Source organism: Nicotiana tabacum, chromosome 16 (assembly GCF_000715075.1).
Source record: "Nicotiana tabacum cultivar K326 chromosome 16, ASM71507v2, whole genome shotgun sequence".
In the NCBI taxonomy this organism is placed as follows: domain Eukaryota; kingdom Viridiplantae; phylum Streptophyta; class Magnoliopsida; order Solanales; family Solanaceae; genus Nicotiana; species Nicotiana tabacum.
This window is the reverse complement of record NC_134095.1, coordinates 146,811,221-146,883,309: the sequence shown is the minus strand read 5'-3', so window position 1 is coordinate 146,883,309 and position 72,089 is coordinate 146,811,221. Positions and strand designations below refer to the sequence as shown.

General features: G+C 37.4%; 2 protein-coding genes across 5 annotated transcripts; one reads left to right on the top strand and one right to left on the bottom strand.

Annotated features, from left to right (window-relative positions):
- The first annotated feature begins 23,040 nt into the window (after positions 1–23,040).
- On the top strand, positions 23,041–31,436 carry LOC107801487 (uncharacterized). Its single transcript, XM_016624817.2, has 2 exons — positions 23,041–23,428; positions 31,057–31,436. Exons 1-2 carry the CDS (start codon positions 23,162–23,164, stop codon positions 31,234–31,236), a joined length of 447 nt encoding a protein of 148 aa, XP_016480303.1. The 5' UTR covers positions 23,041–23,161; the 3' UTR covers positions 31,237–31,436.
- A 757-nt stretch (positions 31,437–32,193) lies between these two features.
- LOC107801978 (pre-mRNA-processing protein 40C) lies at positions 32,194–66,700 on the bottom strand. 4 transcript variants are annotated; one of them, XM_075233445.1, is made up of 17 exons: positions 66,396–66,700; positions 63,909–64,152; positions 63,670–63,822; positions 62,272–62,472; positions 61,490–62,129; positions 61,213–61,376; positions 60,226–60,263; positions 58,305–58,383; positions 54,377–54,847; positions 47,941–48,024; positions 46,233–46,373; positions 41,382–41,488; positions 40,036–40,159; positions 38,936–39,079; positions 35,431–35,577; positions 34,820–34,942; positions 32,194–32,810 (listed from the first exon to the last, which is right to left on the bottom strand). In XM_075233445.1, exons 2-17 carry the CDS (start codon positions 64,146–64,148, stop codon positions 32,538–32,540), a joined length of 3,129 nt encoding a protein of 1,042 aa, XP_075089546.1. In that variant the 5' UTR covers positions 64,149–64,152; positions 66,396–66,700; the 3' UTR covers positions 32,194–32,537. The 4 variants fall into 4 exon arrangements, 3 of the variants coding, with proteins under 3 accessions (XP_075089546.1, XP_075089547.1, XP_075089548.1); XM_075233446.1 differs by having other exon boundaries at positions 61,490–62,123; XM_075233447.1 differs by having other exon boundaries at positions 61,490–62,060.
- Positions 66,701–72,089: the final 5,389 nt, after the last annotated feature.

Here is a 72,089-nt window from a genome sequence, read left to right as displayed (position 1 = left end):
TCTGTCATACAGCCTGTACTATTTTTTCCGTGTAAGTACGCCTATGCGACTCTTCTTTCCTTTTTCCTCTAGCTTTTAGCCAACCTCTAGGCCTTACTTGGTAAACATATACAGAGCTTGATAAGATGTCCCTCTGGGCATCTATGGGTATACCAAAATTCTTTGTTCGGTACTTTGTTGAACTCACGAATATTGCTATACCTTATTTCGCTTATCCATCTATATGACTTTACTGCACCTAGGTAGGTTATACTATACCATAACTCTTACCTCGATTTATTCTTACTGAGGTCTTCTATCAAACTCCCGGTTGCTTTCGTTGCTTATCCCATATGTATAAATCCAAGTCCTTTAATGCTCCCTCATTACTATTCATCTTAAGAATGACGGCCTAATCTCATCTCATACTTTGTGACTTTTGACCATCCATTGTTGATTCACCTCAATATTGATTTACAACTTACCACTGATAATTTGGAACTTCTTACGTAATCACTAGGGCTCATGTGGCATGGAGGAACATTTGAAGTGATTTTCCTGACCCTCTTGGGGAGATACTATACTTCCATAACCGTATTTCCTAGCATCCCAATGTGATTCGCCTTAGGTGGATAAATCAATCCCGTATAATTCATGAATCCCTTTCTTCAAATCATTACTCAATCGAAGGCCCAAATGTCATCCTTTATCTATCATAATCACACTCCCATTCCACTACCAGGGCAGCATTCCATTTCTTATGGATGTTATTAGTCTTAGACTCCTTTGAGTTTATTTAGCCTATATTGAACTTTCTATAACTTAGAGAAACCATTAGCGCTCTTGTTGTCATGGGCTTAATCCCGAGGACTTATCCATTCTCGTTACCTTCTCACTCGTCATTTCTAATCCTTACTCATGTTATAAAGCTTTGTCTCTTTACTATACTTTAGCTTGCGGCTTATACGTATCTATTTATATTATTCGTAGCTTTCCTTCAACTTGCTTGCACCATAGATTTCCTTGTGTTATGCTGGAACATCAAGCGAGATATCACATCGTCTCTAACTCATTCTTTACTTTCTTGACTAGATCTCTCGGTACTTAGAAACCATAGGCTGGAAGATATGCCACTAACGATGCCGCTATCATTCCTGGATACTGAATCCTGGCGCTTCTTGCCTTCTATCTGAAGTATGGACCATTCACTACCTTTGGCACTTGAGTATCTCGTATGTTGTTCACCTTTACCTTACTTGCCTTAAAATCTCGCATCATATCTTTTATTTCTTTCATAATCTCCCTTCCACATAGGTATAATTCACATCTACAGCTTGAATCTCTATTATAATACTTGCACCTCTGGTGCATACACAATCTGGTGTAAGCTTCAGGCTAACTTCTTATGAGGTCGGTACTCTTCTAACATGCTTTATCATAGAGCCATTATAAAATATGGCTACTGTACTATCTCTCTTGTACCGATTCTGCAATGTTCTCAATAATGATGTCTATAATTTTCTGGGTCCAATAAGAAGACTCCTGATTTACTTGGTTGACGTAACTCTTTAGTTTCCCCTTTCCTCTGATAAACCTTTATGTAGGCTTAAGCTATCTTTCGATCTGCAGCTCATGGTATTAGTTATTACTTTAGCCTTTGATGGACGTTATGGAAATATTCGTGATACCATCATCTAACAATTCAATTCTTGGTTTATGACTTGGACTCAACTCTTTCCTTTTAACTTATACCGGAGTCTTCTACGGATGTATGATTGTCAACATATATGCTGCATGTATAAAACTCCGAACTTTAAAGTGTGTTCATAATGTACTCTGGGTCGTTAATCGAATAATTCTTTTCATTCCTTCTCAGCTCTTTTTTTTAATGTCAGTTGTAGACATGTAATTTTTGACCTTCCCCAAGATTCTTCATATTTTAGCATGTAAAAAGTTAATTTAGGCCTAATATAGCTATTTCAACTATTTTTGACTTCTTTACTTTATTTTCGTCATAAAAATGGAAAATTACAAAAAATATTTTAGCTTACGTATCTTTCATAAATTTAAATAAAAAATATATATATACAAAAATAGTACCTTATCTTTATTTTTATATAATCTTGAAAACACAAAAATAGTTTTATCTTTTATAGTTTAGTTCAATTAATTAAAATTAGTTTTATATTTTTATATTATAATTGTATATAATTTTAGAAGGAGGAATTAGTTTTGGGTTGGTTTATCACGTCGTTATGAATCTTGTAGTCCATTTTTTTAGTCTTTGGCCCAATTCCCTAGCCCATAACTCTCAAAAAGCCCCACACCCCACCGGTCGTCCTCTCGACCAAACGTTGTTGCTTCTTCAACAGGGTCGTCCTCATCATCAAAACGAGCCCCTATTCTTCGGCACACAAGAAATCGGAGAACGACCCCCTCGTTCCATCTTCTTCTTCGTTCCAAAACCTGCAACAACCAACGTCTACCAAAACTCTATCGCCGACCAGCCATGACACCCTTACCTCCATTAAAGCTTCCCCACAAACCTTCTTCTTTTGAGCCATTTTTCGATGGTCCCTTCTCGAGCAAAAGAAACGACCCCATAAGCAACTGCTCTTGAACGAAAATCACAGAAGCATCAGCCTCAATAGACCTCAACCACCATTAACACACGCACACACTCACGTTTCTCGGACGGGAAAATAAGAAAACGGAACACACAAGAATTCTGCCTTCCTTTTAATTTCGATTTTGGTGTTCCAAAAATGAAGATTCAATTGAGGTTTGGAATCCGGTTATGAGGTTGTCACTGTTCGATCGAGGTTTCGTCTTGGTTTCCGGTCAAATTCGAGTTCGACATGTGATGTTGCTGCAAACAAATTGGAGTTTTCATATATAAATTGACTCATATATAAAGATTTGTTTTTCTTAATTTTCATCGTTCATTCAACTTGTTACAGTAGAGTGTTTGGACTGTTTTGTTTTTTCTTTATTTATTGTCTCATCGATTTTATGCTATTGTTACAGTAGTTTCTTAATACTTGCTGTTAATTTAGAAGCCAACTTTTATACGTTTCTTTCAAAATGTGGACTTACTTAAATTGGGCCTAATTGTATATTTATCTCAATGATTAGCTTAATTGTACAACATTATGTCTTGAATCTATGACACTTCATTTATATGCATGACTCGAAAGGGAATAGACATGTATCCATGTGCATGGTTTGACAAGATTCAACTAATTGATCTAATACCGATGCTCATAGTTGCTTTAGGCCAGTTTAAAATACCATCGTGATTGTGTATATGTTCGCGTAACATGATTATGATTCTAAAAAATAATTCGGAGTATGCGTTCGCGCAACTTCGATCAAACTTTTTCTTAATAATAAAATGGGTACTAATAGGCCGTTAATTAAATTTAGTTCATATAGTCCGAGATGTGACATCCACCTTTTAATCATACATGGCCCCCTCATATTAATTTAATAATTTAGATTTAATAAATAACAAGTGATCATAGTTTGCTTTAGGCCCGGTTTAGATTAGTATTGTGATTATATATATGTTCGCGTAATATGATTGCAAATTTAACTCTAAGAAGACTCGAGGGATGCTTTCGCGCAACTTCAATCAATTTTTCTTAAATAAATAAACAAGCGTTATTAATTGTGGACACGTTCGCGTGACATGATTTCTGACGCGCCAAAAGAAAAGAGTATACGTACGCGTAACTCAATTCTTTAATTACGAATAAATCAAGTGATTAGAAGCGGTTAAAAAGGTAAATGCACATAGGTCCTAAAATAAGTAATTAGACAATTTAAGCCAGGTATAAATTGCTGAGCGACCGTGCTAGAACCACGGAACCCGGGAATGCCTAACACCTTCTCCCGGGTTAACAGAATTTCTTACCCGGATTTCTGGTTCGCGGACTGTAATACAGAGTCAATCTTTCCTCGATTCGGGATTTGACACCGGTGACTTGGGAAACCATAAACTATCCCAAGTGGCAACTCTGATTTTTTAAATAATTAATCCCGTTTTGATTGTCACTTAAATTGGAAAAAACTCCTTTTATACCATCTCGGGGTGTAAAAATGAGGTGTGACAGCTCTGGCGACTCTGCTGGGGATAAGAATCCAGAACTTCCGGTTCAGGGTTCAAGAATTCAAGCTTATTAATGCAATTTTTATTTGGCTTTATTGTTGATATTACTGTATTTTGCGGACTTAATGTGCTAATTGTCATTTACCGCTTTGATATTGTTTGAATTATATATAACTGTCTTCTTGCGCCACCCCTCTGAGTCTTCTGGAAATGGTGCACACGTTCGTGTGGCCCGCTTTTTTTGTAGAAATTATACCAAATAGAACGAGGCTGGGCAAGCGACAAGGCCGGGTAGACTTCAGCGCTCTCGGTACATCGCCCCCTCTTCGGCCCCAGTTGTCCGCTCGGGTACCCCAAGTCTAGACCAAAACCCCAGGATTTAAACCTAGAAAAACAGAGCTTCATGTCGGATCCCTAGTAGGAACGTTTGTTTGCATCATGTACATTTGACTTAGGGGACTCAACACAGGGGTTGGGTCCGTCTAGGATAGGTGTGCCCAAAATAATAGACCATCCTGATGCATTCTATGTGCTATGTGAACATTTATTTGTTTCGGCTTGCATGCTGACCGGCTAAGGAAAGAAAAATAACAGAAAAAAAACCAAGAGTGAGGTAGGATAGAGAATTCACCTTGTTCTGAAAATCCCGGTATTCGAAAATGCCTCGAAACTCTACCAAATTGTTTGGAAAAAAAGAAAAGGAAAATGTATTTCAATATCATGTTTTTCCAATTATGTCAAAACTGGCGAACTACGCGGGTCTGATTCTCACCGGATGTGAGATACGTAGGCAAACCTCATCGGTTCCGGCCCATAATTCTCCAAAAAATCCAAAAATATTTTCCTTTTACTTCCTCGCTAGAAAAGTTTCTTTTTTTGAGACCCCAATTTTCAAAAATCCAAAATATTTTCCATTACTTGCTTCTTTAGAAAGCCTTTCTTTTAGACCCTAATTTTTTTAAAAAAATAAAATAAAAATATTTTATTTTAATTTCTTACAAAAATCCAAAAATATTTTCATTCTTCTTTCAAAATTCAAAAATAGTTTCTTTTTTTTAGAAGCATTTCTTTCATAACTTCAAAATAAAATTCAAAATATATTTTCTTTTTTCTTTAGAAGTTTTTCTTTCGAAAAAAATTCAAAAAAAGAATCTTTCTTCTTTAGAAGTCTTTCTTTGCAAAATGCTGAAGAAAAATCAAAGTCCAAAAATATTCCATTTCTTCTTTATAAGTCTTTCTTTCGAAAAAATAAAATAAAAAATTCAAAAAAAGTTAGTTTATTTACTTTATTCATGATCTTCCCGAACTATGCAAGATCTGATTCATGTTCCCACATGATACGTAGGCAACTCACATTAGGTTCGATCAACCATTGAAAAGAAAATGAGAAAAAATGAAAAACAAAATGAAAAATATTGATAATAATAAGGACCGACTGAGTCCATTCTAACATGTTTTGTTTTGAATTGTAAAGAAAGTTGAAGTGGTCGGTTTGTGGTAAGCTGGAAACACAAGATCCAAGGAAAAATGATAACTGACATCGAAGTTGTTACAAGTGCTCAAGAGACTCAAGGTCAGAGGGTTCAACAAGAGTCTACTGTGTTTGAGAAAAATAGAATACTGAAACAGCAAATGACCGAAATATGTCAATCATGGGCCAGAGGTCAAGGACAGCCTTGTTATAAGTCACAATTCGCTACACAGCAAGAGCAATACCACTCGTACTCGTGTGATCTTCATGCAAACGTTGAGAAGCCTGACTGAAAGATGGTACAGGAAGAAGTGGCCCAAAGAGTGAAAAGCTTAGAACAACGGTTGAAAAACATGCAAGGGTTGGCAGGTCAAACGAGTGTTGCCTTCAAAGATCTATGTATGTTCCCCGATGTCCACTTGCCGCCTAGTTTCAAGACTCCTAAATTTGAAAAGTATGATGGACACGGAGACCCCATAGCCCACCTGAAAAGGTATTGCAATCAACTAAGAGGTGCGGGAAGAAACGAAGAATTGCTCATGGCCTATTTTGGGGAAAGCCTTACGGGAGTAGCATCCGAATGGTTTTTGGATCAAGACACATCTCGCTGGTATGTCTGGAATGACATGGCACAAGCCTTTGTCAATCAGTTCCAATACAACATTGACATTTCCCCAGACCGCATTTCCCTTTCAAACCTGAAGAAGAAACCAAGTGTAAGTTTCAGGGAATATGCCATTAAATGGAGAGAGCAAGCAGCTCGAGTTAAGCCACCCATGGATGACCACGAGCTAATCACTGTCTTCCTTCAAGCGCAAGATCCAGATTACTTTCAAAACATGATGTCTGCAGTTGGAAAATCCTTCTCGGAAGCAATCAAAATAGGAGAAATGGTAGAGAATGGTCTTAAGACAGGCAAAATTATAAGTCAAGCAGTTTTTAAAGCCGTAAGTCAGGCTATCCGGGTTGAATCTAATAATTTTAGCGACACAAATGAGAAGGTTGAAGAAATCATGATGACATCAAGGTCGAGAAGAGGTCCCACGAGAACATCTTGAAGGTATGAGCAGCCTCCTCAAGGTTTCTCATGACTCCCCTGAGCATTGTTATCCACCTCAGAACCCACAATACTCTGTCGCTCCACATCAGTATGTTGTCCAGCCACCAAAACACCCCAGAAGGCGAGCACGAGCATCACAAAATCTCCACCAGCTTCCACAAAATTTTCAGGTACCCTATAACCCACATCCAGGCCAGAGGTATAGAGGGGAACAAAAGTTGAAAGATAATTTTACACCAATAGGAGAGTCCTATGCAAGCTTGTTTGAGAAATTAAAGCATTATGACATGATTGCACATATTCCTCCCAATCATGTGGACCCACGTGCAAGAAGCTTTGACCCTTCTAAAAGGTGTGAATACCATTCCAATGCCCAGGGGCACAATGTTGAAAGCTGTCGAGATTTGAAAAGAGAAATAGAAAGGATGATCCAGGAAAACCTGATTGTGATCCAAGACACTAACACCCATAATATCGTGCAGAATTCTTTACCTGCACATGATGATACACACTTTGTGGGGATGATGTGTGGTGACAGGGAGTATGAGAATCCTCTCGGGAATTTTCTAACTGAAATTAATGATTTTGAAATTGGAGAAGGCTCTGCTGATTCTGATAAGCAAATTTGTGGCTAAATGTCAAGCCTAGCAATTGAAAAGTCATTCCCTCCTCACTAGGAAGGAATCTTGGTAGCTTGTTTTGATGTTTTTTCTATAATCTGGGTTATTTCAAGGTTGTGATCCAGATTTTATTTGTTGTATTGAGTCAAACCCTTCTATCCCTCCATTCTGTTTGTGTGAGTCTTGTCTGTCTGTTCTGTTGCCATTTTCATTATTCGGGTTATTTTAGGGTTGTAATTCGTATTTTAGGTTGTTTGTTTAGTTGTAAAACACTTTCATCCTTTACTCAATAAAATACAGTTTGTCTTTTTGTGTCATTCTATTCCTAGTTCTTTTCTCGCTAGTTCTAATGACATGACATGCATGCGGAAATTTTGGCCAGATCTTAGGAACTGATTTAATCTAGAATTCGATAACTAAAAAAATACTTTTGAGGATGAATAAAGAGTGGGAATACTTTGGAACTAAGGTCAAGTGAAATTCACCTTCAAATCATTGTGAAGATCGAGCTTGAGGATGTTTAATCAATTGAAGTTTGTTGGAAAGTTTGTCACTAAGGGATGGAAAAAATGTCTTGTGACCATGGCACACCAAGAAGACAGACATGTTCGTCAATGTTGTGATCGCGAAAAGATACTATGTTTGACGTTCTTGAGGTTGGGAGACCCTTTTTCTGCTACCCAAACACTTTATATCCTTTGCTACCCCTTTTGAGCCTGTATTATTTTTCTTTGACTATCATCTTTTGGAATCAAGTTTAGAGTAAAAAAAAAGAAAAGAAAAAAAATTCATGTCCCAAGAGTACAAACTGGGGCAATTCTTAGAAAGTTCAGGAAAAAAAAGAATTATCAAAGGTTTATGCCCTCAAAAATAGAAGCTGGGGCAAACAAAAAAAAAGAAAAAAAGAAAAAAAAAAGAAAAAAAAAAAGAAAAAAGGAAAAGAGAAACAGAAAGAAAGATGAAAAATAGTTTAGGTCATATGTTTGAACTACGTTAGACCTGATTCCTTTAAAATAAGGATACGTAGGCAGCCTCACGGTTCGATCCAACCAAATAAGAATTCAAAAAAAATAATCCAAAAATCCCCAATAGCTAAAACTGGGGCAGAGATTTTATTTCACTTTCGAAAAAGTAGATTCCCAGAGTTGTAAGTCCACAACCCTTCATTTTGAGTCTATTTTGAGCCTTTATGCCGACCCTTCTTTCCAACCCTATCCAAAAACATTCCAAATAAAGACCTCCTGATATGCCTTCAAGAATGCCAAGAGAAGCATGCAATGAGCAATGGTTGTCACGCGATATAGAACACTGTCAAGTTGTTCACATAAGAAAGTAAAAGAAATAGAAAAAAATGAGAGAGTCTTACTAGTGAAAACCCTCACGGGCACTGTAAGGCGACGGTAAGCAGAGATGAATAGATGAGAGAGACTTGTTGGTAAAAACTCCTCAGGGCACCACTAGTCGAAAGTGAGTCATAAAGCTAGTACGAAGAATTAGCATAAACAAGCCCGACTTCAAAGGTCATAAGAGTAGTAAAGGGAAGAGTGAATTAGTTTGATAGATCAACCACTAAGTCCAAAATGCATGTCATGACCATTAAGGCTAGTTATTGAAAGAAAAAAAAAACTCTTCCTTCTGTCCTTCCGACAGGGGCATTTCTTGTTAATATTTGTTTCTTTGCATCATTGCGCCCCTCACTCTTAGTCAGTCCTTGTCAAAACAAGCAAGAAAAGATTTCAAAATCTGCTACCAGCTTTTCAATTGCACAAAGTAAATTTGGCCAGCACACGCGGTTGTTACTGTTAACATGCCTTGAGGATTCATGAAAAGGTTTCACCAAAAGACCTTTGTCAGCTTACTTGGCACAAGCAAAGATAACTGGTGATTCTCTCTGATAGACAAATTGCTCAAAAAGTAGGAAGTCATTCAAGATATCAAAAAATGTCACTTAAGCAAAGATCTCCAGTTGGGATAAAGATGTTTGATCTGCAAATACAAATGGTACTGGGTGTGAAACAATCAGAGTTGGTGCAGAACAAACGCCTCTTGAGACCGACTCAAGCTGATTGAGCAGAAGCCAAGCTGCCCAAGACTCAAGGCCACAGACCGACCACCTTTTTCAAAACTGACCAATTTTTCTTTGTGTGAAATAGGAACAAAGCAGTGCAAGGAAAGTGGTTCAAAAAAAAGGAAAAAAAGAAGAAGGAAAAGAAAAAAAACAAAAAAAAAAAAAGAAAAGAAAAGAAAAGAAAAGAAAAGAAAAGAAGAGACTACAAAGGGAAGTTTCTCAAATCTTTGCCTTTATTTGTCTTGCTATTATGCATAAAATCTTGCCGTTGGTCTTCACATTTTTCCTCCTAGGATAAAAAGTCCTAATCTGATGGATTTTCCTCCCAATATAAATCTTAGTCTGATGAATCTTTCTCCTAAGATAGAAAACCTAGTCTGATGAACTGTCTCCTAGGATAAATGTCTTAGTCTGATGAATTTTTCTTCTAAGATAGAAGTCCTAGTCTGATGAACTTTCTCCTAGGATAAAATCTTAGTCTGATGAATCTTTCTCCTAAGATAGAAGACCTAGTCTGATGAACTTTCTCCTGGGATAAAATTTTAGTCTGATGAATCTTTCTCCTAAGATAGAAGATCTAGTCTGATGAATTTTCTCCTAGGGTAAAAATCTTAGTCTGATGAATCTTTCTCCTAAGATAATAAAAGAAAAGAGACCTAGTCTGATGAACTTTCTCCTAGGATCGAAATCTTAGGATGATGAATCTTTCTCCTAATATAGAAGACCTGGTCTGATGAATTTTCTCCTAGGATAAATGTCTTAGTCAGATGAATCTTTCTCCTAAGATACCAAAAAAAAAAGAGAAAAGGACCTAGTCTGATGAATTTTCTCCTAGGATTAACGTCTTAGTCTGATGAATCTTTCTCCTAAGATAGAAAACTTAGTCTGACGAATTTTCTCCTAGGATATTTTGAAAAAAAAGGAAGTCTGGATTTGAAAAAAGAAGGGTCAATTTTTAGTTTTCTTAAGATTATCAATGTTTAGTTTTCTTGAAATCAGGGGGCCCCGCCTGGAGAATAGGATCAGTTTTTACTTTAGTCAAGCTTAGTTTATAGTTTTCCTAGTCTATTCTTTAGTTTACTCTCATTATTTCATCAATAGTACAAGTGGTTTACAATTTTGCTAACAACTCACAAATCTTCCTAGTGCAAACTGGGGCAGAAAAAAATTCTTTTGTTTTGTCTGTTTTGTTGTAATCAGGCGCCCACCCGGAGAACAAGGGAAAACAACTTAAGTTTCAAGGGAAAGCAGTTTCGAGGGAAGACAACTCAAGTTTTAAGGGAAAACAGTTTCGAAGGAAGACAATTCAAATTTCAAGGGAAAATGGTTCAAGGTGCAAGAGAAAACAGTGTCAAGTAACAAGAGAAGACGGTTCAAGTTCAACAATCTGGCGCCCACCTGGAAAAAAAAGGGAATTCAATTCAGAATGCAATTCAGTCAACAACAAAAGAAGCTCGCGTCAAGAATGTGAGTCAGCAGCCCGAGATGATCAACAAAAGTTAGTCACAATCCAGAATAAAAAAAAAGGCAAGAAGTGAACTCAAAAGGCAGAAGTTGATGAAAGATGTGAGATGCTCAAGACATGATTGAGGTCACAAGCATGGTGTGTCCAGTTTTGATTCGAAAAGTTGAAAAGGAAAGAACCAACACCTGCAACTAACAAGCATCAAGATTCAGATCAGGGTCCGTATGAAGAACCAACCAAGACTCAGGATCAAGCTTCAGAAGACTCATGATAGGAATCTTGTAACTCGTAGGTGATATGCTTAGTTAGTCTTTTTCATTTTTGATTTTGATGTAATAACAGGACTGCGGACTAGAGCCTCGGACGGAACCTCACTCTCTCTCATACTCTTCACACACTCCATCACCTCATTCACTTCTGAACTACACGTGATCTGATTCCTTTATAGCCAAGGATATGTAGGCAGCTCAGGTACCAGGGCTCGGTCACATTCCCTTTTATTTTAGCTTTTGGTCTCTTTAAATAAGGGTCAGGTCAAAAAACCTATCTAGTCGTTCTTTGTCTTTTCATTCCTTCTCAGCTCTTTTTTTTAATGTCAGTTGTAGACATGTAATTTTTGACCTTCCCCAAGATTCTTCATATTTTAGCATGTAAAAAGTTAATTTAGGCCTAATATAGCTATTTCAACTATTTTTGACTTCTTTACTTTATTTTCGTCATAAAAATGGAAAATTACAAAAAATATTTTAGCTTACGTATCTTTCATAAATTTAAATAAAAAATATATATATATATATATATACAAAAATAGTACCTTATCTTTATTTTTATATAATCTTGAAAACACAAAAATAGTTTTATGTTTTATAGTTTAGTTCAATTAAATAAAATTAGTTTTATATTAGTATATTATAATTGTATATAATTTTAGAAGGAGGAATTAGTTTTGGGTTGGTTTATCCCGTCGTTATGAATCTTGTAGTCCATTTTTTTAGTCTTTGGCCCAATTCCCTAGCCCATAACTCTCAAAAGTCCCCACCCCCCACCGGTCTTCCTCTCGACCAAACGATGTTGCTTCTTCAACAGGGTCGTCCTCATCATCAAAACGAGCCCCTGTTCTTCGGCACACAAGAAATCGGAGAACGGCCCCCTCGTTCCATCTTCTTCTTCGTTCCAAAACCTGCAGCAACCAACGTCCACCAAAACTCCATCGCCGACCAGCCATGACACCCTTACCTCCATTAAAGCTTCCCCACAGACCTTCTTCTTTTGAGCCATTTTCCGATGGTCCCTTCTCGAGCAAAAGCAACGACCCCATGAGCAACTGCTCTTGAACGAAAATCACAGAAGCATCAGCCTCAATAGACCTCGACCACCATTAACGCACGCACACACTCACGTTTCTCGGACGGGAAAATAAGAAAATGGAACACACAAGAATTCTGCCTTCCTTTTAATTTCGATTTTGGTGTTCCAAAAATGAAGATTCAATTGAGGTTTGGAATCTGGTTCTGAGGTTGTCACTGTTCGATCGAGGTTCCGTCTTGGTTTCCTATCAAGTTCGAGTTCGGCATTTGATGTTGCTGCAAATAAATTGGAGTTTTCATATATAAATTGACTCATATATAAAGGTTTGTTTTTCTTAATTTTCATCGTTCATTCAACTTGTTACAGTAGAGTGTTTGGACTGTTTTGTTTTTTCTTTATTTATTGTCTCATCGATTTTATGCTATTGTTACAGTAGCTTCTTAATACTTGCTGTTAATTTAGAAGATTTATACGTTTCTTTCAAAACGTGGACTTACTTAAATTGGGCCTAATTGTATAGTTATTTCAATGATTAGCTTAATTGTACAACATTATGTCTTGAATCTATGACACTTCATTTATATGCATGACTCGAAAGGGAATAGGCATGTATCCATGTGCATGGTTTGACAAGATTCAGCTAATTGATCTAATACTGATGCTCGTAGTTGCTTTAGGCCGGTTTAAAATACCATCGTGATTGTGTATATGTTCGCGTAACATGATTATGATTCTAAAAAACAATTCGGAGTATGCGTTCCCGCAACTTCGATCAAACTTTTTCTTAATAATAAAATGGGTACTAATAGGTCGTTAATTAAATTTAGTTCATATAGTCCGAGGTGTGTCATCCACCTTTTAATCATACATGGCCCCCTCATATTAATTTAATAATTTAGATTTAATAAATAACAAGTGATCATAGTTTGCTTTAGGCCCGGTTTAGATTAGTATTGCGATTATATATATGTTCGCGTAATATAATTGCAAATTTAACTCTAAGAAGACTCGAGGGATGCGTTTGCACAACTTCAATCAATTTTTCTTAAATAAATAAACAAGCATTATTAATTGTGAATACGTTCGCGTGACATGATTTTTGATGCACCAAAAGAAAAGAGTATACGTACGCGTAACTCAATTCTTTAATTATGAATAAATCAAGTGATTAGAAGCGGTTAAAAAGGTAAATGCACATAGGTCCTAAAATAAGTAATTAGACAATTTAAGCCAGGTATAAATTGCTGAGCGACCGTGCTAAAACCACGGAATCCGGGAATGGCTAATACCTTCTCCCGGGTTAACAAAATTTCTTACCCGGATTTCTGGTTCGCGGACTGTAATACAGAGTCAATCTTTCCTCGATTCGAAATTTGAAACCGGTGACTTGGGACACCATAAACTATCCCAAGTGGCGACTCTGATTTTTTAAATAATTAATCTCGTTTTAATTGTCACTTAAATTGAAAAAAACTCCCTTTATACCATCTCGGGGTGTAAAAAGGAGGTGTGACACAACAATTACTTTTTCTGGTCTTTCTGCCCCTATTCCATGCCTACTTAGCTTACCTTAGTGCCCACACATATTGGAATTCCATACAACTCATATGATCTTGAATATCACTTCTGATTTTTACTTCCTGTTCATTAGCCATGGTAAGTGCCATTTTCTTATGGAGTGCATACAATAATGTTGTGAGATTGTTGTTATAAGACCATTTCCTTTTTAGGTCACCGAGCTTAGGCTGGAGCCTTCTTCCTTACTTCCTCAACTAGTCTTTCATTGTAATATTTAGGGAGGATCCTCTGACTCTTGTAAAGCTGTGAGCTTATTACATTATATACTCGACGGACCTTTTGATGCCCTTCTTTGCCTATAATTATCTGTAGTTACTTCCACCCCCTTGTGCTTGTAGGGTTGCTTCTGAACCTTATATTTTGACTGACTTTCCAGTGGCACTCTCTTTTATCTCCGTAGCACTCATATGATACCTTTAACTACCCCAATTCCAATCTGAATATTTCTCAAGTATTACAGTGACATTACTGCGAGACTGAATTCACTATATTGGGGTTTACTATGTTTATCTTGCATAATCTGTTGATTTATCTGTATCCTCTTGTCTAGCCATAGCTAGGCTCTTCCTGAATCAACTATTAACTACTTGTTGGCCCATTCCCGTATCATTATTCCGTGTAATCTTTCTTGGGTTATTTCCTTTGTCTTAATTTACCTCTCGCACTGACTCCTTATTAATTAATAACATCTCGGGAAGGAACCCTTACTTCCTCTCCTTGACATCGTGTTTGCATAATGCTCTGTTATTGTAGCATATCTGTACGGTTTGAATAAGTGCAATCTCATCCCTTTTTCATTTTATCGCATTCTTCCTTTACCATTCCATAATTACTAGAACCACTTAATTCTGACTTAATTCCATATCACTCCATATTCCCTGCTTTAGGGAAGTATTAATATTTAGCGCTACGACAATCTACCTATAGATGTTTTACCTCTTGATCATTGGCGTCTTCTCACATTATCGATGACCCTCTCATCTTTTTCTTCACTTGACTATAGACTCTGTAATACTGTCATCGTTTTGACCTACCGTTGTCATCCATGTATCACATTTAATCTTAATGCTTTATTAGCTCTCTTCTTATTTCCTGCTAACATTTCTGTCTATCACTTTATTCTAAAAATTTCAACAAGATATTCTTTTGCTTTTAGCTCCTTTTTGCTCCATCCACTGGCTCTTTGGGTTGCCTAGCATTATCTTTCTACTAGGGATGGGAGTCATACTAAGATAATATTTCTACTTTCTAGGCTTTCAGTGCCTATCTTTGTAGCACTCATATCTAGCTGTATTATTTTTGAGTGCACCTTCTAGGTGGCTCACAAGGAGATCCATTACCACGTTTGCACTAGCCTTCGAAAATGTCAACTAACACTACCAATCCATCCACTATTTTGGGTTACTCTAACCCCAGCCGGATCTTGATAACCCGTCATTCTCTTTTAAACTATACTTGTTGGACCCCATAGGGCATAATTGAGATCGGTGTGGCCGATTGTAAATACATCTGTCACTGTTGAAGGTAACTCAAAATGCTTATATCTCCCTTCCTGAATGCTAAATAATGATAATCTTTATTAACTGGGGTACCTCGTACCCTTCTTCACCTTGCTTCTTTTACTTGCTGAAACTTGTGTCTACCTTCTGATTCTTTTATTCCTTTTTACCGTAAGAGTGGATAGGCATTATTGCCTTAGGGATCCTTATCAAGAGGCTTACATGTCTTATTACACACATGGTCTGCTGAAGACCTCATATTTACTCATCGTAAGCATGATGCAGAATTGAGTTCTTCTGACTCAACACTTCCATAGCTATATCTCTTATCGACCGCCTTTCTGAATGTAGGCATCATTATATTACGAATAAGATAGAGTTTAGGAAATTGAGTTCTTACAACTGAGCTCTACCACACGATCTAGAGTAAGAAGAAAGAGTGACAGTCCTAAATGCCCTGTAGCCTCCTACTTATAAGTGTGGTGCACAATACACCCATAAACAAGACTCTACTAGACACGGCTTGTAGACTCCCTATGACAAAACTGCTCTGATACCACTTTTGTCACGACCCAAACGGATGGGCCGCGACGGGCACCAGTACCTAACTTAACCGAGTATCAACATAACATATCTTTCTTTTTGTACTTTCATTGGCAAATGGGCCAAACGGGTCATCATAGGCTAAGTAGAATAAATATAGGGGAGTACTCAATGTAGGACGACCCAACCTGGTATAAAAACTTATACATGTGATATACGGGCCTATAAGGCCAACATGATCATTTGTAAACTCAAAACATAGGCTGGCAAGGTCAATCGTATACATGACATCTGTCTACAAGCCTCTAAGAGTACATACTTAACATAAAGGTGGGGATAGGGCCCCACCATACCAAACAATACGCGTCTAAGTCATACTGACCAAACAAGCAACTCCGGAGCAAATGGAGCGCACCAACATCTTCCGCTGAGATGATAGCCTACTTGGAGGGCTCTCGACCTGTCTATCGGGACATGCGGGCATAAAATACAGTGTCCCCAGGCAAAAGGGACGTCAGTACAAATAATGTACCGAGTATGTAAGGCACATAAATAAGTACGTAAAAGATATGGAAGAAATATAAAGTAAATGACTCAACCTATAAGTCTGGATAACTCTGCAAACCATGAAATACTTATAGTGTCATGCATATACTTATGAATGTCATGTCGTGCATAGGTACATATGTTCATAACATCATCAAGCCTCTGAGGGCATTCCATCATATCATCTCGACCACTATGGGCAAAATCATCAACGTATACCAGCTGATCAGGTGGTGATGCATATATAACGCCATAACCTTTCCCATATTCCATATATATATATATACGTGTATATAACGTCATCCGGTCATGGGTCAATGTGCATGTATAAATGCATGAAATGCATATGAAATACGTTAATAAAATCCCTCGGTGCGTCATAAGACCATTATGCATCTGATTAATATCATGAAATAAACTTTATCAACTTACGTATTTTCTGAGATCCATGAACAAACGATGGAATAATAAGATACATGGGAATTCAAGAATGTAGGCACTTCTAATACTTCTATGAATAGAGTCATTTATGGAAATTGTGCATTCGCTCATCTCATTTGTATCGTATGGATCATGCCAAAAGGAAAGAAGGGATAGCCTTAACATACCTGAGCTGATTCTCTTGATAATCCCTCTAACACGCGTCAATTGTAACAACATGAAATGGCGAATCGAAGTAGAGAAAAAATCCGTATAATATTCTTGAGAAAGATTGCACTGTACTCCCCTTAATTTGCAAAATCCCGTTGTTATTACGCAATATAATTTTGTATGAATTTTTTTGCTTAAGACCCTTACTTTGCTAAATGTTTAATCCATCTCCTTGAATGAATTTGATCACAATATTGAATATATTTTCTTGCAGAATCTATCCATCACTTTGAAGATGTAAAAGGTCTTCATTTTTGTGAATTAAAGAAGTGTTTTGATGCTATCCTTTAATCCAAAGAGCTAAGGTGCTCATCTTTGAATTGTTACCACTTTGCAAGGTGATTCAAGAGTCATTTAATGTGTCTCCATGTGGTTGCCACATTTTGCTCATTAATCTTATCCAAAGATTTTAATTAGTTAATCACTAATTATTAATTAACTAGTTAATTCCCCCATTATACAATAATTCACATAATTAAGGATTATCTCAAATTACTTAAAATACTACTCACTTTTAACACACCTTATACATCTTACTATCATGGTTATATGGTACCTTATATGGCACTAGCCCAAAAATACCGGGTATTTTCGCTCGGGCCGTATTTTATCCCAACATGACAAACTTCGACGAAATTCATTTTCTTCGATTTACTTACCCTCTCACCTTCACGAATTTACTCATCACTTGCTTGAAATAGCATAATACTTATAACCCCAAAATAATATCATTCCCGAACTTACGTCGATTAACTTACGAAGAAACTTTAACGTACGAAAACATGGGGTGTAACAAGAGCGATGGCTTCTTCAATTGCCCCCTCGGAATAAGTTGGCAAAGAAAGGGAATGACCTGTTGTCGCAGCCCCGAGATCTTCACTCGGGGCGTTCTCATTAGCATTGGGGGTCTCAGCATTTACCCCCTCTGGTATAGTTGTTGAAGACGGAGGGACAATCTCAACCTCCGGGGACACAGGGGCCTTGCCCGTTTCTTCTTGCGAGGCATCCTCACCACGAGATGAGGTTTCCAGTTCGGAAGACTTGGCGACCTCGACTGGCTTCCTGGTCTGAGTCACCAGCGCCGACTCTTCATCATTATTTTCTTCATTATCCGGGGAATCATGGGCCGAGTCTGCACCCGTTTGAGCTAATCTTTTTTGCAGCCTTCAAGCGGGGGTTTTCTTATATTGAGGGTCCCCGGGCTCTAAAATCCTTTTCCTTTTGTTGTCCTTCTCGGACTTCAGATTTGAAGTCTTGGTCTTCTCCCCGGGCAGAGCTGGCCTTATCTCGGATGCATCGCCAAGGCCTGCATATGTAAGCGCGAGTAAGTTAAATACCGCCAATGTATGAAAAGTGTTTGAAACCGTTGAAAGGTATTTACCGTGGTTCTTGGTCTCCCACTGGCCTCTCGACAATTCACGTCACTTGCGCTCAGCGTAGGAAGAAGTGGCAGCTAACTTTCGGACCCAATCCTCGAGGTCGGGCACCGCTGGGAGCGCCCAAGCATTGGCTGCCAGAAGAAGGATAACAACGTTATGAAATATGGAAACAGAATATAAATAGGTATAGGGAATATGAACTCCACTTACGGTTAAAGTTCCACCTCTCTGGGAACGGTATTTTATCCTCGGGGATGACGTCCGAAGTTCTTACTCTAACAAACCGGCTCATCCAACTCCGATCTTTTTGGTTCGTCGGTACTGGCAAAGAAGGATTTCGTTGTTCGGCGCTGCACCTTGATGAGCCCTCGAAATAACTGGGGCCGATACAATCGAACCAGGTGGCTAAGGGTGAATTCCAAACCCTTGGCCTTTTCAGAAAAATACCACAACATGATCACGATACGCCAAAAGGAAGGGTGAATCTAACTGAGGGTGACTTAGTATGTTTTGCAGAAGTTGATCACCACCGGATCGAGGGAACCCAGTGTGAAGGGGTAAGTGTAAACACTCAAAAACCCCTCCACGTGGGTAGTAATGCTTTCATCGGGGCTCGGGATCTGAACCTCAACCTCATATCCCCAACAACAGTCCCTCTTTACATCCTTGATAAACTTCTTCGTTATCAAGCTAATATATCGAGATGCATGCTCGCATCGGCCTGGGACATCGGGAGGATTCTCGATACTGAAGTCTTTCTTAATAATGCAATTACTAGGGGTGATTTCCTCAAGTGTTGGCGGCACCATTGGTTTGGCCGGCCGGGAGGAAGAAGAAGACGATGCTTTGTCCTTTTTGGGGACCGTTTTGGAAGTTTTGGCCATAGTTGTAAGCTAAATAATACGGGTTGCACAGGAATGTGGTATTTCTGGCAAGAGCTTTTCCGGCGCTTAAAGAGGCGGAGGAAATGGGTGATTGGAGAAAGAGATGAAGATGGCAAAGAGGTGAAGAAAGAGTAAAGTTCTTTACTTGGAGGAATCGCCTCATATTTATAGAAGGGCAACGACGGTTCGGCGGCACTAGTGGCCGACCAATACTGGCATACATTCAATGTTTTTGGGGAAATGGACCGACGAGACATTTCGGTCACTTCGAACGCTTGTATCACGGGGATGACATCATCACTAAGGACTTCGGGAATCCAAATCGTTTCATATCATTTCATTCTAAGAAATACGGGGACTATCTGTATATGGTCAAAATCAAGGAGCCCGATTTTGAAGTCTTAAATTGGGCTATGAGTTCGAGTCCGGGCGACTCAAAATGGGGGTCGGACCCGGCAGAAGGACACACACCTCGAGGGAGCAAATCGAAGGCCTTACACGACCTACATCGAGCGCAGTACAATTTCAAGGACACTCAAGAAATAGCGGGAATTTCTCAAGGACACGTGGATCAAGGAATGAATTAAAGCATAAGATTTGTACGAGTTGGTACAGGTCCATACTAGGTTGTTATACAGCTGTACCAATAGAATTCTTTGTCACAATTAGGAATGTACTATATTGGGGTTTTCTCCCCCTATATAAGGGGGACCCCAATCACTTGTAAAGATATCTCATTCACTGCAATAGAATATTCTACTCTGCTTTTCTCGTATACCGTGCTCAACAATTGTTCTTCAACTTTATCATTTTTACTTTATTGTTCATACTTTATTGGTTCTTAGCTCACCTCGAGGGCCCGCTACTCCAGCAACACTGGTTTGGTTCATCAATTCTTCTTACTTAAACCTAATATTACTTGTATATTCACTAGTATTGGAATAAATCACATATCTTTAAAGCCATAAATTATCTTTAATTGTTACTCACATTTTTCGAGGTAAACAACCTATAATCAAACATGAGATAAATAGTTCTAAATATTATACAAAAATTAATATTTTTATCCCGATAATCAAACGACTCACTAGAGTTGCATTCTTTATTGGGAGTAAACGTTTGGGGTCGTGCATCTAGATCGATGTCTTTTTACTAGATATGGACTTAATTTCATAAAATTTTGGCATGTCTGCACTTACCACACTAGTTAACTAGTTATATAGGCTACAACTTGCTTAGCACATCATTTGGTTTTCTTACTCAATAAATTTTAGAGTAATAGTTTTAACTTTCAATATTCAGTGTTCGGAATTCATTGAACATTCAGTGTTTATTAATTTGAACTCGTATCAAAACTTATTATGGAAGATTTTAACGTTCTCTATCAAAGAGGATTATATTCCCAACTTAAACTCGAGATCTCTAATTTAAGCAAAAAGAAACTTTTCTCATTAACGCAACCAGTAAACTAAATTACTCATAACATAAGCTAGCTAAACTATGTGCAACGACTTTCCAACTCCTGGGAATACATATAAAATTCACTCCATCAAGTTAGGATGAAATTTCCAGAGTTTTTTTTATAACTCGTTGATCTCGCCCAACTATGCTTTATAAAAAGGATACGTGGACGTTGCAAATATAATCTGAGTATTTAGCCCAGAGTCAAACCCACAAGGAATTGACCTATCAATTACTCTCGTTAGACTTACTAAATTCTACGGAATCAACTTCCCAAACGTTCTGAATAACAATGGAGGATGTTTCTACTAACTAAGAATGAATGTAAATAAGCAACTGAAAACTAACTATGATTAAGTTGTAAACAATCAAGAGAATGTTCTAAGGTTATGATTTCCCTTATTGATGGAATCTATTCCGGTTATGTTTCACATAGAATTGCCTAATCATCTCTATCAATCATGAGCACTCTTATTACCGTAAATCTCTCCCCAGTAATCACGATAATTTACTAGATGCACTCTCCCGAGATACGCTAGCTGGCTTTGTTTGTTACAGCTCACTTTAGATTGTACCCAAGGTTTCGTTATCCCTAATCCCGCCTTTAAACCCTCAGTTATTGATCCCTCATATACTTTGGGAGTGGTGTTGTTCAACAATTACCTAAATATGCACTCTCTCCCGAGTTATGCACACTAAATAGGCACAATTAATTGAAGATCCTGTCAATTAACTACAACAAGCACATAGTTGAACAAATATAGATTAAACTGGGCAAACTATATTAAAATAACAAGAAGTTCAACCTTCAGTAGGTTCCATCAAAACCTTAGACTAAATATTTAGCTATTCATACTAGTGTTCATCATAACAATATTCAAATTCATCACAAATCGTAAAAACAAAAGGAAGAAAGGAAGAACTCGATGTTGAATTATCCTCATTGTCTCTTGCCTCTCCTTGCCTTGAACTAAGCTATGAAAACCTTGATAGTGAATTTTTGGGCGAGCTAGACCTTCTATAGGTTAAGTGGATTTACCCCCGAACTTCCAAGTGTACCCCTGAAATTTAATTTTCCGGAACTGGGCTAGCGCGGTCGCGCTAATGGACGCGCTAGTGAGTGCGCATATGCCCTATCATTCTGCCTCGACTATCTGGGCTAGCACGGTCGCGCTAGTGGCCGCGCTAGTCCAGGTCTTCATTTCATCTCTTTTTTTTCTCGTCTTCCCACGTACTCAGCTCCTAGGGCTTTTCTTGCTTCAATTTAGCTCCAATCACAGCTTCAAGTCCTCATACGTGCTACTCACTCCTGCAACGTGTGAAATTCACAATTAGAGCCAATTTATCATCATTTAACTATATTATCACAGTAAAACATAATCAAGCTGGGGCATAAACACTCGCCAAATTACATAAATCTAGCATATTATCACTCGTGCACCTTTTAAGTATACTCTTTAAATAATAATATAATTATGTCTCAATTTCAAACAAGGTGGAATCGACTATATGAATCTCTCTGTACTAGATAAATTATTCACTTTCTTCCGATCATTGTGTGTATTTTTTATGTTTTCTCATGAGCTTTTTATATATTATATCAATAATGATAGGCAACTGTAAATTTAGTGATTGATGGTAGTGAAAAAAATATTGCATCAAAGTATAAACTTAGTATAATTTAATGAACTAGAATTGTAGATAGTTGTAAAAAATATATAAAAGTAAAATTGTGTCAAATATTTTAAACATTTAATAATGGAATGAGTAGCATGAAATAAATTGCAGTTCACAATTGTTGAGGCTTAATTGTTTGCTTCCGAATTAATTTTTCAGATCAATTTGCATATAAGATATGTTTTAGATTAGCTTTTTCTCACTTTCAGTTTCTATTTTTTCCTTTGTAAATTAAATATTCCTTTGCTTCTAAATTTCGAATTTGATTAATTTGTTGCAGTGCAAACTTTAAATCTCGGGTTTGAAGTTCAACTTTGTCCAATTATTAATTTGCTTTTCATAAGATACAGCCAGATGTTAGTCTACAACTAATAGCCTGTTTGCCAAAAGTGCTTTTTTTTTGCCAAAAGTACTTTTGGCCAAAAATTTAGGTGTTTGGCCAAGTTTTTGGAAGGAAAAAAAGTGTTTTTGATGAGAAGCAGAAGCAGTTTTGGAGAAACAGAAAAAAGTAGTTTCTCTCTAAAAGCACTTTTTTGAGAAAAATACACTTAGAAGCAATTTTTTAAAGTTTGGTCAAACACTAATTGCTGCTCAGAAGTGCTTTTCAAACTAATTGCCAAACACAAAATGTTTCTCACCAAAGTACTTTTGAAAAAAACACTTTTCAAAATAAGCCGATTTTTGAAGCTTGGCCAAATGGGTTATATGTTTTAAACGGTGACCCCCGAAATCGGCTATTTGTGCACTTCTCCCATGAAGTGGTACCTATATAAACTTCGATGGGCCTAGTGTTAAAGAGTTCTCGGCCTCACGAAGCCCAATACGCTGAAAAAGAGAGGAAGGCTCTGTATCGCAACTCCAATGGCGTTATCCTCCGTTGTTATGCCGTCGTTATCTTCTCCGCCGCCACGTACGGTGGCGATGTTGAATCGCTCCGGTTCACCGTCGTCTACATCGTCGTCTGCATCATCCAGTGGCCGGCTCACCGGCTCAACGCCACTAGCCGTCGCTTTTATGCCGTTTGTGAGATGGACATCGCTATCGTCTTCTCGCCGGAGTTCACAAATCGTACGTATGGCACCGGAAGAAGAGAAGATGACTCGCCGTTCTCCTCTCGATTTCCCTATTGTAAGCTTCAAAAACTCTTTTTTTCTGGTTATTTAACTTAAGCCAGCTGTGCTCTTCTACAGAAAGTGTTATTTTTTAGATAATAGCAGCTATCGAAATTTCAGGTTAGTTTGGGCTAAGTTTAAAACCTATTATATAGAAGATAAAAAATTCAAGTTATATACAGTGTCAGTGCATAACTGATATCTACAGGTAAGCCTCCTTAAGATGTAGGATATGTAATCTTGAAATAAGACAGATTGTGTGTTTTAAGCTTCCTTATAGTTCTGGTGTATATAACTTAAACTCTTTGCTTAATGTAGTTAGGGGTCGTTTGGTTGCCGGTTAGAGTTATGCAGGTATTAGTTATACACGTATTAGTTATGCATGTATTAGTTATGTAGGGATTAGTTATGCAGGGATAAGTAATGCAGGGATTAGTTATGCGGGTATTAGTTATGCATGGATTAGTTATGCAGAGATTATCTTTTTGAATGTTTGGTTTGTTGTATTAGAAATTGATATACATTATATAAATTTTAAAGTAAAATGCTTGTTTACAACTATACCCCTGGCCTTCTTTTGCATTGTTTTCTCTCTCTTTCCATTTATTTATTTAGGCAACAATTTAGTTAGGAACTTTGGGTGTTACTTTCACTTCTTCGTCATACTACCGAACTATGTGAAGTTTAGGCATATTTGATTTTCACTTCTTAGTTTTGGTATTTCCATTTTCTAGTGGCTTCTCCAGTTTGCTTTTGGTATATAGTTGGCAAGTGAAAGCAATGTAATTAAATCCGTAACATGCAATTTACACTACCAAAAGCCATATGATGCAACAATTTAGACAAGACTAGTATTCTATTATTTATATTCGCAACTTACACAATCCATATCGTTAAATTAATGAAACTGGGCACGTAGTAGAGTGACTACCAAAGTGAGGCAACTCATACTGAACTTACTCGATTTGGACTAAAGTTACTCGGTTTGGCCGAACCTGAACCTCACCTTATGGCTCTATCCCTGCATATACGGTTATAGCAAGGAAGTAGGATGCAAAAACAAAATCCTATAAATCACAACACAATTTGGAAGAAAAAAGAATAAACAAGAAACAATCAATAACTATCATGCACCAACTAACAAGGTTGACAGTAGAACTTTAATCCCCTCTTCAGAAAGAAACATAAGAAATCCAAATCACTCAGCTACCGAAGAATTTTCCTTTTACAACTGAACAACATTAAAATTTAAAATGGATTGCACTTTTTGTCACCATTACTATATCATACTACTGTTTGATGTCCTGTAGTTTGACAAACATCCAAAACCAAGACAAACAATAAGCAAATTAATAAAAGATATATTCAACAAAAAGAATCCAAAGGAGAACTACTCTGTCCACCAAAGTAAACACCAGCTGAAAATAATACCAAATTACACAAAACACTAACGTCAAAATATAGCAAATTTCTATGTGTATTTGTTATACAAAAACAACCTATTTTAAGGCTAGAACATCCACATATATTTACATTTGTGGATATTGACGAGGTAACAAAATACAACATTCAGATATCACAAAGTAGCAAAATAAAAACCATCGAAATCTTTAAAGCTTGTCATTAATAATTATCCACACCATGGTCTGACGATCAAGTTCACCCACGCTTAAAAAGAATTCCATTCTTTTTACATCTTGAGTAATTCCCATTGCTGCCTTGACTCGCTGATCCGAGTTGTATAACTCAAATGTTGGGGATCCAAGAATAGAGAAGATCTTACCACGAATATCAGATAAGTCACGCTCCCCTAACTTGTCAATTAAAGCACCCATTCTTTTATCATGACTTTCAGTAAATTGTTTCGTCACATCCACTAGACCTTTAAGAACAGTCTCATTCTCATCCTCAATTGTTCTTCTTCTTCTTTTGCATTTACCTTTTTCATTAGCATTAGAAGATGATGCCTTAGAATTATTACCTTGTTTCTGAGTTTGTTGGGTTCCACCACTCTGAGTTGTTCCAGTGAATGAACTTTGTGCTGCTCCAGTTGATATATTAGGTTCCTCTTGAGCAGTAAATGGACTTTGGTGCTGCTCCAGTTGGTATATTAGGTTCCTCTTGAGCAGGTTGATCTCCTCCTCTGGCTGGAGCATCCCCATCATCATCTTCATCAACCACAACGAGAGGAAATCCCAAACACATGTCATTAGGAGTTTCCTAAGCTTCAGTTCTTTCTATTTCTTCAACGGCATCTTCCGGACCTTCAGCAAACTCTCCAGTTGCTCTATCCTTGCCAAATATTTCTTCCCAATTAGCAAACAATGGCCATTTCTTCGAGTTCATTGACTTGGCAAGTGGATCAATCTAATGAAACAAAAAGAAATACAAGAATAATTAGCAATATTCCAAATACATAGATCATATTTACCAAGAAAACAATTAGTAACTAGCAATATTTCACTAATGATTTAAAAAGATGTAATTCACCTTTATAAAGTCATCCAAGCTTTTGGATAGTCAACTAAGATAGTTCCATCGCTATATTGGAATCCCAAGCCACTTCGACTCTTTAGTAACGATATGCTTGAATAACTCCTCTTCCATGCTCTTATTTTAGAATCGATATGTGGTTGAGATTTCAATCCGGAATTAGGATGACGAGCATGCATGTAGCGTTCCAACTCCATTAAATGTCCGTTCTTAAAAGTTCCATTATCTCCTCTCCAACCATTAGCACACAATTCTTTTAATGCATCTACAAACGTGAGTTCCTCTTCTAGACCCTTCGAGGCTTAGGTGTTGTTTTTCTTGTCCTTTTTGAAGCTCCATTAGATGGTGTTGCTGTGAAACTAGTCATTTCAATCTATAAAAATACATAAAGATTTACTATCTGCCAAAAAATAATGTGAGGCATACATAATGACTTACTACTTGTCTTCAAAAAGATGTTGTCAAAGATACATTAAGATTCACTATTTGTTTCCACAAACAACAATTGGAGACGTACAAAAAGATTCACTATTTTTCTTCACAGAACAATGAAGCTACTACTATTTACAAAGGTAATCTAAGAATTACAAGGATTAATTTCCAGATCTTTCATTCCACATAGATTGAGCTAACTCATCCCTCCAAGTGGTCCACTCATCAGATGGTTCAACGGTATTAATATTTTCATTTTCATGTTGATGCTCCATATGGTTTTCCATTTCCACGTCTAAGGGGTCGACATTCATCTCTCTTCGAATGAAATTGTGTATCAAACAACAAGCAATAATAATTCTATTATGGACCTTAACTGAGTACCATGAAGGACTTCTAAGAATTCCCCAACGTCCTTTCAATATACCAAATGCTCTTTCAATAACATTACACGCTCTAGCATGCTTCATATTAAAGAGCTCTTCTCGGCATCGAGGTGGTGGATTGTCACCTTCCCAATCCTTTAGCTAGTATCTATATCCTCGGTAGGGTGAAAGAAAACCATTTCCATTTGTATATCCTCCGTCGCATAAATAATAATTACCTAAAAAGTATAAAAAAGGATATAATTACTTAGAAATATTAATCTATTTTCTTAATTGGAATAGATAGGTGTGTGTATATAGCATACCCTCGGGTACTTTCAAACCATTCTTTCGTATAACTGCATCTCGCAATACACGACCATCAGCAGCCGATCCCTCCCAACCAGGTAATACATAGATAAAGTTGAGATTTTTATCACAAACCCCCAATACATTAGTTGCTATATCTCCTTTCCGGGTCCTGTATCTTGGTTAATGTATAGATGGAACTCTAATGGGAATGTAAGTACCATCCAATGCACCTAGACAACCCTATAAAATAAATTGAAGTCTAAATACTAAAATAGAGTTATCAATAAAATACTTTAATAATAATATTTAAATCTTTCTATAGTTAATCAAATGCTGGACTGAAATTTACCAACCTTAAACCATCTCCATCGGTCATCAGTCTCATCTTCAAGCACCGGCTTAGGTTTAACAATTAACAATGGAGTTAGTTTGAGAATAGCTCTTAAACATTCATTGAAGGTTTGACTAACTCCACCCTGATCTAATATAATCAACGTTGATAGACCTGTTCTTCTCGTGATGAGCCAAAATATTTAAGAACATTGCTAACTTTTCACTACTGGACATATTTGTACTATCCGTCAACCCTCCAACGTCCTTGGCTAAGGTAGCTAATATGTGAAAGTCACTTCTATCCATCCTAAGCTTATCAATACATACAGTATCATTTTCACGAATAATAAAATTTAGATGAGACACGATTTTAGGAATTCTAGCACTCATGCAATATCTAACCCGTTTATTTCTACTTTGTGTTCTTAAGAACATGCTGTAAATAGCCATAAAAAGACAAATAAGGACAATATAAGATTGCACCACACTCTCCTCAAGGATGATAAAGCATTCGACATCGCATAATTGTTGAGGATCCATAAACACCTATTTGCATTAAAAGATGCAAAATCATTATTAAACTGAGCATATATAGTTAAACATACATTGCATATTAAAGAAACTTTTTTCAAGTTCTTATTTTCTTCTCCTAGACATATAGATTTCACAATTGCTACACAAAAACAAACGTTTCTGGAGTCTTATCAACCAAAAGTAGTCTTATTAGAGTATCATTTTTTTTGTTATTTAATTAATCACCATGTTTTAGACCTTCGATGTTTCTGAATCTTCAAAGAAATAACAATACTTCAAACACAAAGTTAAGGTTGCTCTCATCTTGCAATTTCTGAAGCTAAAGAAACTGATTATACAAGAACCCCCTTTTATTGGAAAGAATTTTTTTTTTTTGCTTTTAACAAACAAACAGAACCCGTATCAAATTTGGGTGTACTCAAAACTTCAACTTTACTAGAAAATATTGAAAAATTAAAGTTTCTTCCAGAAATTCGTCTCTCAGCAGATTCACAAGAGGAAAAAGTAAAAGGAGAAGAAATAAGAAAAGAAAAGTTTAGGGTTTCAAAAACTTCTTACCTGAATGAGAGAACAATCTGTAGGCGCTAGATCAGAGAAATATATGTCAATTTATTGATTTTGTTTCTTAATAGATTGAGAAGAGGAAGAGCCTAGCAGTGAGGCATCGCTATCTCCATTCTTGCTATCCAAAAGTTTGATACAGATCGATACATCTAAGGAAGCCTTATGTGTAAAGTGATCGGAGTAAATTTGTCATTTCAGTATTTTATCCATGTATTACTAATACATGTATTAGTTATTCCATCTTCTACCTCGCATAAAATAATGCACAGATTGAGTCATAACTTATACATGTATTATTTATGCATAATTGAAAAATGTCAACCAAACATGGTATTAGTTATGCAGAGTTTTATACAAAATAACTAATGTCTACCAAACATGGTATAAGTTATGTTACCCCTTATACATGAATAACCTTTCTTCTAACCAGCTACCAAACGACCTCTTATAGTTTTTGGTCATTTTACTGTGGAAGATTGTCGTTATTTGGATGAATTAAATTGTGATAATCCAATCAAAGTGCCAAATCCTATGAGAAAATAGCAATTTGGTCGTGCTAAAGGTAAAACCTATGATTAGTAGGTAAAAAGTATAGTTTGATCTAGACATAGATTTTGGTTTTCAAGTGTGAACAATTGTTTGGTTTGGATGAATTAAAATTTTCAAATGTCCAAGTGGCAACTATTTGAAATATACAGTTTTGGTTGTGAAAAAATACAACATTTAATTGGAAGACTAAAAGAGAATGAGTTACTATAATAATTGGTAATTTCAGCTCAAATGATTATTACTCGTTAGATGAATAAATTGGCAAATACTCTCAAACTACCAAGTTATCCTTTCATGCCAACCTATACTCCCCCTGCCCTCATAAAAGATAGTTAATCCCTTTGTTTGACTAGTCAGTCACTCAGTTTTCAAGAGAGCTGTTCTTCTATTAGGCCTGGTCGAAACAAATTAGAATAAAGGTTGTCGACCTATATGGTTAACTTCTCATGCCGAGAAAGTCAGGTATCAGATCTGTGTAGTTCAGCGAGCCCTTTCCTTACCATTTGCAGTTTCAGCGAGCCCTTTCCTTACCATTTGCAGTTCCAGCGAGTGAAGTGAAGTAGTCTTAGTCTGGGGAAAAGATACCCTACCCGCCATCTTTCCTCCCCAAGGAGGGGCCCTCAATGACTTTATTTAGCCTCCAATCTATTATAGCTCCTTCAAATATCTCTTTTATTCCTCAAAGTGCTACCAAGAGAGTAAGGGGGAAAAGAAGTGCCACCAAGAGAGTAAGGGGGAGAAAAGGAGAAGCAGAATAATTTTGGCAGCATCTTCCCATTCCTCTTCCTCTTCAATACTCCTGCACCGTTCAGTACCCGTCCCGTCACAGATCATGGCCTCTTTACTCTCCTCTGATTCTCTTTGCTTCCTCCACACAATGCACCAAGACTCCTTTCCCTCAGCATCTCAGCTACTCAGCTCATTCTCTTTCGCTCCTTCATTGGAGGCACTGCTCCAATGGAGGACTTGATTTGAAAGAGGTTTTTTTATTCCTTTATGATAAGATAAATGATTGGAAGGAGGCATAGGGGAGGCTGTCAGACTTAGGTGAAGGGAAGGGGAGATTGGCAGATTTACATGCTGCAATGTGCTTCATAGGCTACTCAATGTGATTGCTTGCTCGATTTGTCAACCACTGGCCTTCTGCAGCCCTTCCTTGTTTGCAGTAACATCTCTTCTATCTCTCCCTTTTTTTTGCACAATAAGTGGGTCTAATGACATCTCTCCATAGCCTTATTCATTCTTTCTAAACCTCCATGGCCATTATATGAGGAGACACAAATTGATAAAAGTTACTCATCCTCTTATTAAGAGGTATTGTCTCTTCCAAGTAGCTAACCTGTATATGTCATGAATCTGGTAGAGGGACAAAACTTTGCCCATGCATGTGTTATTTCTTCTGGACAAGTCACTCTTTGTCTAATTAATATGCAGACCTGATTTTGCTTCAAAAATCAATTAGTTAGTTATTCTTTCTTAGCCTCAAAACCTTTCATTGTGTCATTGATAAAGGAATTTGTGAAATAGTCAGTGACTGGTCCAACAGGTATTAACTTTCTTTTGTAAGGGCCACAACATTGTCTATCATCTTGCTCAGTGATTCCATAAAAAGTGTAGTATAAACAGAAAGGAAGAGAGAGGATCTCCCAACTGTAAATCCCTGTATGATGGAGTGAAAGCTTCTGCGCTCTCTTTTTCCCTTTTTTTAAAGAAAGCTTCTGATTCTTTGGTACTATATTCTATGGAGTCGTACATTTCTGTTTGGCCAGTTGGCTGCCTTTGTACAACCACCAAATGTACTGTTCACACCAGATGGGTTCTAGTTTCTGAGTTAGCCCCAGGCCTTTAACAAAGACAGAGATGTAAATACAATTTTGGTCTTTTATTTGTTATTTTCTAGTAGTTTCTAAAAGCTCTTAGACATGTCTTTGTGGAAGTTTCTTGATGTCCTCACTAACAAACTTTAGCAATATGCTTTCAGAGGATTTTGAGCTGATACTGCGTTGTGCTTTCTATAATAATACCCATCCAAAGCATTTTGATGAAACATGTTTATTGGCAGGAATGGGAAAGGCCCAAGCCCGGACGAAGACCAGATATCTTTCCCCAATTCAGTCCTATGAAAACTCCCTTGCCACCACCTCTGCCAGCCGATCCTCCGGAAGAGGATGAGGAAGAAGAAGAAAAGAAAGAGGAAGAGGAAGATCCTGAGAAAGAAGATCCAGATAAACCAGATGAGTAGTAGGGCAATCTGATGAGTTTGTTTCAATTAGTCAGGCTTGCGTCTACTATTGTTATCTTAGCTGTTGCGGCTTAAATGTGCTGGCCCTAGGCCATGTTCTATATAGAATTAATGGCACGAAGAGTTCTCGACTTCAAAATTTTGTAAACAGTTTACTATGCGGACAGTTAGTAGTGCAATGTAATGTTTTGTTTCAACAAGACTCCGCATTTAATATTCTTAGCCTAGTCGCTGCATAATATGTACATTGGCTCTATTCATAATTTCATATTGTATTGAGTTGATGGCATGAGCAGTTCTTGACTTCAAAAATATGGCACAAGGAGGTACCAACAAAATATCCCTTACTATTCTTAAAGGAAGTCTCGAGTTCTAACACTGTTTCAGCATCACTTGCAGAATTCTGTTACACCAAAAAATGAAACAAAAGCAAACAGTTCATCTTGGTCTTCTGGATAGAGTTTCTGTCATCTTCAAAACACCTAGCATTTTGCTCTTTCCAAACTGTCCACCATATAACTAATTTTTCTACTCGACTCAATTGATAATATATCCATTTAAATTCCATTCATTATGAGAGGAAAAAGCAAATTGGAATATAACGTCGAGAGAAGTTAGACTGAAGGGACTGCTGCTTGCAGTTGGTCATTGTGAGACGAAAGTACAATGAAAAAGAAAACCAATGCGCCTCAATTATAGTTTGTCTATTTATTAGTTCTGGACTAAACATACAGGAAATTCTTACAGTCAGACCTACCAACAATACGAAGTGATATCATTCCAACAGAAGATCTCTTTTCCTTGCTCTTTGTTAAGGAAGTATGAAATGGTTTATGAAACTGCATGAAAAGAGCCTAGTTTCTACCGTAGCTTCAATTAAAAATACAAAATCACACACTTCAAACTGAAACTCGATTCCAAGGAATTGAACTATTTCTCGACACAAGCAGCACCCTATTGCTCGACACTAAAAGCAAAAACATTGATTCAATCATGAAATCTATTTCTTGTCAGGCCGTATAGCGTACAAGAAAAATGGCTGCGAACTGAAATGCTAGAATACATAAAATTAGAAGAAATCAAATCTACTACATAATCACCTAGGTATGAGAGTCCAAGGAATTATCAGATTTGACAAAAATAAGTTCTGGACACTGTGCTTCAAAATGATACATGAACTGGCAGAGAGTACTCTGCTTCATACCCTCTTAAAAAACAAGTGTCCTGAGAAAACTGTCTTTTCTCAGCTGCCTTTGATCATACGAAATACTTGAGGATTACTACAGCTTCTGTTTCTTGCTTTATCTCCTCCTTGAACCAGAAGATCCTTTACTTCTTGCTTTATCTACTTCATCGAGTGCTGACTTTTGCCTCCGTTGAATATCTTCAACATATCGGCGCCATAAGGATTCCCTATCTTTTCTAGGCATTTTTGAGTACCTGGGATCGGCTTTGAGAAGTTGTTTGGCTGTTGACCAAGAGTTTCCAACTGTTTTACCATCTTCTGTTTCTCGTGAACAAGCTTCAACAGTTATAACCTCGGCTAGTAAAGCTTTAAACTCCTGTGCGCTCCGCTGAAGATCAAAATACATAGTATGAGAATAAGAAAAGAAAACCATGTACTTGATAAATAAGGAAGTACATAAACTGCGTGAGAAGGACAAACAAAGGTACACCTCATTTAAATGATGCAAACTGCTAGTAACTATGGAGGGCCCACGTCACATTTTTCTCTTTGCTAGATTTTAGGTACTTAAACACCAGTATGGGATACTCATCAGGGGTGGATCTACATAGAGCCGAGGGGGTGCGCCGCCACCCGCAAACCTCGGCCGGAACTCTGTGTATATATCTATATTGTACAATATAATAAAATGGCACCCTAATGAACAAAACAGCCACTGGGTGCCAGTGGTAAAGGCCCGAAAATACCTCTCTGCCAGCGGAAGTTCGAGACCAGGGCAACACATAAAAGTTTTGGAACTTTTATTAGTACGTAACTATTGGACTATTAATGTTAGGTGTACGACAGTTTACTTGTTTGCTTTCTTATTTATTCTTTGTTTTACTTTTTTGACTTTTTAACTTATTTAATATTGTTTGACTTTTCTATTGTGCTTTCTTTATCCACTAAAATACAAAAGCTACCTTATTTCCACAAAAACTTTTCCCACCCAAAACCCTTCTCTTCTACTGCGCTGCTGCCCCAAATTTGGGGATTTTCACTGTTTCAGTCCGTCACTCACCGGCAGTTGGCCACCACCGTTTGGTGTCCACTTTTCCATTTCACCTCACCTTGTTGCTGCACCACTGCTTTGTAATTTGACTGTAAATCTCTCTTATTCTCTTGCTTCTTTTTTTAATTTTTTTTTATGTTGGGTTTCTCCGAAAATAATTTTTTTGGTGGTATAGTTAATATTTAAGAATATAGACTTACAAGTTGCTAAACCCCTTTGATCTTTTCATTTTCTCCCTTGTTTTTCTTTTATTCAATTCAAAATTGATTTTTTTTTCTCTGTTCCAATCTTTAATTTATAGTTTATTGTGTTATTGTGCATATTGTTCTCTTGAATCTCTGATTGTATTAGCTTTTGCATTTTGTTGTCAGATAAGCTTTTAAAGCATTTTGTTGTCAGATTTTTATTTTCATTATTTGTTTTGCTCTTGCTGTTGATTCCTTGATGGCGTTCATTGGAAGTTTAGATTTTCAGTCTTAGTTCAAATTTATACCAAAAATGCATATGACATGTATGTTTTTGTTTACTTAAGGATGAAAGAATTATGTATGTCTTACTTATTAGTTAAAGTGACCAACTGATTATGGTAGTATTTTGTTAATTGGAAGATATTTCCAATTGTCAGAACATGAAAGAAGTTGTCTTTTTGTACTTTTCATGTGGAAGAAATTTTATGATATTGGTATTACTGCTGAAAATTTTATGAATGTGCGCTAAGTTGTCATAATTTATTTTCGTTCGATATATTTATCTATATAAATCGAAAAGATGAATAGCTAGAATCGAAGCACAAATTTGATCAAACCGACTATATATTTATCCCATTTGGACCGTATAAATAATAATATATCTATGTATAAAATAATATGGCACCCGAAACCTTCAAATCCTAGATCCGCCTCTGATCCTCATTGCAGTGAAAATCAAACAAAATTTAGAAAAGGAAAAACAAAGCAGAAAGAATGTCAGTACAGGGCTTTGTCAGCCAGCAAATAAAGTTTTTCGAAAAGATTGTTGCTTAGATGTAGTTCTTCAAAAATATGTAGATAATTTCTTATCTGCTATTGTATAAGAAGTTAAGAACCACTAGGAGTATCAATTATAAAATGTATTACATTCATTTTCAATATACTTAAGTTAACACATAATTTATACTCCCTCTGTTGCAATTTATGTGGTGTAGTTTGACGGGACACGGAATTTTAGAAAGAAGACTAGCTTTTGGAACTTGAGGTCTTAAACATCATGCTAGGAGATTTTTGTGGCTAAAAAAGCATATCATTAAGGGTGAAAAGCAGATAACAAGGATTACATAACTTAAAAAAGAACATCAGTAGTCATCTTACCTCATACAATATCTTCACATGTTCTCGAAAGAGCTTTTCCAAGTCAGACTGATCCAAATGCGGATTAGCTGCACGTCCTTGGGGATCCTTCTCTAATTTAGGTTTTGACTCTGTCCAAGATGCCTTAGGAGCAAGAGAAAGATATCTCAACAATTTGAAGATAAACTGGAAACAAGTACCATCCAGAAAATAAAAAGGAATTACCTTTTCAACAATTCTACCACATAATAAACACAATCCTTCCATACTTCATCAGTAAAGGTAAAGCCAAAAAGATAAGAATTTTAAAGTTAAATAAAATATCATCTGATGAGCACCACGGGGGAAATGCTATTTACTGCAAGTTAAAAGACCAATTATAACCACGGGCTGCACAGAACATGTAGTTACAGAAAATAAGCTCTTCCGAGAAGCTAAGCACCTCATGTAAAGATGGATGGTACTCTTTCCACCAAACAAAGATCTTTCAAATTTTATTGTTTCTGAATAAAGATGAGGCTGATCTTCTGGAACTATCTAAAACTGTCTAATCAAGTAATGGGATATGATCCATGACATATGTTCTAAGATATGTCCTTGTAATATTTTTGGGGTCTCTTACAAGATAATACCTGAGGATCTTTAATTATTTCAACCAGCAAAGCTTGATAGGATTCAACAGCTTCCTTTCTACGAGCTTTTGACCGCACCCTCTCCACTTCTTGCTCTTCTCTTTCTTTACGTTTTCGCAAAGCTCGTTCTCTTTCCTTCAATTTCTCCTAAAAGAGTCAAGCAGAACACCATTAATGCCTTCAACTGAACAATCACGCCAAAATGTGGAATCAAACAGAACTTGGCGTACTACATTCTAAATTTGTCAAAACTTCGGACCAAATACACACACATACAGATGAAATAAGTAAATGCATTAAAATCACAAAGCACAGGTTTTTAGTTTTCTACCAGGATTAAATTAATAGGGAGAATCAGCAGGAAACCTTAGTTGGAGGCACAAAGACAGTGGTTCGGATCAGCAGAGGGAAGAGGCAACCAGTGAATAAAGACAAATAAACATGTTAAGCTACTAAACGGGTGATTTATGCTGATTAATGTGCATTTTTTGTTTGAACTACTTTCCTTTATAATGAACACTTCACTGACGAGATTTGAAGTTAAGGGGATAAGTTGGTATTCTATAGCTCCATACACTTTATAAAAGTAATCGGTTAGAGATATTAGTACACGAGGAGGTGAGAAGTGGCACTCTATAAATGGATAACAATGACCGAGTAGGCCTTGTTAGAGTTTGTTACAATCCCACATTGGTTTAGAGTATGGGCTATTGTCTCCTTATATTGTCCTACACAATCCTCACCTTTTGAGCTAATAGGGATTAAGTTCAAGGTCTATTTTCTTTACATGGTATTAGAGCCAAAAGTCGCTACTCTCGGTTTGACTTTGCCATATGTTAGGCTCCCCCGTTATGTTATCCATGTTCTAGATGTCCGGTCCGGGCGTGCAGGGAATTAGAATCGGTACGGGTTGTTGTCTCTTTATGTGGTTTTGGGCAATCCTCTCATGACCTAACTTTTGGAGTTGAGTTCGGTTCAAGATCCATTTTATCTAGATATGTTCATATTGGATGAGGGGAAGTTTCTTGAGGAACTCAGTGCATTTGGAATCAATGGTAAAAACATAAATCTCACCTTTATTTCAGCTACAAGAAAGCTTTTATTTTTTATCCTGAGATCATTGCGTAATGATTTGGCTATCGAATTCCTTTGAAGGGGCTGACAGATTTTTTTTGATGAAGTAAAATGATATCATTGATGAGCATGCATCAGGACGATGCCAAATAGCAAAAGAGTTAAAAAAAAGAGGGTAAGCTCCAGTACATGAGTGACTAAGCTAAGTCCAGGGAGCTAACAAAATCCAAAAGGTTGAAGGGGCTGACAGCTTTATGCCGCAGCTTAATGATTGTGGCATATTGATTGGCTGATGATGTCAAGAGAAGAAGGGAGATAGTTCCAAATTAACTTGAAAGTGAATGCAGAAAGTGTGAAAGATAAAGCAAAAATTTGTGATGCGTGATGGAGGGCGGATCGATAAGAGCGGGTTAAGAGGACTGGCAAAGCTTCTAAGTTGGGAAGCTTTGGAAGAGGCAAATCCCAAATTGGAAAGGGACTGGAAAATAAAGCGCTATATAATAGAGAACATAAGTTTAGATGGTATGTGTACTTCTACGCTCGACATGATGGAGTCAAGAGAAATCCGTGAGGTCTACCGAGTCAAAGCGAGCAATACGTATTATGGGCTTGAACTGTAACAAATATGATAGTTTACTAGATTTTCCCACATTACTAAAGGTATTTTCTGTTTTTAAAAGAAAAAACTTGCATACAAAATGTAAACGTCTCTATTAACGACAACATACAAATTTAACGTTAACTAACACCTAACCCCCTTTGACTAATTCTTTTTACCATAAAACACAAGAAAAACGTGTCTATATTCTAACGTGTGAAGCTGTAAAGGGTTTTTTTCATATTTTCTCAAGACAAATAAAATAAACCACTCAATTCTATATAAACCAACAGAAAGAAGATATGTCTGCATATCCATATCCTTGTCCGCCAGTATGGAGAGGGAAATATAGGTCTTCTTCCGAATTATGTGTTAGTGACTGGTGAGGAGGGTCAAGTTGTGATCCTGAAAACTCAATCAATCAATTATTCCTAAATCTCAAACTAGTTGGGTTCATCTATATCCTCTTATTTGACAATTTTTACAATGAGAGTCAACCTACCACAACCCTTCCTTTTCAAACGGACTTGAGACCAGCTATGCTTAGCAAAACTCAAAAAGCGGAGTTATCACGATGAAAACTAATTAGACTAACTAAAAGACAAAACCATTGAGGTCTAAGGTTCACTTGTCAAGCTTGTACCAAGAACATTCAAATTTATTCACAAATAAAAAAGGAAAAACCTACTGCAATGCATATGCACAGAAAATTCCTCATCAAAAAAAAAAAAAGAACATATGCACAGAAAATAAATCTCAGATTGACATCAGCCCATCTAGTTTTCTAGATCACAGTGGCCATATCATGCAGAAAAGAAGGATTAGTATTTGCTTGAGTTAAACTTACTTCAATGGTAGACAAGCAAATGAAAGCCATGATTTTTCTTTTTTGGGATTCCCCCCCTCCCTTCCTCTCACATAAGACACCAACTCATCTAACACATCCCCTCTTCAAGTTATGCATTGCAAGAATTACATGTCATATAGTATATCATAAAAAGAAAGAACACCTGTTGTCCAGACAAATTTAAATCCTGCCACCCACACTCTCAAAGTCAAGGCCATAAATCTTCTGTAAAGAGATGCTCCACTTCTCCCCATTCCCCATCCTAAATAGGCATCTGAAAAGAAAAAGATGTCCCAGGAGGTTTAATGAGCACCCCACCTATGAGAATCTGATACCATGAAGCCTTACTATATGCATTTGACCATAGGCAATTGAATGTCCCCGTTAAGTATAAGATTTTAGGCGTTAGCGCCACTGAAAGCTCAAAGTCCCATATTAAAATGAAAGTGAACAGTCTTGTTTTCTATATCTTTGAGGGGTCAGAGAGAGAGAAGGAAATAGCTGTGCAGGTTAGAGTCAAATTTTAGGTTTTATCTGTACATTTTAAGTGCCAAACAAAAATTTACGGTATAACTAGTTACATGTCAAATAGGAAAAACATAAAAGCCCTATATTAGGGTTCGAGCCGTGGAAGCAGCCACTAATGCCTGCATTAGGGTAGGCTGTCTACATTATATCCACTAGGGTACGGCCTTTCCTGGAAACTGCGTGAATGCGAGATGCTTTGTGCACTGGGCTGCCCCCTTTTTTTAAACATAAAAGCCCTATATTAGAAAGAAAGTTAAGAGGTATCTAACCCCCCCCCCCCAAACACACACACACACACACAGAGAAAGAGTTGACAAACCTAATATGAGATATCAGTATGATACCTTTGGAGTATCTAATTAATATTGATACAATAATATAACAAAAAAGGCAAGTAACAAGAAATCCTAAAACAAAGAAAAGTAAGGCCCCAAAGATGGAAGTAAGAGAATGCTCACCTCTTCATCATGTTTTGCTTTTGCAATTCGTGCAACTTCCTGTTCAGCAGCCTTGAGTTCCGATAGATACTCATTGAATAAAGCCTCTCTGTCCTCATGCTTAACAGACTTATAACGGGGATCATCTCTTAAGCTATCCTTTACCTAAAATCAGCAGAAAGTTGCAGCTTAGGGAGGGAGAAAATATAGTTAATTGCATTTATCCAAGTAAAGGGGGAAAAGGAAAGCTTAAAGTAAACCACAAGGGAAACTTCAAGAACCACATCACCAAGTGAATTTTGGAAAGTTTAGCAGTTAGCACGACGACTTCCATTGGTTTCAAGGAGAGACATTATGCAGCTGAATGAGAAAATAAAACAATGTCCAAAATACAAATCATCTTTCTATCTTGTTGATTCGCAGACATGATATTCATCATCTGATTCAAATGGGAGCAATGTCGACATTTGAATTTTAATTTCTAATATTCTATTACTCCCTTTCATTCAGGTTGATGCTTGCTTGACCTCTGCTCACCTCTAAGATAAAAATATTGATCTAGGATGGTATATTAAATTGGAGCTTAAAATATGAAGTACATCCAAATAAGGGAAATTAAGTGGGGAAGTGAGAAGTGTGACCCTTAAACTTGTGATTATCATATAAAACAAATGGTGAGACATTCTGGTTTAGGAAAGACAGATATTATTTCGGCATTGCCCAACATAAAACCATGACATTTAATTGGAAACAACGGACTTCTTTTTCCAGAAAGTTTAGGAATTAGTGATAAATTTGATGACATCGTGGACTTTGAACCAATTGTAGTTCAACATGACATGAGTTTTGTGAAATGATGACCAACCGTATTAGTAAACATGAAGGGAGGTCTGTTAAGCAAATTAAATTGAAGATCAAGTGTAACAGAACTGAGAAATTAAAAAGCTGCAGGCCTCATATATTAGTCTATTTAGACTTGAACAATAAATATTATAAGTTTAATCTTAAATAGGCATGTCAATCCAGACCAAGCATTCAATTTGCAAGCAAGTAAAAAGATCTAAAAGGCAACTAGTTACATTGATATTTTCTTGGTATCACATCTCAACATATAAACCAACCTTTGACCACCGTGTATTTAAGGTAATATCTTCTCGTTCCCGAAGCATGGACTTGAACTGTGATATAGCAGCAGCACGTACAGCATAAGCTTTTTCTTGAGCTGCCTTCCTAAGCTGAAGCACCCTACACATTAAGTAGATTCTTGCCTAAACAACCAGCTCAGTAGGAGACCAGACAGTTCGTGATGTTTCCTATATGGTTAGAGAGCGGATTCTGCTTCGGGTTTCGCTTATGAATGGCGATCAGTCTTCAACCGGTTAAGCACAGTCACAACACAGACTTGCACGAGCCAAAACAAAAACACGTTCACTTCACATTGAAATCTCTTTTGGTATACGCACCACTCCAACTCGTTAGATCATCAAAAAAAAAAAAAGTGGAACACTTGCCCCCCCCCCCAAAAAAAAGAACCCCACAAGGGGCAAAGCTATGCATGGCCAAGGTGGTCAGTTGAACAGCCTTCGCCAAAAATTATGCCGTGTACATAGGTCAAATGTTACTTTTAACTAATATATTATGGGTGCTAGAGAGGTTTCCATGAGAATGTAAAAAACAGAACCGTAGAAAACGGAATAAGGAACATGAAGACTCTAAAAGAATATATGGAATAATGAGAAAATTATACACAGAAGCTTACCAAGATTAGTAAAAGCCAAGAAGAAACACAGAGTAATTCTGCTGAAGTCTTTAACATAAAGAAGTCATATAGGTTATTTAGAGTGCTATTAAGCAACCTAATGGTAAAAGGTGATCCAGTGATCCACAAAGGTCAAAAAATTCCTTTATTTCATTACTCGCTGTCTCAAAAAATTTGGCCTGATTGGATTTGCAGGGAATCAGGAAAAAATTGCATATATCAAAATCGGAAAAAGAACCAGTACTGGACTCCAGATATGTGAAAACAAGGATGGCCACTATGGAAAGAGGGAATGATTTTTTGAAATGTCAAAATTAGAGGTTGCAATGGTATCACAAAATGATTACGATAATATAAAGTAGTAGAATTTGTTTACACAATCAAGACGTCCATTTAACAAGATCAATCAAGTATCCAATGATTGAAAAAAGGGGGAAGTAAGTTGCATTCTCCCTGTAAATGCTTCACAGCACATTCTTGTTGCTGGATATTTCAATGCATTATCTTTAACAATCAAAAAGAGAAAAAGGGGGGAGAAGGGGGGGGGATGTTAACTTTTTTCTAAACTAGGGAAAGGGTAATACTAGAAATGGTGCAGTAAATTCGAAAAAGAATCACTTGTTAAGGCTAATATCAGAAAACATAGTAGGAAATAAGTGACATCAGAACTAGTAAATCTAAACCAAGATTGGAACAGTTGACTAATACCTCTCATTCAGCAGCACTTCTCTATCCTTTCGATCTAAGGACTCAAAGCGTGAATCATGACCCCATTTCTTTTTGAATGATTGATAATCTGTGTCCTCGTTGATATCCTGAACATAAGTAAAATAATCAGCAAGTAATGTAAGGCCCTAAAGTTATAGATCATGTTCCAACAAAAAGTTCAGCTTTAATTGGAAACTGTGAGAAGGAACAGGAGAAAATATGATATATTGATATTGTGTGTTCAATACAATACAAGAGGTCCTTATTTATAGTTATACTATACAAGGACATACTACTCCTATTTCAATGTGGGACAAGACTACATTATGTGCATATCTAACACTCACCCTCAAGCCAGTACATACACATCATATGTACCAAGCTTGTTACACATGTAACTAATACGAGAATCAGTAAGAGACTTGGTGAAAATATCTGCTAGTTGATCACTCGACTTTACAAACTTTGTAACAATATCTCCTGAAAATATTTTTTCTCTGACAAAGTGACAGTCAATCTCAATGTGTTTAGTCCTCTCATGGAACACCGGGTTTGACGCAATATGAAGAGCAGCTTGGTTATCACACACTAGTTCCATCCTGCTGATTTCTCCGAACTTTAACTCCTTGAGCAACTGCTTGACCCAAACTAACTCACACGTTGCCATAGCCATGGCCCGATATTCGGCTTCGGGGCTAGATCGAGCAACTACATTCTGTTTCTTGCTCTTCCACGAGACCAAATTACCTCCTACTAGAACACAATATCCAGATGTAGATCGTCTATCAAAAGGTGATCCTGCCCAATCAGCATTTGTGTAACCAACAATCTGTTCGTGGCCTCCACCTACGAATAGTAATCCTTTGCCTGGAGCTGACTTTATATACCGAAGAATACGAACAACTGCATCCCAGTGACTATCACAGGGAAAATCCATAAACTGACTTACAACACTCACCGGAAAAGAAATGTCAGGTCTCGTCACTGTGAGGTAATTCAATTTTCCAACCAACCTCCTATATCTCGTAGGGTCTCTAAGAGGTTCCCCCTGTCCAGGTAGAAGCTTAGCATTCGGATCCATAGGAGAATCAATAGGTCTGCAACCCATCATTCCAGTCTCCTCAAGAATGTCTAAGGCATACTTCCGCTATGAAATAACAATACCTGAGCTAGACTGAGCAACCTCAATACCTAGAAAATACTTCAGACTGCCCAGATCCTTAGTTTGGAAGTGCTCAAAGAGATGTTTCTTCAGATTAGTAATACCATCCTGATCGTTGCCAGTAATAACAATATCATCAACATAAACCACCAGATAAATACACAGATTCGGAGCAGAATGCCAATAAAACACAGAGTGATCAGCCTCACTACGAGTCATGCCGAACTCCTGAATAATTGTGCTGAACTCCTAAATAATTATGGACTGTTTCAAACCATATAATGACCTGCGCAATCTGCATACACAACCACTAAACTCCCCCTGAGCAACAAAACCAGGTGGTTGCTCCATATAAACTTTCTCGTCAAGATCACCGTGGAGAAAAGCATTCTTAATGTCTAACTGATAAAGAGGCCAATGACGTACAACAGCCATGGAAAAAAAAAGACGAACATATGCTACTTTAGCCACGGGAGAGAAAGTATCACTATAATCAAGCCCAAAAATCTGAGTATATCCTTTTGCAACAAGACAAGCCTTAAGCCGATCAACCTGGCCATCCGGACCGACTTTGACTGCATAAACCCAACGACAACCAACAGTAGACTTACCTGCACGAAGAGGAATAAGCTCTCAAGTGTCACTCGCATGTAAAGCAGACATCCCGTCAATCATAGTCTGTCGCCATTCAGGATGAGATAGTGCCTCACCTATAGACTTAGGAATAGAAACAGTGGACAAAGAAGATATAAAAGCATAATGAGGTGACGACAAACGATGATAACTTAGACCAACATAGTGAGGATTACGATTAAGTGTGGACCGTACACCTTTGCGGAGTGCAATTGGTTGACTAAGAGGAGACAAATCCGCAGTAGGTGCAGAATCTGATGCAGGACGTGAATCACCTGGGCCTGATGCTGGATGTGGACGACGATGATAAGTCAAGAGTGTTGGAGCTGCAGAAGGTTGAACTGGATTATGTGGAGGAACTGGACCTATAGGTGATGGAACTGGAGCTATAGATGGTGGAACAGGAGCTATAGATGGTGGAGCTGGAGATGTAGAGGAAGATGGATGGGAGATAGTGACTGAATCTCCAAAAGAAGAGACTGGTAGTACCTCAGAAATATTTAAGTGATTACCTGGACCTATGAAGTATGATTGGGTTTCAAAAAAGGTAACATCAGCTGACATAAGGTACCGCTGGAGGTCAGGAGAATAGCATCGATACCCCTTTTGCGTTCTCGAGAAACCAAGAAATACGTACTTAAGAGCACGGGGAGCTAACTTATCTGTTCCTGTTATGGACAAAACAAGTGCTTCCAAAGACACGGGGTGGAAGAGAGAACAAAGGTAAGTGGGGAAACATGACAAAGAATGGAACTTGGTTCTGGATAGATGAAAATGACATACGATTAATAAGATAGCAAGATGTAAGAACTGCATCCCCCAAAAACGCAACGGAGCATGAGATTGTATGAGTAGGGTACGAGCAGTTTCAATAAGATGTCTATTCTTTCTTTCAGCTACCCCATTTTGTTGAGATGCGTACGGACAAGATGTTTGATGAATAATCCCATGAGATTTCATAAACTGCTGAAATGGGGAAGACAAATACTCTCGGACATTATCAATACGAAATGTGCGAATAGAAACCCCAAATTAATTTTGAATTTCAGCGTGAAAAATAGAAAACAACTCAGATCGATTTTTTATCAAATATATCCAGGTGCACCTAGAATAGTCATCAATGAAACTGACAAAGTAGCGGAATCCTAATGTAGAACTGACCCAACTAGGACCCCAAACATCTGAATGGACTAAAGTAAAAGGTGACTCTACTCGATTATCAATACGTCGAGAGAAATGGGAGCGAGTATGCTTACCGAGCTGACATGACTCACACTCTAGAGCTGACAAGTGAGATAAACCAGGTACCATTTTCTGAAGTTTTGACAAACTGGGATGTCCCAACCGTTTATGTAATAAAGCTGGTGAATCAGTAACAGGACAAGTTGGTGATGGAAGACAAGATGTGAGTCCATATGATTTAGCAAGGATAAGGTAATAAAGTCCATTTGATTCACGCCCGGTACCAATGATCCTCCATGTACTGCGTTCCTGTATAAAAACATGATCATCAAGAAATAAAACGGCACATTTAAGTGATTTGTCTAGGCGACTAACAACTATGAGATTAAAAGGACTATTAGGGACATAAAGAACTGAATCTAAAGGTAAGGAAGGAATTGGGCTTGCTTGACCTATTGCAGTTGCCATGGTTTGAGACCCATTGGCCATTGTTACTCTTGGAAGAGATTGAGAATATGAAATAGTAGTGAAAAGAGATTTGTTACCAGAAATATGATCTAATGCACCTGAATCAATGACCCAAGACTCAAGAGGATGAAGATTGAGAGACACAAGTCACGCTATTACCTGTTTGAACAACGGAAGCTATCTCATAAGATGTCTGCTTACCTGCTTTGTATTGAAGAAACTCAAATAATCCGCTAAAGAAACCATCCGACTATTCGAAATATCGGCTCCCATGTCGCCACAATTAATAGTAGTAGGGTTAACTTGAAATAGTGAAAATTAGTAACTCATTTGGGAAAACTGAAGAAATCACTAAGAAACACTGTTTCTGCGCCGGAAACTTAACATTGTTCAGCGTGGAAAACACTGTTCATGCCAGAAATACTGTAGCAACCGGAAAAAATTCAAAGTGGTCGGAATGAAATAAAAACAGTAGAGGTAGGATCGGAATTACCAGACGACCCAACTATTCTGAAGAAACTTTTTCAAAAAAATGGCCGGCAATCCACTTCTGAAATCACTGTTCACGCTGGAAAAATATAAAAGTGGTCGGAATTTGGTGTAACCTGGATGGGTAGGCTCGGAATTGCAAGGGGAATAATCTGTCCTGAAGAATCGTCGCCAAAAAATGGCCGCAAGGTAGCCCACGCGGCGTCGGAACTTTGCCGGAAAAGTTTCTTCCGACAGCTACAGTACCGCCGGAGATTTTCACTGGGGTTTGGTCGTCGGACAGTGACTAATCTTGTGGTAGTGTTGGATTTTGCACAACACTGACCGAGACAAAGCAGAAGCAAAACAGCTTTGAAAAATCGCCGGAAAAAAGGGTTCCGGTGACTGATTTCACTTCCCGGAATCGCTGGAATTTATGCACATCGATAAATCTCTCATGATAGCTCTGATACCATGTGAGAAGGCACGTGAGAAAATATGATATATTGATATTGTGTGTTCAATACAATACAAGAGGTCCTTATTTATAACTATACTATACAAGGACATACTACTCCTATTCCAATGTGGGACAAGACTACATTATGTACATATCTAACAGAAACAATTTACTCCCTTCACCCTCAAGTGAATATTTACTTTTCCAAAGAAAGCTATATCATTTATCACAATAAACCAAACTGTTTATGATGCTTTCATGATTTAATATCTCCATCTCAGATTCACCTTTTAACCTTAAATTAACAAAGTTTTAATCATGCCAAGTAGAAATTGGGCACTTGACTACCTTAAACAGTTTTAATCATGCCAAGTAGAAATTAGACAGACATTCAACTGTGACACATAAGAACTAGTGGAAATATATTGTGAGATTACATCTGAAAAGAACTAAAGAGCGCTTAAGTAACAAGATAAACCTCCTTTGCTTCTTCCAGTAAATGCTTGAAGCCCTCCACTGCAGCTTTCTGTGCTGCCCGTTTCTCCTTCCTTTCTTCGTCCGCACGTGTCTTGACATAATGCTCAAACAGAGCTTTTCTAGCACTGTAACTTGGAATAGCCTGGACAAGGAGACCCGCTATTTAGGAAAGCAATGAAGAGAGCACCACAAACAAGAGATGGAAAAAACATTTAGTAACATGATATGTGCATGAATGACTATATGGCAGCTTTGAACCTGGAAGAGGATATACATACATCATGAACAGACCATATAGTTACTCTCAGAACAAGAGACAAGATCTCAGAAAAGTTATTAGCTTGCAGATAATCGATGAAAACAACATAATTTTGGTTAGTGTCCCGCATTAGTCCAGGATATGGGTTGTAGTCTCCTCATATGGTATTAGGCAACCCTCGCCTCATGAGCTAGATTTTGAGGTTGAGTTAGGCTTAAGATCCACTTTCTTAACATAGTATCACCATATCAGAGCCAAACCGTCCCTATCCCAGATTCCCAGGTTTATCCAATTTTGGGCCTTGATGTTTTGTTATCCATGCTACAAATGTCCAGCCCTGGACGTTTGGGGAGTGTTAGTGTCCCATGTCGGTTGAAGTTATGGGTCGTAATCTCCTTATCTAAGAACCAAAAAGCTCATCAGCCCAGGGGAAAGTGCACGGCATGACCTAGTTTGATCCCAGAAAGACCTTTTGGAAAAATGACTGGCAAACTGACAACTGATTGCATCTTCCATGTATAAGGGTAAAGATGTACTTTTCTAATAAGACAAATAATACATGTCCGAGAGCTTCTTTATAGAAGCAGAAGGTAATTTCATTATTTAGACCAGGAAAAATTCTATGTTATGTACATCTTTCACTTTTTTCCTTTTTTTTTTGAGGTTATGTACAGCTTTCACTTTGCACCAAGAAACTAAGAAGATGCATTCATTATCAGTTTGAAAATTCAAAAGCCTCGATGTCTCTATCAGTTTGAAAGAGAGACACATACAAGGCTACAAGCCTACAATCACAAATTTTGACAATAATGTATTGGTATAGTATTCTCAACAACTGAGATGCACTTTCTTCACATGGGTACACTGTACTCGGGAAGACTGCAATGTTAAGAAAATTCCAGGATCATCCTCCTCCAATCCATTTAAAGCAATAGGCCACAGCTACCCTTTTTTAGGGTTGTGAATAGGCCTCATCTACCATAAAGAATGGAAATGAGCCAATTTTTCATTTAACTTGTAGCTTTCTTGGAGATAGGTTGTCCTCCACATATCCTACTCCTTTTTAATCTCACTTTTAAAATTTTGGTTTGTACACACCAAAATTCTGCCTACTTTGAATGACTAACAGCTTTTGTTAGAATAGTAAGGACCTTCTAGTTAAATGGATAATATAACCAAATTCTGAACCACCTAGTACCTAAAGCTAAGCTATTCATTCCCCTACAGCTACCACATACAACCCAAGAAAGCACTGCATTCCTTGAGGATGGAAGCACAAAATATTTCTAAAAGGACATTCAGTTGGCTGATGCAGGAAACTAGAGACATTAATTCACAAAAATAAGTTCATGCAATGTAGGAAATGTACGATTTATAGAGATAAACCTGTCTTTTAGGAGGTGAAGAAAAGGCCACTAAGTCCCACATAAAGTCTTTAGTTTCAACGAACCTTAAAGCGTGGATCAAACACTATCTTCGGTAATTCCTTCTCCCACTTTGAGAATGGTGCTACCCCACGTTCCTTCAGCATCTCCTGTAAATTTCACATGCACGGGATACATTTAGAACCAAAAGAACAAGACTCACAAGACAAAGATTCGATTGCAAAGCAAGAGACAAAATGATGATATGCACAAAAACCATCTTCAGGGTACTTACAGCAAAGAAGCTGAAGCTAATTGAATAACAATAAAGGAACCATTGGAGGGTGCCAACGGACCTCGAACTTTTCCGAAGTTATAATCAATTTAAAAGCATAAAGTATAAACCAGGTACTTTTAGCATTCACATTCACTTCGGGCCCAAGACTTTAAGGTCATGGCTTGCTATCAAACACAGGAAGCAACATCAGAAGATAGTTCTGATTAAGTTTGTGAATAACTATAAAAAACCTAGATGGTTGCAATGAATGACTACCTCTTTTGAATTCACCAAGTGTATGTTTGGATGGAACGAACGGCAAAGAAAGAAAGGAGAAGATACAAAAGATACTAATTGTTTTGTGTCTAAGTATCTGTTAGATTGTATTATAGTTATATAAATAAGCCTAGTTACACATGGAATAGGAATAGAATACGTATTGTAATATATTATATATAGGGCTCATTGTATCATTGTTAATAGGTCAATAATATAATTTTCCCGTGTATTATTTCTCACATGGTATCAGAGCGTGAGTGAGACACATCCGAGAAAGCCATACAGTCGACGTGCATCAATTTCCGGCGACTTTCTAGGGCAGATTTACGTCAAACTAATTTCCATCTGTGTTGTGCAAAAACTAACACCACCACAAGGTCCCCAAGCCCCCGGCGACCAAACCCCCACAAGAATCCTCGTCAGTAGAGGCCTCACGCACTCTCACGCGCCGATCGAAGACAATTTTTTGCAGCGACATCTGGTCCACTCGCCGGAGCGTGGGACCTTTTGTCGGACGTAAGATGTTTCTAGTTCGTACACTCGCTGGACTTCCTAATGACCTTGATTGAGTACACGACCAGATTTTGCCTAGTCCCTATGTCCCTACTCAATAACGCCGCCTTGCTGCAGCGGCCAGTCATATAGTGATCTTATCACAAACAGCTGACTCCTCTGTTCTCGCATCACAAACAGTGGAAAATCAGGCATCTCAGCAGGGAGAATACACGAGGAGGAGGTCATTTTGGAAGGACTCGACCCAGGTGTTCTTATTGTAATAAGCTTGGAGCCTTGGACACACCCATAAGATGTGTTACTCTTTGCATGGTCAACCATCTAAAAATGCTCATGTTGCTCAAACTGATACCGCAAGTAACCATGGATTTTCTTTATCTAAAAGGGAATATAATAAGTTCCTTCAGTATCGAGCAAGTAGACACCTCCACGATTAGCCTCTGTTGCTCTTCTGTTGCTGGTAATTCCTTTGCTTACGTTTCCCAGTCTACTACTCTTGGACTGTGGGTCATGGAGTTAGGCGCCTCTAATCATATTTCTGGTCATAGGTCACTTTTGTCAAATATTGTTTATTTACGGTCTCTTCCCAATGTTACTTTAGCTAATGGAGTCCAAACAAAAGCAAAAGTAGTTGGACAAGCTAATCCCTTATCCTTTGTCACTTTAGATTATGTTCTTAATGTCCCTGGCTGTCATTTTAGTCTTGCATCTGTCAGTCGGTTGACTCATGCCTCCATTATGGTATATATTTTATTGATGACTCTTTTGTTATGCAGGACAGCAGTACAGGACAGAAGATTGGCACAAGGCATGAATCACAAAGCCTTTACTATCTTGACTCACTCAATCCTTCCATAGCATATCCAGTTACAGATCCTCCATACCTAATTCATAGACGTTTAGGACATCCGAGTTTATCCAAGCTTCAGAATATGGTGCCTAGTTGTCTACATTAGATTGTGAGTCATGTCAACTTAGGAAACATACCCAAGCCACCTTTTTGCATAATGTTGAGAGTCGTGCAGAGTCTGTCTTTTTAAGTTCATTCTTATATATGGGGTCCTAGTAGAGTCATTCCACCTTAGGATTTCGTTATTTTGTTAGTTTCATTAATGATTACTCAAAATGCACTTGGATTTCCTAATGAAAGATCGTTCTGAGTTGTTTTCTATATTTCAGAGTTTTTGTGCTGAAATAAAAATCAGTTGGCTTTTCTATTCGCATCTTTCGCAATAATAATGCCTTATTATACTTGTCCTCTCAATTTCACGGCTTTACTTTACCTTTTCTGACCACCTTGATATATCTTAGGTCTTACCTATACAGACTCTTGAGGAGTTTACTGCAGCTCCTTCTACACCTTCCGACTTCAGCCATAGAAGTCTTACCCATACCAACCATTGAGGAATCTAGTATTGCTCCTCCTAGACACCAAGGCACAGGAACACCACTTTTGACTTATCATCGCGTCTGCATCGAGCATCAGGCCCAGCTGATTCACGTCCTCAACCTGACCCTGCTCCTACTACGAACTTGTCTCCTTATAGTCCACTGATTGCGCTTCAAAAAGGTATATGATCCACACTTAATCCTAATCCACATTATGTCGGTTTAAGTTATCATCGTCTGTCATCACTCTATTATGCCTTTATATCTTCTTTGTCCTCTGTTTCTATCCCGAAGTCTAGAAGTGAAGCATTGTCTCATCCAGGATGGCAACTATGATTGACGAGATGTCTACTTTACATGCGAGTGGTACTTGGGAGCTTGTTCCTTTCCTTCAGGTAAATCTATTGTTAGTTGTCGTTGGGTTTATGCATTCAAAGTTGGTCCGGATAGCCAGATTGATGGGCTTAAGGCCCGCCATGTTGTCAAATGGTACACTCAGATATTTTAGGCTTGATCACAATGATACTTCTCTCCCGTGGCTAAAATAGCATCAGTCCATCTCTTTTTATCCATGGTTGTTGTTCGCCATTGGCCTCTTTATCAATTGGATATTAAGAATGCTTTTCTTCATGGTAATCGTGAGGATGAAGTTAATATAGAGCAACCATCAGGTTTTGTTGCTAAGGAAGAGTGTAGTAGCCGGGTATGTCGATGCGTCAGTCACTCTATGGTCTTAAAAATCTCATCAAGCCTGGTTTGATAAGTTCAACACAGTTATTCAGGAGTTTGGCATAATTCAAAGTGAAGCTGATCACTTTGCGTTATATAGGCATTCTGCTTCAAATCTCTGTATTTATTTGGTAGTTTATGTTGACAATATTGCCATTACTGGCAATGATCAGGAAGGTATTACTAAGTTGAAGTAACATCTCTTTCAGCACTTTAAGACTAAGAATCTAGGCAGATTAAAATATTTTCTAAGCATTAAGGTCGCTTAGTCTAGGTCAGGTATTGTGATCTCACAACGGAAGTATGTCGTAGACATTCTTGAGGAGACAAGAACAGGTCGTAGACCCGTTGACACTCCTATGGATCCAAATTCTAAACTTCAGCCAGGACAAGGGGAGTCGTTTAGTGATCCTGCGAGATATAGGCGGTTGATTGGTAAGTTAAATTACCTCCGAGTGACTAGACCTGACATTTCCTTTCCTGTCAAAGTTGTAAATCAGTTTATGGATTCTCCCTGTGATAGTCATAGTCATTGGGATGCAGTTGTCCAAATTCTCTAGTATATCAAGTCATCCCTAGGGAAAGAATTATTGTTCGAGGATCAAGGCCATGAGCAGATCGTTGGATGCTTAAATGCTAATTAGGTAGGATCACCTTCTGATAGACGTTCTACGTCCAGATATTGTGTTGTAGTAGGAGGTAATTTGTTGTCTTGGAAGAGTAAGAAACAAAATGTGGTCATGCGGTCTAGTTCAGAGGCAAAATATCGAGCAATGGCATGGCAACATATGAGCTAGTTTGGATCAAACAGTTGCTCAAGGAGTTGAAATTTGGTGAAGTCAACCAGATGGAACTTGTGTGCGATAATCAAGCCGCCCTTCATATTGCATCAAATCAGATGTTCCATAGGAGAACTGAACACATTGAGATTGATTATCACTTCGTCGGAGAAAAGATACTCTCAGGAGATATTGCTGCAAAATTTGTGAAGTTGAATGATCAGCTTGAATATTTTCACCAATTACCTCATTGGTCCTCATATTAGTTACGTATGTAACAAGCTCGATACACGTGATATGTATGCACCGGCTTGAGGGGGAGTGTTAAGATTGTATTATAATTATGTAAATAAGCATAGTCCCACATGAAATAGGAATAGAGTATGTATTGTGTATTGTTATAAATAGGGGTGCTTGTATTACAGTTAAAGTACATCAATAATATAATTTTCCAGTGTATTATTTCTCACAATATCTAACCATCCCATTTCTGCCCATTCATCACTTCTTTTTTTCATAAGGTGGTGTCCGGTCCATTCCTTTCCACGCAGATACAAAAAATAAATAGTTTCCATTCTATTCCACTCAGAAGTAACAAATAAGTCATCAAGCACGACCATTCGAATTAAAGAATGTAATTTTGTCTCTGCCTCAGCCAGGAGGATTTATGGTCGTCCCAAGTACACCAATAACCAGTTTGGAACTCAATTTGCCAACAAATTTGACGTAGATAAAACATGCCATGATAGTTGAATCCCAACTTACAACAAATAACAAAAAAGATAAATCAAGCACCTCAGTTAATAATTAAAGTATTTATGTTCCAAAACTAGGAAGATGGCATGTTCTACTATAAGAAATGCTTTTATGTCCCAAAAGCAAGCTGTAATAGTAGGAAGCTTGAATTCTTATAAGGCTTTCTATTTTTTGGTATACTTCTTGTATACAGGCATGTTCTAGCCCTTTTGTTTAATGAAATTTTATTACTTTACCCGGGAAGAAAACTGTAGGAAACTTGAAAGAATATGTATCTATGCCAGAAAGCTAATATTAAAATCAAGAGTTATCATATTATGAAGGACAATAGCATCAAAAATATTATACCCCAAATATAACTCCATGAGGATGTTGGAAAGCAAGCCCCCAGGGGGGTGTGGGTGTGTGTTGGGGGAGGGGGGGTTCCTAAGTAGTATTGCAGGACACAAGTCCCCTATTTTGGTAGCGTAATTTCAGTGTAGAACAGGTATACTCCCTCCATTTCATTTTATGAGCAATGTTAAAAAGAGAGCTCTTGAAAAGAGAGTTGAACACAGGAAATAAATAAGCAGTGGAAATACAACATGGACATCTGCAAATGTATCTCAGATTCCCAAAAGAGGTCATATGCATAGAAGATTTGCAGAGTTTTTATAGAAAAGCAAGGGAGCAAACATAAATTATACACCTCAAAATATTAAGCTCATCATCAAACCTTAAGCTCCAGGAAGGAAATGATTGATCAGTGGCCCTGGAAACTAATTTGGAGGACAAAAATGCCTCCAAAGATCAGTGTTTTTTGCTGGATAACTCTAAATGGAGCATGCCTAACCCATGACAATCTCATCCGAAGGGGTTTTCAGCTTGCTAGCAGATGCTACATGTGCCAAAGCAACTCTGAAACAATCAACCATTTATTTCTTCACTGTCCAGTTGCAACAGACATATGGTCCATGTTTCTTTCACTTTTTGGTTTGCATTGGACAATGCCATGCAGTGTCAAGGAAGTTTTTGTGAGTTGGAGTTCATGGAAAGTTGAGAAGTCCATCAAGAAAATCTGATCTATGGTTCCTGCTGCTATTTTTTGGTGCTTATGGACACAAAGGAATCAAAGATGCTTTGATGGCATCTCAACTGCTAGATACCTACTCAAGGCTAGATGTTGGGTCACTCTTTTTTGTTGGGTTAAACTCTCCCCTATGTATAACTCTGACCAATTTATGGAATTTATCAGCCCTCTAGTCTTATGATAGATTTTTTGTTGCTCTCTTCTTAGGAGCTGATGTCTTCTTTTATTTTGTAATACATGCATCCACTGGATGCTTTTGTCATCAATACACCACTTACTTCATCAAAAAAAAAAGGCTTAAGTAATTCGTGGTGGGATGATATTAATACTTCAAGAATCTAACCTATATCTGAAGGAGGTGTAAATTTAATCACTTCCACACTACGCAAATCATGTTTTGGAGGAACATTGATGCATGGGTCATAGAAAAAGTACTAGAAACAAAAGGGTTTTAATGTTAGCACTCAGGTGGAGGTGAGAAGGAATAGGCCAAGTCTTTTCTTTGTTCCTAACAGCAAATTAAGTTAGAAACCAGTATCTAGAACATGTTAGCATCAAAATAAATATTCTGGGAAAAATGTCAACAGAAACTAGATATACAAGTAGAACAAAAGTATATAGATGAATGTACTTGTATATGCATAAAATTTACATCATAAAGTCATGAAAAACAGCAAACTAGAATTGGTATAAAGTAGCAAAATCTCCAAAAGAGAGAAGGAAAAAGATACCTTGAATTGGATGATACAATCCTCTTTGGTTGGTACACTCTCATCATCTTCTGAATCTGAAGAGGACTCAGACATATTGCCATTGTCATTAGCTTCTTTTGACTTATCTTTGCTATTTTCTTTTTGTGGAGCTCTGGCTGTAGATTCAAGTGCTTCTGATCCATTTAGTTCCGATGATATTACTCCTGAAGAGGCTGGGGTTGGTGAAGAAGCAGCAGCCGTAGCACCAGCATCCATTAACTTCTTTTTTACAAGATCTAGTGCAGAAGATCCTGGAACAACTGAAGATCTTAGAGTTGTTGCATCACGACCACCTGTATTAACAGCAGGAATGCTCAAACTAATAGGAGAAGATCCTTTTTCAGTTAATGCATTAGCATTTGGCATTGACGTTGATTGAGCCTGCAAAGCATCAGCCTCATGCTTCTTTTTCAACTCTGTCACGTCATTAGGAATTTGCCAGCTGCTTAACTGGGTAAGAAGGCATACAAGGAAAAAGGACATTAGAAAAAGTATTCAGTTACGTTTACTGTCTTTGAACTAATTCACCAAGAATCAATGTCAGAATGTACAACTCAATTTCTCATTAAGGATGATTTGAAGGAGCGTGGTATGGTTGCCAAGGAGATTCAGACGTTTTTGGAGTTTTGTGTAGTTGTGGTGGAATTTTTTTTTATAAGGAACTGAATGGAACAAAGAGAACTTCTTTATTTTGTTAGTACATAGTAAAAGCTATCCTTATTGTGAATTTCGTTTTTAAATATATTATCGTTATAATCTTTTGTATCAAAAAATTGAAGTAATATATCAAAAACCATAACAAAAATGTTTTAAGATGACGTGCGACAGCTCTTAAACAACCATTTTGGAACATTCTCCAATTTTATACAGTTGCTGCTTTCGGAGTTTCATCTCTGCTAAACTTCATGGATACTAAAAAAGTTAACTGTTATTGTGATTCAAGAATCAGAAACTGAAAGTCAAAGAAATCAGCACTTCACTGTGCTTCACTAAAACAAATATTATTTATACTATTATCTAAAAAGTTGCCCAACTAAATATTATTTGAGCATAGGGCTGAATGTTGTACTACAAGACACTATTCAACCAACATTTGTAAGGTTTTCCCAGTAGTAAAAAGGCCAATGTGCCCCAAATTATTTTTTTTGATGAGGTAATAAATTTTATTGAACAAGTTAGGGCATAAAACCTGTATATAAGGGGTATACCAAAAAGTAGAGTACATAAATATATGATTCTCTACAAATAGCACCCAATCATCTAAACGAAGAGGAACTTCATGGGTGCACCAAAAAGAAATAAGGGATAAAGGCTACTTTTCAATTGTACAAGCCCCTATATTATTAATTTATTGAGTGTAACAAACTACAAAAATCAAAAATCTTTTGTAACGAGAACAAGTCATGCCTTGAGTCACATTTTATTTAACTAACGAACAGTCTGTCAAGCTTAGCTTAATCAACAGTGTATATATCCATTACAGTTTTCTTTGAAACAAAAGATGGAGTCTTCTAAGAATTTCAGCCTTGTAGAAAAGGTGGTAAAAAAAATAGAAATGTAGATCGGCAATCAGGGATCCTATGTAGATCGGAACTGGAACAACAATGTGTGGGAACCTCTCTTAAGAAGAAATTTTCAAGACTGGGAGCTGACTGAACTAATGGAGCTATATGCTAAATTAGCAGGGGTCACTATCAATCCACATGCCAGGGATAGTATTCAATGGGGGGACTCTGTCAAGGGTGATTTTACAGTCAAGAAAGGATATGCTCTCTTGTGCTCCAACAAAGAACTGATTGACAACTGGCCATGGAAGCTAATCTGGAAGACAAAGTTACCTCCCAAAGTGATCTGTTTTTGCTGGCTAGCTTTGTATGAAGCTTGTCTTACCCAAGACAATCTAAGCAAGAGAGACTGTAAATAGATGCTACATGTGCAGAATGAACCTCGAGAGTGTGAGACATCTGTTTTTGCATTGTCCAGTAGCAGCAGACATTTGGAACATGTTCCTGTCAATTTTTGGGATAGCCTGGGTCATGCCTAGCTCCATCAAAGATGCCTATGAAAGTTGGTGTTCTTGGAAAGTTGGAAAACCCATCAAAATGACATGGTTAATGGTACCTGCCTCAATCTTTTGGTGTATATGGAAGGAACGAAACCGTAGGTGTTTTGATGGGATCTCAACTTCAAATCATGCTCTTAAAGCTAAATGTTTAGTGGATTTATTTAGCTGGCTTAACCAATCTCCTGTATCTAGCTGTGAACAACTTTTGGAAGGTGTATGCTCTCCAGTTATAGATTAATCTTTGTATCTAAGCAGTCAACTTTTTCCTTCTTGTAAATTTTTGTCTGCATCTTCTTGATGCCTTTAATGAAAACTTATTACTTCATCAAAAAAAAAAAAAATAGAAATGCCGTAACCGTATTATCCGACCCGCCCATTTGCTAGTACTAGTTATGTCCTACATAGACCTCCATATGCATGTCTGTAAAATTAAGAATATACCCACTGCAAGTTGGCTCGCATAAGCAACGTGAAGGTCAAGTGAGATTACACACCTAAATACTGGCAATTAGATATCTGGGCTCGGCATTCTAGGAGAAGGGTATAATAGATGAATATATAACACATAGAACTAAAATAGAACAGTTGAAACGGAAAAGTGCTACGAGAGTGTTGGGCGATAGGAGTATAACTACCTACCAAGGTGCAAGGCAACTTCTATAGAATGATTGACCAGCAACTTTACAAGGCAATGGCGTAACCAGGAATCTCGCCAAGGGTGTTCAAACATTAAAGGAGTCAATAATTTATTTATTTTACGATGAATGGGTGCACCAAAATTTTTATATCAAACTACGCAACATTTAGTTAAACAATAAAAACACTTGTAATAGAACTATAAATTTATAAATCAAAACTAACATAAAAAAGACCACAATAGAAATTTTACTAAAGTAAGCATAAAACAAAAGGAAAGAGAGAGTCTAGAGGGTTTGTAGTATGCGGAGAGCTTTTGTTAAAGAAATTTTTGTAGAGCTTGACTTTTAAATTACAAAATTTGTGTAAGAAACAGTTTTTTATTTTAAAACTACTTTTAAGATTAGTTATTTGTTTTTACGCAAAACTTAAGTTTTAAGAGTTATTTATTAGGAAATCTTTTAGATTGAAAAGAGTCAAATAAACCTCATACAGTGGTTTCCGTTTAGTTTTGGCAAACACAATGGGCAAATAAAATGTTTAGACAGGGATTTGAGCTTGTGAACAATACCCCACTTTGAACACCCTAGACCACTGGACTACCTCACTCAATTATGTTAAGGGTGTTCAAAATGTAAGATATACCCATATAAAGTAGCATTTGATCTATATAACAGTATAATTTTCCAACGAAGGGTGTTCGCTTGACCACCCTTGGAATAGTGTGGCTATGCCACTGTTACAGGGAGCGAAAGTTAGGCCTCAAGGACCAACACATCACAAGATGAGTCTCACAAAAATGCAAATGTTAAGATAGATGGCACTAAATACAATATTAGACAAGCCATAAATGATCACACCAGAAGGCGCAAGCAGCACACACAGAGGATAGGAGAGAAAATTGCTTGAGATGGTTTGGTAATGTCCTACATTGACCTCAACATGCATCTGCCAGCAACTACGAAACTATGATGATTGAAGGGGAACGTGGTAGACTTAAAATCATACGAAAGGAAGTTGATGGTTGGTACTATCCTACACGGACCTGAAAATGTATCTGATAAGGGAGGGAAAGAACATCCAATATGTTTTGATAGACTATTTCAGACCTCAGGCCATTCTACGCCAAAAGATGCATGCCAAATGAAACAAAATTAATGAGAGTCAACCTCTTTGTAGAGAAAAGAATAAGGTGATTGACCATACCTTTGTTTTAGTGTTATAGTAGTATTTTTGTCCATCATTGGTAGTAACCAATGCCCAATCTGTACCAGCCAACTTTTCCCTGATTATAGGTTAACAAGTTGGAATGGTTAGTAGAGCTGGTAAAGCTTGCTTCAGCATTAATAGATGCTTGCAAACAAGAACTGCAGAGCTCGAGTAATATTTGTTTATGAAAAGAAACTTTCATAAAAAGACAAGTAAGAAAGCAAAAAGGAAAGAGAAAACTTAAAGATCAAGCGATAAACTCATCATAGAATTGATTTACACAATGAAACATGGGCGGTGAAACTCCCAAGGACTAACTGCTACTCCAACAAGAAAACAGGGTAATATTCTGGCATCAAACGGGCATGAATCCAAAGTGAAGTATACTCCTTACTGATGTTCTGCCCAAATCTTTTTTTTATTTTTTCCAATAAGTAGGGTAAAAATTTATCAATAGAGTACCAAGGTGGTACAGCAACTACTGTTCTGGCCAAATCATTCTACAATAGACACCCTTCACGAGACAACCTAGGCTTACACTTTTAATCAAATCTCTTGTTAATGACATTATTAATCAGTTCTATGATGGAGAGAATTGAACTCCATGTAATCCTTCATTCTAACCTCTGTAGAGACACCCGTACCAGTACTGAATAAAGGGCAGCCCGGTGTACGAAGCATATTGTTGTTCACGTCATCACGAAGAACAATTAATGAAGTTTGATGTATGTGCTAATTACTGGCATTGATCTAAGAAAAGCAAAAGATAAAAGCAAATCTCGGTTCAAGAGGCACAGTTGCTTAAAACTTGCTCTAAGGATCTTGCTGAACTATGAAGTTTAACAAGGAATAAAAGCTAGCTAGCTATTGCCAATTATTTAAGGCTTTACCCTTTAGCTGAACATTCCCTTTTGCTTGGTAGTATCCAGATTGAGTAGTCCTCTATTTTACTTTTACTCCATTTGATTTCCAAATAAACTGTTCTTATCAACACTAGAATGCATGCATGGCATACACCCTCCTCGAAGTATTGAATACAAAATTAGATATGTTCAGTTGTCCACATAGGACTAAGATCTTTTTGTGTGTGTGTGTGTGTGTGTGTTTGTGTGTAGGGATAGGTAAGTAAGAAGTTGTAATAATGAGTTTCCGCACTAAGATGGTGCAGTGTATGTACAAGATTACAGTTGCAAGAACTTAGTCCCTATGTTAAAGAAGATTTATATAACTTATTGCAGCTAATAATTCAACCGAAGAAAAGTTCAAAAGTTTTCAGAAAGACAAATTGCAGCATACAATGACCGAAAAGAATTTTGTTTTGATTGTTTATAAAGATTGAAAAGAAATTTCAGACCAGAACAAGATGCAAACTGATAGCACAGGCAATGAGAAACATCATACAATGGAAAGAAACAAAGGAGAAGCATCATATGCAGACACTCATGAATCATGAAGCCTAAGAATCTGAGAATGCAAGAGGCACAGATTTCTCTGGAAAGCAATGGTGTATTGAGCTCATTGACAGATCCCTGCCGGCATATTATCGGTTATCATCCATTTACAGATGAAGATGGGTAGTCTTTTCCTATAGGATAATAAGGGCTAGTTGATCCAGTATAACTTGAGCAAACTTGCAAGTGTTCACCAACATACAAAAATGGCAAGTTAATGAACTCCCAGCTAGCATATAATGTTCGAGTAAAATATTTACATTCTCAATATGCATGTTCCAACAGATCACTATTTCTGCTTGTGCGCTTGAAGAACATCGCATGTACACGAATATGCTTAAGCAGTCGGACTATGTAGAATAAGTCATCAGATACGAGGGTGCATTCACACAAACATAATGAATTTATTTAGAAAAACAAACACAATAGTACAGGTCAATAAACTTATTATTACTATAAAGATTTACCATGAAACGGGAGTTGGCTGCGCAGCGACTTTGGCCGGCTGCACCAGAAGGGGAAAAACGCTGTTGTCAGGTGCTATTGTAGACAGAGTGACAGACATGCATGGATGACTAAAAATGTGTGAATAAAGAAGGCAATTACTCTAATAAATAAAAAGGGCAAACAGTGACAAAGGTAGGCCACAGCCAGATTATTGTAGTTAAAATTCATGAGCAATGCCGATATAGATAATGGAATTGAAATTTCTAGAACCACCCAGTAGCGAAATTAACCATAGCCAAGCCAAAAAATGATCATCTACACAAAAGTTCCACACTCTTGCTTCTTCTAAACAACAGTAGTCATCACCAAAGAAGAAAATAAACTGAGGACAAAGAAACACATGTTATCAAGAATACTCAAAAATCACAACCAGATGACGTGAATGAAAGCATATCACTTTTGCTTTTATTGCATGTAAAACAGTCAAGGATTTGGTGCTTCTAAGATGACCATGGATCACAAATTAATTAGAGATTTTTTTTTCCAAAAAACAAGAAGCAAGAGGATAAGTTACATGACCTTTGAATCGTTCAGAAGGGAAGAAAGATTTGCAAGTAAAAATGGCCAAGCGTATACTCCTTGTACAAAATTTTCTGAAGAAGAGACATTTATCAGAAGAGAATCAGAAGTAGAAAGACTAATGCTAATATAAGAAGTGGAAAGGGAGACAAGACCTCTTGTTTCTTTATCATCTTAGTTTCATCAAAAGAGGGAACTCCAAGGGAAGAAAGTAGCATCCTCATGAGAGAAAGAAGATCTAGAAGAGCTATGAGTAAAAATTTAATAGAACTATCAGCTAGGTAACTCATTTAGGCAGCGCCCTGACCTACAGGCCTTAAAAGAAATCTAGTACTCTACTAGATTGCCATTAGCCATTTCCAGATGAAGAATACACCTACTAATTAAGCACCTGCTTCACAGTTAAAGACAGAAAGTGATATTCATACCTCTCCGCTAAAGCCAGCAGGTTTCTCATAAGTAGATTCTCCAGTCAAAGAATTATAGTAGTATATGGCTCCTGTTTCCGTCCGGTGAGCAGTCCAGGTCTCCAGTTGTTCACTGGTTGGAGCTCCTTCTATAGTGTCAGCATCATTTACATGCTTAGCGCTGTCTGAAAAGGAGAAAAATGGGAAGGAAAGGCCATATGCTGTGAAATGAAGAATGGATAAATAGAGAGGAAATCATTAAAGAAAAGATTCTTCTGGGCATGGACTATATGCATACCAACTCCAGGAGGTAATTCTGGCTGCAACCCTAAAGCAGGGATTGACTGGGTAGCAGTAGTCGGCACTCCAGGTGGAGTTGCCACCGAGGCGACACCAGGAGGGCGAGTGTCGGGCAATGTCGCTGAAGAACGTGGTGCACCAGTAGCTGACAAAGGAAAGGGAACAGCAAAACCTGCGGGGTGTGATGGAAATGGCGGTCTTAGCATGGTAGTGACAGGTGAAGGCTGCAACCAAGGTCCCTGGAGAGTTGGAGCCATAGGAGAGGCAGAAAGATAGGGAGAGTATATTTGTTGCTGAACAGGTGGATTGGCCAGAACAGGAACAGGAGGCCCATTGGGCCTTAAGGATAAAGAAGGACCTCCAGGTGAGGCTGTAGCAGTCACGTTGGAAGATGAAGGTATAACTGGACCAAGACCAGGAGGACCAGGAGTAACAGGACTCCTAGGCACTCCAGCTGGAACCTGAAATTGAGGTGCGTGGGGCATTCTTATATTTGGAGAGCCCAAATGAGAAGTTGGAAATGCAGCTGTCGAAGAACCAGAACTCATGTGACCAGCCTGTGAAAAAGACTGCATGACAGAAGGTGGAGAAGTCATTGCTCCCATTTTGTGTGCAATGTCAACTCTTCTATTCTGCAACTAGTATAAGATCAATCAGATGTGAAGTCATGAACAGTTGTTTCAATTGCTTACAATAGAAAAAGCTCTGGATTTCATTTTATATATGTTAGACCAGCTAATCTTTTTACTTCAAGGGACATAGCTTTGTAATAACACATACTGGTTTCATTGTTTGATCAGTCTGCACCATTTGAGGACTTCCATTGAAAGATAAGTTCGAACCACTTAACGGGGAGGCTGCAGGTGCAGCACTTCCAGGTATGAATGAGCTTAACCTTGTAGACACCAGAGGAAGAGGAGGCTGCAATGATGCTGCAGGAGATGAATTCTTTACATCCACTAGTTGATTAGGAGAAACAGGCTGCCACAAACCAATAGGTCCAGTCAGACACAAGTCAATCCCAGCAAAAGGTAAAAATTAAATTAAGAAAAAAAGAGCAGTTACTTGAAGACACGATCCTAGGAAAATCCATGAATACGGTTTTTATAATTAGTGGGAAAGTTGATTGTGCAAATGATGACTTGGACCGCCTAATAAGATTAAGACTTTAATAATTCATGACCCCAATACAACAGTGCATCCCCCACGCGTGCCAGCAGCAGAGGATGAGGGGAAGCAAAAAGTAACAGATATTTCACAGCAATCTTTTAAAGAAAACTACCCAAAAAGGACATTCAAAAGAAAGCAACATATTGTCTTTAGAATTAATATGAACAAAGTTGCCAACTGCTTTAAAAGCTAAATCAGACAGAAACACATAGCTTCATAGGAAAAATCACATAAATGAAATAGCATACTGCAATCAAGGACTTCTAGTATTTGGATCTGTTAAATCTTATCTTCTTAAGAGATGCACAAAATAAAGAGCAAAACCAATAAGTACCTTTTTTATAAGGAACCAATAAGTACCTTTTTATGGATTAGCAATCTTTAAATGTCCATGTAAAGTTTCTAAGTAATTTGATTTTGGACAGCAATTGTGCTCTTCCTGAATTGTAGAATGCACTTCTAAACCAAATGAAACCCGAGGTAGAATGCAAAGGTATCTAGGAGCAATTCTTATAACTTGCCATTTATTTATTTCTTATTGAAAAAAGAATCTCTTCTCCATATTTGCTTTACTGTTTTGAAGCCCATACCTTCAAAATATTGTTTTCCTGTATGAAGGACTCAATACACACATCCTAAAGTACACATCACGTTCTTCACAACGCTACATCCTACAATGTCCAGCTAACTTCACTTACTCTTATTCTGATAATTGCAGGATTACAGGTCAAAGATTCAACCCCAGCTTCAGGCTTTTAGACATATCCGTGTTAGATTTACCCACTGAACATTTACCTGGGCCTAATATACACATGTTACACAAACTTACCACTATAATAGGCTTGGCCATGCAATAGAAAAGAGTAGTCCTCATATGAACCTATCCCCCCATCACCACCACCACCAAAAAAAAAACTACAGCCACTGACAACATATAACACGTTCTGACAATATGTATTAGCCAAAATGTTGGTGTAATATTACTGTCATCAATCAACAGAAACTAACCCTCAATGGGCTAGTCGAGAACTGTAGGCCACGGGAGAAATTGTTATCAGCATGTGAAATGTTGTATGAAAATGAAGAGCCAACATTTGCAGACTGGCCGGGAATGGGAGGTTGGAGCGATGCTGAAGAACCTGAGGAAGTTGATGGAATGACCTGCAATGAAAGCCAAGTAATTCATAGTTCTCTCCAGTTGAAACCACTGCATCTCCAGAAACAAAAAATGTAAAAATTTGACTAACAGGACTTGAAGATGACTGTTGAGAGCTTCCAGAAGGGACACTAGCATTCACATAAGAGAAAGAAGCCCGACCAGCGCTATATCCAGGAGGGGGGATAAATTTCCCTTGGACCGCTTCCTGAGTTGAATCTGCATTTGGAGTCGAAGAGCTTGTAGTTGGTTCTCCAGTTGCCAAACTCATACCAGATGTTTGTGAACTTGAAGACTGCATTTCCTGGGGCAGCCAAGCTGGGGATGCCATTTCACTGCAAAAATTACTTGAAGAAATAAAAGGTCTGATACTTTATTGCCGCTTCTTTGAGTTTTTTCTTCTTTTCTTTTTTTATTTTTATTTTTTGCTCTCGTCTATTTGGTTGAGATGTCATGTTTTATTTCAAATTTAAAAGAAAAGAAGAGAGAGGGAAGGAGAGAGAGGGAGGAACAGTTACAGGGAAAGGTTTTTCTTTCTTGATAAGGTAAGCAATATAAAGTTACAGGAAAAGATTAAGGTCTTCTTTCATAATGGAATACAATGACAAAGGAAATGCATGTCCACTTAAGAAGACGCTCCCTTGCCGCAGGATGATGGTTACTCTCATCTCCCTAGAGTTAAACTAATTCATAGTAGTTCACACCATCTTTTCAAATGCAGTAGTATGAAACTCATAATAGTTCCCAGGTAGTTTCCAAGTCTCTAAAAAAATAGTTTCAAAGAGAAATTTTTTTGAACTGGAAAAAATATTTTCAAAGAGAAATTAAATGTGGCTCGCATATAAAATAGGTCAAATTGACCCTTGATAGGTGAAAAAGACAAATTAAACTGGGAACAAAAGAATCGCCATATATTAACGCACTACTCACCAATATCTCTTACTTTTGCAATTTCATAGTACTAGTTTAGGTTAGACGTATGAATCCTCTATATCCATTCCTTCTATTCGGGCCCATTTCATTCCACTAATAAACAATTAGAAGTTACTCGCGTCACTTTCATTCATAATTTGAGAACCATAAGGGCATATGGCTTGGAGATGCAATATAAAGTACGTAAAATATAACAACAATAAATGTGGTTAGGGCGCCACTATTGGTCCAGTTAAACGACATTAATATTTGCACTACTAAGAAAGTGAAATAAAAAAGAAAGCTCTGTGCCTCATATTTAATTCCCTAGTCCCTCTTTTTCCTCTATCAATCCAAAAATGCCGTAAATTCAAATATTAAGTTCCATATCTAATATCTTATTCCACGAGTCCAAATTAGTTGGGGTCTGCTACATGAATCCTCTATATCCATTCTGATCAATTCAGGTTTATTTTTAAAAAAGTATGTATGAGGATGCTGAAATGGACGTGTCGGCATACTAGGAGAGATATGGTCCAAAATGAAGATATTCGGGAAAATGTGGGAATGGCCTCCGTGGTGGATAAGATGCGGGAAACGAGGCTGAAATGGTTCAAGTATGTGAAGAGAAGATGCACAGAGCCCCCAATGAAGAGGCATAAGAGGATGTCATTGGCGGGGTTAAATAGAGGTAGAGGTAGGATGAAAAAGTATTGGGGAGAGGTGATTAAGCAGGACATGGCATATCTTCAGCTTACCCAGGACATAACCCTTGATATGAGGGTATGGAAGTCGGAAATCAGGGTAGAAGGTTAGTAGGTAGTCGAGTATACTTCCTTTCCATACCAGTAGTTCTGTTACTATTCTCGTATTTCCTTTTTTCTTAGATTTCTAATACTACCTAATGTTGCTTCTGCTTCGGTTTTATTATTGTCTTATTGTTGTTACTGCTTCCTTTTCTTCTTTATTAGTACAATATTTCTTTTTCTGTAATGATGTGATTATGCTTGCCTTAGCCGAGGATCTATCGGAAACAACTTCTTTACCTACATTAGGTAGGGGTAAGGTATGCGTACACATTTACCCGGGACTATACTTATGGGATTACATTGGGTATGTTGTTCTTGTTGTATGCATATGAAACTGGTATTACAAGTACTCCTTTCATGTTACATTACAAGAGTAGAGAAATGTCAAGAAAGCCTAATTAATGCTTTTCTTTATCAGATCAGTTAATCAATGAACTACCTCATCTCGAACTAGTTGGAGTCCTACATATCCATTCAGTTTAATTCGAGCTTATTTCTTCCCAATACCGGTTATTAATCTATACTTTTAGCCAGCAGATCAAGAATTTTAAGTTTATGGGTTCTGGATTCTAGCCCTTTTGAGTTGATGAGTTCTAAATTAATAATTTAAATATATTAAATGTACTTTTTCAGACAAGTACTAGGTTTGGGCCAAATATACCATCAACTCTTCACCCGCCACAGCTCGGAGTTCAAGGGAATTAAAGGGCTTCACCCAAATTCCACCAGTCCTATGGCTAGGGTTATAGCAACTATACTCAAAACCATGCGCCGTACGGATGCATATGTTGCTATTCAATAGAGAGAGAGAAAATGATAAGCGGAAACATACAGAGAGAGGGAGTGAAAAAACGAACCTGTGAATAGAAGAATGAGAGGAACTGAGCAATTGGTTGATATGATGGAGAGAATCACATGCAGAGACGACAGCACGCCGCCCGCTGGTTGTGTGCGCGCGCGAGAGATGTCGAGAGAGGAGAAGAAATGTGAGGGATCGGGGCTTTCAAGTGTAGGAAAGTAGATTAATGTTTAAGTTTTTGAGATTATTACTCCCTAAATCATTTGGCACAAGCTTATAGCCAAAATTAGTCATTTTTGTAGCCCTTACACGGATTCGCCGTATTCGTATTGTTGCGATGGATTGCTGTTTGAAAACACTTTCAATACAAAAAGAGCCCCTTCCGGCTATATAAATTAAAATTGAGGTCATTTCCTCACTTTTTCTTCTTATTATTATATTATTATTATAACTCCGTCGGTTTTTTATTGTTAATTGACAAACTCAATTTTTTTATTGTATTTGAAGCATAAATCGTAGTTAGAGTATTGAAACTTTTATGGACTATTAACAATTGTAATTGTTAATCAATATTTTTGATGATCAACCTCCTTATTTATCGATTATCAACCAACTTAATCAAGCAATTTCATCAACCTTTGAACTTATGACAATACGTGAGAAGAAATTAACGAAGGAATAATATATTAATAAAAAACATTGCGATTGACAATATACTAACAATAAGAAATTATTAATTTAATATATTGCTAGAATTATAATGCAGTCATTAGTAATATCGTAATTATTAATATAAAGTTTGTGACGTTTAAAAGAAATATGATAATGAATTATCATTTTGCGAGTATTGTAATATTGAGTTTTTAATGTGAGAATTGTAATATAAAAATTAATAATAATGATTGTGAATTTATGATGTTAGGATAAGTAATTCATGAAATGTTAATTTAGGGATTACTAATGCAAGAAATATTATGTTAACGAGAAATATAATAATACTTAATGCTATGTTAACAAAAAGTTTAGCTAATTACTCATATTAACCCTTACCCTGAACCTTGAACACTAAGTTTAGTGACTTAACAAAATATAAACAACAAATTGTATAATTACTTACTTAAACTTAGTGATATTAATATGTTAACACGAATATAGTAATTTAATAATATGTTAACAGAAACTAGCTAATTACTTACATTACCCTTTAACCTAAACCTTAAACTATAGACTTGGTGATAACAGTATGTTAACAACAAGTGAGAAATGATCACTCACATTAACCTAATGATTTAAAATTTGTTAACAACACATTGGATATATTTAGTACTCTCGTTAACATAGTGATTTAATAATTTGTTTAAGAATATAATGATTAACAATACATTAATAAGAATTTAGTGATTAATAATATATTAACAGTAAATTAGATAATTATCACTTTAACATAGTGATTTTAGCATGTTAATAAGAATTTAGTGATCTTATAATGTGCTAACAAGAATTTAGTTAATTTTTCATATTAACCTTAACCCTAATAAATATTAGACTTGATAATTTAACAAGTAAAATAATCATTCATATTAACGTAATGATTTAACAATTTGTTAACAAGACATTAAATATTTACTCTCGCTAACTAAGACTTAATAAAATATTGACAAGAATTTAGTAATTTCAAAATACGTTAAACAAGAATTTAGCCTTTTTGAAATATGTTAACAAGGTTTTATCGATTTAATAATGTGTTAATAAGAATTTAGTGATTTAATTAACCCTCGCATCTGTTAATACATGCATAAAAACCTTGCATTATTAGCCTCACATGGTAATTATAACTCTTCTAAACATATTGTTAAATCGTTATATTTTTATGATAACAGTAATAGTAATAATTAATAAAAAAAAAATATTTGTCATAGTAAAATAACATTGATAATTGTGTCAGAACTAATTGATAAAAAAAAGGTGTTAGGTAATTGTGAAAATGATATAGCCTTGTCACAAAATCGAAGGATGCTCAATGACTTAACCTGTATCTAGGCAGAACGCATAAAGATCGAAGCATGCTTATAAATAATGATTTTTTTTATTGATCAATAATAATAATTTATCCTAACATGTATAGCTTGTTTGGATTGTTGTTATATGTTGTTTCATAATGTAACGTATATATGTTGTACTGTACTGTATTATATTATTTGATGAATACGATGTTTGGATAGCTTGTATCGTTTGTCGTCGTTTCATGATATCACTCATCAATAATATGAAGAATAAACTTACAATATTACTAAGAAAAAATAGGATACGGAATAGAATTATTATATAAAAAAGTAGGATAAATGATAAAATATGATTATTTAACAATAAGGAAGGGCAATACGAGAGAAAAAAGCAAGGAAACGACGGCACCGCACCAAATCTGTCGTTCCATAAAATGGCACTTTTTGTCGTTATGTAACAACAAATTTAACGATACAATATAATAAAATTAAATTAATAATTAAAACAAATATTGTATTTAAAGTAACAATACGATACAATATGATAGGTAACAACCATTCAAACAACGTGTTATAAAAGATAGAGAATTCAATCAACACATTATGATGCAATTTTGTGCTTTATTGTAACGACTCAACCGGTCGTTTCGAGAGTTATAGCCATGTTCCCCCATTTCCTACTTTTTGTGTTCTACAACTGCATTATGACTTACCGGGTTAGTTGGTTCGGGTCTGGAGTAATTTCGGAGTGAATTGAGACACTTAGTCGCTTAGTTGGAAGTTTAAGTTGGAAAAGTTGACCGGATGTTGACTTATGTGTAAACGACCTCGGATTTGAATTTTGATGGTTCTGCTAGCTCCATTAGGTGATTTTGGACTTAGGAGCGCGTCCGGAATGAGATTTTGAGCTTCGTAGTAGAATTAGGCTTGAATTGGCAAAACTCGGGTTAGGACAGTAAGAGGCGACTCCGAGCATTTCCCGGTTCTTACCGGGTTGCACCAAGGGTCTGCGTTCAGCCCTTTCCTATTTGCCCTGGTGATGGATGCCATAACGCATCATATTCAACGGGAGGTGCCATGGTGCATGCTATTTGCTGATGACATAGTCCTAATTGACGAGACACGACGCGGCGTCAACGAGAGGCTAGAGGTTTGGAGACATGTCCTTGAGTCTAAAGGTTTCAAGTTGAGCAGAACTAAGACGGAATACCTCGAGTGCAAATTTGGGGCCGAGCTGACGAAAGCGGGAGTGGAAGTGAGGCTTGACTCTCAAGTCATTCCTAAGAGGGGTAGTTTCAAGTACCTTGGGTCAGTTATTCAGGGGATGGGGGAGATCGATGAGGATGTCACACACTGTATAAGGGTGAGGTGGATGAAGTAGAGGTTAGCGACGGGAGTCCTGTGTGACGAGAAAGTACCACCGTTACTAAAAGGTAAGTTTTATAAAGCAGTGGTTAGGCCTGCCATGTTGTATGGGACCGAGTGTTGGCCGGTTAAGAACTCACACATGCAGAAGATAAAAGTAGCAGAGATGAGGATGTTGAGGTGGATGTGCGGGCATACAAGAATGGATAAGATTAGGAATGGAGATATTCGAGAGAAGGTGGGCGTGGCCCCCATGGAGGACAAGATGCGGGAAGCAAGACTCAAATAGTTCGGGCACATTAAGAGGAGGAGCATTGATGCACCGGTGAGAAGGTGTGAGCGACTGGATGTGGTGGGCACGAGGAGAGGTAGATGGAGACCTAAGAAGTACTGGGGAGAGGTGATCTGGCAGGATATGGCGCATCTTAGGATTACTGAGGACATGGCCCTTGACAGGGAATTGTGGAGGTCGACCATTAAAGTTGTAGGATATGGGGAAGTTGTGGATATTTCTACAGTGCACTAGAGTGAGACTAGCCAGTTAGGAGTTAATCTTAGGATGCTGCTGATCAACTACTAATATAGGGATGTATCTATTGGATATTAGTATACCTTCCATCTTTTTCGTATTTCCTATATTTCTTATATTGCTGTATTTTATGTTATGTTATATATTTTATGTTATTTTAGTATGACTCTATTGATAGTACTAATGTATCGTCTCTTGTTGCTATCTTGAGACGAGGGTCTCCTGAAAACAGCCTCTCTGCCCCTCGGGGTAGGGGTAAGGTTTGCGTACATATTACCCTCCCCAGACCCCACTTGTGGGATTATACTGGGTTGTTGTTGTTGTTGGCCGGCAGTAAAAATTTTGATATCGGAGTCGGATATGATTTTCGAATATTGGAGTAGGTTCGTGGTGTCATTTATGACTTGTGTGCAAAATTTGAGGTCAATCGGACGTGATTTGATAGGTTTCAGCGTCGTTTGTAAAATTTGAAAATTTTAAAGTTCATTAAGCTTGAATCTGGGTGTAATTCGTGCTTTTGATGTTGTTTGAGGTAATTTGAGGATTCGACTAAGTTCGTATGATGTTTTAGAACTTGTTGGTATGTTTTGTTAAGGTTCCGAGGGCTTCTGGTGAATTTTAGGTGGTTAACGGATCATTTTTTGCCTTTGGAAGATGGCTGATAGTTGTTGGTATTTTCTTCTGGTTTCCTTATACGCGATCGCATAAGTTCATCCGTGATCGCGTCAACTTATTAGGGGTAGAGGTGATTTTTGTTCTATGCGTTCCTAGAGGAAGGAAAGTGATCGTGTAAGTGTATTAAGCTGTGCTTCGCGAACGCGTTGATGAGGTCGTGTTCACATAGAAGGATTTGAGCAGTAGATGAGGGGAGGCAATTGCTCTACGTGATCACGTAGGGCTGGATGCGTTTCCGTAGGTTCGAGAGGCAGTGATCCGCGATCGCGTGGGTGATTCCGCATTCGCGTAGGGTAAAATGTATGGGCAGTCTACTTGTGCTTCGCAATCGCGAGGCCATTTTCACGATCGCGATGAAGAAAATCTGGGCAGACAATGTTAAATTCAAAATCTAGGGTTTGAGCCCATTTTTCATATTTTGAACTAGTTTGAAGGTATTTTTGCGGAGTTGATTAGGGTAAGTATTTCTTACTTGGTTTTGGTTAAATCCCATGATCATATCTTTGATTTTATCATCTAATTTGTGAGTTGGGGTAAAAAATTGGGGAAGAAGATGAAATGTTCTTGAGTTAGATTTTTGGGGTTTTGAATAGGATTTTATTATCGGATTAGAGTAAATTTGGTATGGTTAGACCCGTGAATGAATGGGCTTTCGGGTTTTATGACTTTTGTCGGATTTCGAGACGTGGGCCCCAGGACCGCGTTGAGCCAATTTCGGATTTTTGGGTCTAAATTAGCAGTTTTCTTGTGGAATTGATCCTTTTAGCCTATATTTATTGTATTGTATTGCTTGTGGCTAGATTCAGGACGTTCGGAGGCCGAATCGCAAAGCAAAGGCATTTGGAGTAGAGTTTCGTTCGGATTGAGGTAAGTAGCAATTATAAATCTGGTCCTGAGGGTATGAAACCCCGGATTTTGTGTCGTATGACTATTTTGGAGGTGAAGCACACGCTAGGTGATGGGTGTGTGGGCGTGCACCGAAGGAATTATGAATTGGTCCATTCCGTGAGACTGTAGAATCGAATAGCTTATTGTTAACTACATGTTCCCTCTATTTTTATGGAAATTGCCTGCAATTCATATTAGAAATCATATTTAAGCCCTATGATATCACTGTTGGGACCTGTTGAGGTCATGTACTTGTTGAATTAACTGTTATTTGTTGTTTTGTTCTCAGTCA

Bases quoted from the DNA above. Each gene is read 5' to 3' on its own strand.
- LOC107801487 (XM_016624817.2), top strand. From the start codon at position 23,162: ATGGCGTTATCCTCCGTTGTTATGCCGTCGTTATCTTCTCCGCCGCCA. The intron at 23,429-31,056 runs GTAAGCTTCAAA...GTTTATTGGCAG, and splicing joins CTCCTCTCGATTTCCCTATT to GAATGGGAAAGGCCCAAGCC.
- LOC107801978 (XM_075233445.1), bottom strand. From the start codon at position 64,148: ATGGCATCCCCAGCTTGGCTGCCCCAGGAAATGCAGTCTTCAAGTTCA. The intron at 39,080-40,035 runs GTTGGTTTATAT...TGCTGATTTTAG, and splicing joins TAAATACACGGTGGTCAAAG to GTAAAGGATAGCTTAAGAGA. The intron at 32,811-34,819 runs GTAAGATGACTA...TTTGATCTTCAG, and splicing joins ATGTGAAGATATTGTATGAG to CGGAGCGCACAGGAGTTTAA.